Raw genomic sequence first — 72,089 nt, 5'->3', positions numbered from 1 at the left:
AATTATATCTTAACCTGAAAAGAGATTCCCAAATTTTTCTGAATTGATTCTCACACTCACTGACTTCACCTCTGCTGACATTTCACTCTCTCATAATGTTAGTCGTCCATCAAGTTTCCTTGCCTACATTAATTTTCTAACATGGCAGCTTGCCTTCTTTATCCTCTTCTCTCTCACCTCCTTACTCCACTAAATGCAAGGGCCCACAGTGTATCTTCAACAGGGCAAAAGCATGTGAGGTGTTACTGCTTGAATAGCTCGGTCCTTCAGAGTGAGACTGTAAGGGCACAAAGAGACTAAACCCAAGCCTTGGGATGACACCGGAGAGGATAAACTGCAGAAACAGGTCATGGTCTGGTTTTCTGTCAGATCAGTGAGGACATGTCTATGTTTTATTTCAGTTTAGGTGTTTTCCAACTAATTTTAATCTAGTTCAATAGAGTAATGGTGATGTATTATTATTTGAGGAATTACCCAGAGATCTTGTCTTTCCCCTGGAAGCCGTGTAGCATCCAGTGTTTGCAAAGATTGTTTCCAGACTCAGTAACAACTACCTACATAATCTCTCACCCAAAAATGCTACAAAGGTAACAGTTTTTTAAGATTAATGATTTCACCTTCTTAACTAAAATAAATGCGATACGCAGATTTACTTCACAAAGTCCATTGTGCCTGGAAAGCCTCACTGCAAGGGAAGGCTCTTGTGTGGTGTCAGCGTCTGAAGACCCAAAAGCTGCCATGAAGCTGCAATGGGATTCAGCCAGTGAGAATCCAGAATGCAACTCTAAAATCTGGTGTGGATCTAATTGGGGGAAAATTATCACATAAGAAGTCAGACTTGATAGACTTTTGCCTGTTCCATAAACTGAGGTGTTTGGTGAAAATGTAATTCATGCAAGAAGGGGCACAGGCAGGGGATCAGTAAGAATGCAGAAAGCTGGTCTGCTATATTACAAGATGCGTACAAGTATAGATATAGAAGAGACTTCATGTGAATTTCTAGTCCTCACCTTGTACTGCTAAAGTATCAAGCATGATTATCTTTTCCCTGACAGATGAAATTTCTTTGCAGTCTGTGCAGAGCATCATTCTCCAGTTAAGATTGACCTGCAAACAGAGGCTGTAATAATTATTGCCTGTGTTTTAAGTATGGTACTCCTGTTACAGTAGACCTGAATAAGATTTGGCCATTTTTTTCCAGCACTGTCACCATGTTAGTTCTTGCTGAGTGTGATTCCTCAGGTCTTTTCATGCCAACTGCTGCATCACTGGTTTACCCCCATTGAGTACCTGTGCCTTTGCTTTCTCTTTTCTAAATGTAGTGTTTTACACTTACCTTTACTGATCTTTGTGTTTGCTAATCTTTTCAATTTGCTATGTTGTTTCAAATTGTTTCCCCGTTTTCTCAAGTACTTTCAGCTGTCTATTCTGATCTCCAGTCTTAAAAGTCAATCATTTATGACACAGTGTGTGATATTAGTTTGTCCAGCAATGCTAAGAACAATGTTGAATATGACCAGGACTCACCACTAGAGGATACTGCTTTAATTGACCTCCCAGTTTGCTGTCATCTAGTATATGCAGTTTGACCATGAGCATGCAACCAAGTTCATAACATTCATGTAAACAAGTGGATATTCCTGAAAGTATTGCTGCTGGTGACCCTGCTTCTGAATGCCTTTAGTAGCTGTTGTATGAGTTGATAGGAACACAAATCTACTTTCAGTACTTCAATTTCATTTCTATAACCACATTTGTACATTGCCATCTCCACATACAAGGCCATACATTTCTGGATTTACATTGTGTCTCTTCTGTCATATAATTTCAGACCCTTTCTGATGCTGTCACCTATTGTATCTCTTGTCTATGGCTTATTCAAGAGGTAAGTTATCTTTCAAAGGAGGAACACAAACAGCTGTGACATGATTTATACTTACTACCTTATTATCCTCAAAATGTTTCACGGAGGGTTGCTTGATTATTTTTGCTAGTGCATTTCCAGGTATCAAGTTAAGGTGACTGCTCTATTTTGATTGTTTCTCAAGTTTTTAACACAGCTATTACATATGTTCTCCAAGGCATCTGGTACCTTTCTGGGTTCTTACAGATAATTTGTAGTTGTTCAAAGATGACTTGCATCAGGATTTTCAGCTGCTCTGCCTTTGAATTCATTCATTTTTTCTAAATATTAAGCATTCCTATTTCTTCGCAAAACTCTGTATGTCTACATATGTCCAGGCAGAACGAACAAGCTTTAAAAGAGTGAAGCAAAAAGTCACTTTATTATTCTCTAGTGTATATTTTATTTCTATTTCTTATCTGCTTAGTGGTGAATCTATAAATTGGGTGTGGTTTTTCCTATTTTTAATTCAACTGTACTTAAAGGACTTAATTTTGCTTCTTTTCCCAGAACAGGTGGCTGAAGTGCAGTTAGTCCCTGGACAGGTCTGAAATACTGTGTCCACAGAGCCAAATAGCAATGGCAGTACAATATAGCTGAGTATAGTAATGTCTCACACCATCACTCTTGGCACTCCCACTCTCTCAACAGAACCATTTTCAAGAAAGACACTGACAAACTGGAGGGGTTCCAAAGGAGGACCACAAAGATGAGAAGGCTCAGGGACAACCTCATCACAGTATTGCAGTAGTTAAAGGGCAGCAACAAAGAGGACAGAGATTCTCTATTCACAAGGAGCCATATGGAGAAGGTAAGAGCAGTGGGTTCATGTTGCATGAGGAGGGGTTTCATCTTAATATAAGAAAAAAATTTTTACAGTGAGAACAATCATTCACTGGAACAACCTCTCCAGAAATGTGGTAGAGTCTGTCCTCATCACTGGAGGTCTTCAAGATGCAGTAATCTAATCTAGGCTCCCTTTCTCATGAAAGGTTGGATCGTATAATTTTTCAAGATCTCTTCCATCCTGGGCTGTTCTATGTTCCTATAAAAGCAGTGACTCTGAGTGAATTTTTCCGATTGACACCAGCCTATAATCTGAGATCCATCCTCACATTTTGCATTAAGAGAGATTAAAATCCTTAAGAATGCTGATCTTCATTCGCTTTCTTTCTTCCCTCTCTAGCTCTGATACAGTTTGTGCTGAAGTCATGGAAGACATCCTTTGTCATTAGGTTTGTGTCAGATCCATATTTTTGCTAGTAATCTTTTCTGTGAAGATGTTGCTTGATTTGAAACATTTTTGAAGAAAAAATTATCTGCACAGTAAATAACTACAAAATAGTCTAGAAAGATGGGGTTTGGCTAGAAAGAAAAGGGTCATTTCCCTCCAGGTGACAGCTACTGGAACAGGGCTGTTGAATTTTTGGGAATATGATTAGTTGACACATCTTGCAGCAAATGGGTGTAGCCAAAGCAAGCCAAAGATCTCACCATAAAACAAAAGCCTACTATTCATCGTCACTATAAAGGCTGCTGCAATGTGTTTATTAAAGTAATTCTAACAGTGCTTTGATAATTTGATCTAATTTTCCAGTATATAGTACTCAGATTATCAGTGTGTGCCTCGAGAAGTTCTCGTTCTGACCACATTTTATTACTCTTCAGGCTTTACAGTACACTTCATACTTTAACTTTTTTCCAAGTTTAGTTCCTCCTACATATTCTTCAAATGCTTTGTCCATTTTCTCATTCTGATCTTCACTGAAAAGATTCTTCCAGTCACTTACAGCACCTTCAGAGAAGTAAAGAAACTTGAAAATCAAGAAAAATTTTTCTATACATCTGTCATTCTTATTCCATTGTGCACTAAATACTGTTGATCTATTTTTCCAGATAAAACTACTCATTTCTGCACCAATATAATTTTGTGAACTCAGTGGAGCTACATATCTGCAAAACTGCTATAATGCAAAAGAGAATACTCCTCTTCCGGTGACTGTGTTCAAAAAGGCAGCCTAAAGTCCTGGTCCCCTGCAGCTCCCTACTCCAGTCAGTTATGACTGACAAAGTGAAAGATCATGAGGAATTGATTAAGAATTATCTCGCAGGAGGCAGAGCTGGGTTTCTGCTCCTTTGGCAGCTAGAGTTTTTATCTAATGACTTCTTTAACATAAACTGCATAAATAGATTGACAGCCAGTTGGCCTTCCCATTTCTGTGTCCCCTACACTGTGCTGCAAAAATAGTTCCCTTTTGTTGCCCCTCCTCTGTGTACCTGATTCTTGCATGCTTGACTTAGTCTTAACCTGTAAGAGTGAACAGGGGTTTGGCGGTGGCCCTCCTAAAAAGTGTGATCGTGCCACTCAAGTTGAGTTTGGCCCAGTGCTGCCTGCTCGGATAAGCCTCTAATGGCTGAACAATCAGTGACATAGGCACAGAGGTAAAGCAGAGTTCAGACACATGACAGTTCCTCCTTCCTGACAGCTGTCTTTGGGCCTATAAAATTTGCTCTGTTGCCAGAGCCTTGCTGGGTATCTTTCTCACCAGTGCTCCTTGAATAGCTTTCTCAAGTGAAATAGTGATAACCTGCTTGATACTAACTTGCAATGCTAATATGTGTGCAAAAAAAAGAAGCAAAGAATGGCCCAAGTTCTTGAGAATGTGACATTTCTACCTCTGAACTGCTTGGAGCTTCCTACCTTTGCGAAAGAGAACGTTGCCTAATGCCCCATGGGTCTTCTGTGAGTTCTTCTTCATTGACTGAAAGCTGCTCCTCTCTACCACAAGCTGAAGCTCCTCCTCAGTCACTGAAATCCCTAAGAAAGCAGCTATGTTTTTCACACCCACGACAGGATTCTGGAAAGAGGAATGTAACATACCACGTGACATTCAAGCAAATTACATTGCTTTCCAAGGCGTTTACAATTCCCCACATCTCTCTGCTAGCTACATATACGGAATATTCACGGAGTTCAGTAGGACTAGAGTAATACATAGTGTTCTCTTCTCCATAATTATTTTAGAGGAGATATGAGCTGTTTCCCTATAGATTACAAAAGACTGTGCACCATTTACAGCTGAACAAAATATACACTGTTGAATGTATAAAAGCTCCTCCCAGAAAATTATTGGGGATTTTGATTTACAATTATTTGGGCTTATAGCACAGCTAAATAAAAAACAATAATAATTTTCTCAAGCAAAATTTTAAAAGGTTTTTGAGTTTGCATTTTACCTTTACGTAAAATAAGAATCTATCCCACACAGTTTGCACACCCTACATGAATATAATGGTGACTTGGTTTAGGAAAAAATGCTCTTTGAAGTATAAAATATTTGTAATTATTGATAACCTCACCTCTTTTAGCTCTTCATAAGTTATTGTCATAACATTTTCTTCATCAGCATAGTTGTTCCATTTGGAAAGGTATTCGAAGTAGGATCCCCAGACCACTAAATAGAACAAAAGAATCCTAAGATATGTCATAAATGAACATTAGACAAGCTCCTTAAAAAATAAACTAAATTTTATTCATTAAGTTGATCTCTCAGCCATGAGCACTATTAATCATGTCTATGGCAGAGTTTACACCCTTCTGTGGAAATTATAGGTTTTGCTCCAGGCTGTTCTGGCATATGCACAAGTCTCAGGGATATGATACAATTTGTAAGTTGGAACAGTAAAACTTGTTAGTATCTCAGGGCAGATGGGGCTCCACCAAAGAGCTATCAGTACTCAAACCATCTTGCAGACTCCCTTAATCCACTTTGAAACCTTGTGTAACCCTCCCTTCAGCTGGCCGTGTGCTATGCTAAACTTATGCAATTTAAACTAGTGTTATTATTTTCTCTCCTTTTTAATGCATTAGACTTAGTCCAAATAATTCCTTTCATCCTATTTGGCATGTAGGTGTTTATATGCCTGTATGGACACAAGATGATGGACACTGGAGAGGAGCGGTGAAGGGGATCCAAGACAGAGATAAGGAAGAATTACTTCTTCCAGAAAAAATATCAGTTTAGACAAGTTAAAGCAGCTTGTGGAACTGCAGTTTTGACAGGGACTTATCCTCAAGCAGTAAGACAAGTATGGTAAACTTTAGTGCAAATGTCTAACTTTCTCTTTTTAATCTCTGCTTTTGTACTGTAAACCAAAAATTCCTAGTGAAGCTGATTTACTGAAGTAAAGCTTTTTTAGACAAAGACAAAGCATTGAATAATTGACACATCCAGAATAATATACTGTACCTTTCTTTGTCATGAAATCTGTGAAGAAATCATCCCAGGTCTCATAGGAGGGAAGAATGGACAGGCCATTGGAAAAATGGTAAAAAGATGTAGCTAAATCTTTTGGGTTACGAATCAATAACAATATCTAGAAAAAAAAATTAATTATTTGTACAGAAAGATGTAACAAACTATAGCATGAAAACAATAATAATATATTTTATAATTGCAGTTGGGGAATTTCTAATATCTTGTATGCTACTTGCAGACATAGCAATTTCATTCCAAATTAAGAAGGTGAAGTATTTAACTTTGCTTTGGAACCATGTGAAGGTGATTGCCTTTAATTATTAAAGTATTTTATACAGATTAACCAAATTAATTATGCAGAATCTAAGTATGTTTTGCTCAATACAAGCATAATTCATCATTTAGGTAGCAGGGAAAAAAATCACAAAAATGCAAATTCTCTCTGAAACTTGACACACTGAAGGCCTCACTTGTGACAACACCACAAAATGTCTCCCTTGGGAAATTGTCTCAAAAAGCATTTTGCCTCTGGAGGATTTGTTCAAGCCCTGCAACTCCCTTATGGAGACTGTCACAAAGGTGCCAATAAGGACGAACAGAGGTTAAGTGAGATGAATGGCAATATTTAAACAGGCATGTAGAAATGGTCAGGCTAAACACTTAAGTATAAGAGTGATTCTGAAAATTGGCAGAAAAGTACTTCATTGGCTATTAAATAAAAAAAGCTGTTGAAGTGTTTGCTTTCAAGACATTAAAATCAGCACTTACCTTGACTTTATTTTTGAAGATAGACTTGGGAAGGTTTTCAGGACAGAGATGAGTAACCATAAATCTTGGAGAACGTAATTTGGTCATTCGCTTTAGGAATTGGAAGGAGGAGAGCGGACAGTTCAGTTAGTACAAATATTCTTTCCAACAGCCTATTCTAAAATGTTGCCTTGCTAAACTTATCAAGTTATTGGTTGATAAAAGTACTTTTCTGTGTGTGTATGTTTTACCCTGGGATATTAGTGGGCTGCTGTGAGTAGCTCTAATCTTCAAAAACCCCTGAGAATGAGTGACTAGAGAAAGACTATCCATTGTTAATTCTCTTTAGTGATAATGAACTTGACATGTTCTGTTAGACAAGGGCTCAAAACTGAAGGTAAGATACAGACTCTAACTGGGTATATGTGAAAGCTGAAGGATCTCAAGGACTGGATGCAGGGGTGAGGAGGAAGAGCTAGTAAAGGACACAAAAGCTAGTATTTCATTATTTGATATTTCTTGAAGCTCTTCCTTAACACAGAAGATGCTATGCTGAATTTCTGCAGTTCTTGTGTATCTAATGGGTAAGTGCTCCTGTCACTCTCATTGAAGTGTTCATTTATTCCTCACCATTTGGCAATCCAGATAAGATTCGTCCTGACTAGATGTCATATACAGAAAAGTGGGAGAGTTCTTTTCAAACAGTGGAATATTTCACACTCCATATATTCAGTATTTGAAGCACATAATTTCAATAATTTTATACATATTCTGTTCCCACCTCATATTTCTTGGCATCTCCAACTTCAAGGTAGGGGAATTCTAGTTCTTCATCATTCACACCACTTTCTCCATCCTGTGTTTTCTTTTCAGATATGTTTATCAGGTCAGTTAAGATTTGACTTAGCCAGTTTGTGCCTGAAAGAGGAAAAATACAGAATTTCTTGTAAAAGTTTTAGAATAAACAGAAATGGATTTTCCAGGAAAGCTAGGAGGAAGGTAGTACTACTAGGTGAGTTACCTGGTCTCCTTTCATGTGATACAATCACAGCTGACTATCTGGACAATCACCTGTCAGGGTCCTACCTTTGGTCCTCTGTGCTGTATGTACTCATTTGCTTTGCCAATAGGAAAAAAATTCTGTGAAGTGACATTTCCTATACACTTTTATTATATTTTTCTCAAAACATACCAAAGAGTCTGTAGCGAACTCCCATCTTTAGTCTACCATTTCCTGACTTCTGGATACTGGGTTCCTACATCTTTCTCACTACAGTCTTAACAACTGCAGTCTGGTGCAAGCATTTCTTCAAAAAGAAAATATGATAAAAAATCAAAAACCTTGCAATCCTTTCAGCTCTAAGACAGTGCGAACCCAGTTGCCGGAGGAGAGAAACTACTAGATTAAAATGGATATGAGACACATCTGACCCAAACCTGTGGCTCTGATAAGGAGCAGCACAGGGTGCTCTCAGGCAGAAGAAGCAAAGGAGTAAAGGTTGTAAACTTACACTCCTAGCAAAGATCTCCTCCTGATTTCCTAATAAGCATTGAACAATGTGATCATTTCAAGTGCTAAAAAATATTTTTGATAGCTATTTCCTGACATCTATATGAAACAAACTAAAGAAAATGCAGCATGGCATGGGAAGGTACAGAAAGCTCAATTCCGTGTAAAAATACAAAGCTGTTAACTTTACAAAGATAAATGTGACAGCAGATCCTGTAATATCACGGGATCTCATTATGTGTGGTGTAAATCAGTGTATTCATGCATTTAACTTCATAACTATGAAAAGTAAAGATAACAAAAACCTTTACATGTTATAGAAAAGAAATCAGATTGTTTTTCTCAGTCTTTTGGAAAATTTCCTACATAAAATCCTCATAATTAATTATCTTGTGATTTTTGAGAACAAAATACATTTCACAAAATTTTGTGAACATTCTAAATATAATTATTCAATATAATATATATTATATCATATATATTGCATATATTAATACAAATCCACCTATTTGCAATTATATTACATTATTTAACAAAAAAGCAAAATATATTCACCAGATTTAGGGTATCCTGCCAAAATTACATCATCACTTCTGGATTCAAAGGACTCCAAGGCTCTGAATGTTTCAGGACTACAAATAGTGACAGGGTAGAGAGTTCCATTGTAAGAAAACAGCAGTTCATCACGAGGCAGTAAACTGGCAGCCGCTATTCCTTTATCTATAAGATCAGTAAAATGTTTCCTGGACTTATCCATTCTACTTCTCTCTCTCACACACACAGGCTCTGACACAGTGTGAAATGCTATGTAGAAAAAGAAACCCACATGTTAGCTTTTTATAGGTGCTTGATTTGTTGGGGGTTTTTTGAGTTTTGTTTGTTTGGAGGTTTTTTGGACCCTATGATAATAATTTATCACTCTTTCTGAACTGTGCCACTCCAAAGAGTAATTTGGACCTTTTGAAATCAATAAAAGTTGAACATAAACACGATAAACAACCAAATGCAATTGCATTCTAGGAGAAAGGACTTAGATAATTTCAAAATATCATGCCTGTCACATGAAAAGGAGCAGAAAAGAAGCATTTTCTGTCCAACCTGTATTAATTTATTTTTTTGGCTACCACTGTCCCCCAGGAGATCAAAGCCTTTTAACGTCCAAAACAGTCTTTTAGCGTCTCACCTAATGAGACCCTTGGTTTAACAGATTCACCAAGATGGATAGGACATTTGATACCTTTTATATGGGGACTGCACTTAATAGCGGTAGAAAAACCCCTCAACAGGTTTCTCCTATGAGTTATTTCACCGTCAACAAAACTGTCAGCACCTGAAAACGAACTCACTCCAACAGTTCACAAAATAACACATTTATTAATACATATCTGTGATAATATATGAGGTTTGCTGTGCCTGGAATAGGGTCCAACTGCAAAAAAAGCACACTTATAGTATGTAGTAATAACAATAATATAAAGCATAGGCCCACACGCTAAAGCAAAAGCAACTTACAATGAAGGAATAAGTAAAAATTTTAAAGTTGTATGGAAAAAAAGTAAAATTAGTGCATATGTATAAAGCAATCACTAATCTCATGGCATTCCAAGAAGGTGGAGGGAGGAAAGGTAGCCCTTCGGTTACTTCCGCAGCATTGATGGAACTTCTCCCTGATTTTTGCTTATGCCCAATATCTTTTTATACCTTTTTCTTTAGGCAGTTTGAGTGGCTATACTCAATAAAGTAAATTTGGGGGTGATAGACAGATGAAATAGGCCCAAGGGTCCACTTCCCGAGTTCGGGGGCCAGAATGTTCAGGAAGAAAGGCTGTGTTATCTCCATATCACTCCTTTCTTTGTTTTAACCCTTTTATCAGTTCCTGGGAATGTCTCCCCTGGTGATGGTTTTTTCCAGGAAACCATCAGGAGCCTTTTTCTTCTTTTGTGTGGCCTTACCTATCACCTTATACTGCCAACAAAAATCCATGATTACAACACAGAGTTTGTAAAAAAAATATAACAAAATAGAATTACATGAATTGCAGACTGGAATTTAAATGTCAAAATCAAAATCCTAAAGGCAATTAATCTCTTTTCAGTACTCACTCTACTGGGATTTTGGTTTTTTTATTATCTCACCAAAGTTAGATCAAACTTGTTGAGATTGGGAGAGGAAATGTTCAGTGTGCTAGAGACTGAGCTGTGGGCAGTCCTGCGAGGGTGGTAGACTGCTTCCTCCAGCTGGTGCCCAGGACGGCACAGGGGCACATGCAGTCCTTGGCCACTGTTCAGACTGTGGTACAGAATTCTATTTTTCTGGTGGTTCCACAAAAATAACTTATTTATACATTTCCTTAATGAGCTCAATCATTGTTTAACAATTGATCAGTCATTCCTCAGTTGGTAATAATATAACCTCAGCTACAATGATTAGCATTTGTAATGTACTTAAGGTGATGAGCTTCTGAGTGCACTGACCTCAGCAGAAAAACTGGTGTTAGGTTTTAATACTCAAGTCTCTGTCAAAAGGATGGATGGGTCACAAGGAACAAGAAAATAGCTCCTCCAAAAAATTTATGCCAAGCACTTAAATACCATGCTTTCTTATCTCCAGCTTTTGAATGCTGGCTGTTAGGCACTTGAAGCACGAGGACCAGCAAGTACCTACCTGTGTACTTTTGCTATTTGCTCTCTCTGAGGGATTCACACCTGGTCCCTGAGGCATGGGATGACGTAGCCCTACATTTTTACTTCAATTTTGTTCAATCCATACAAAATCTTTTGCTTTTCCCTTCATCTCCTATTCTCTGTACGGCCGTATCAACATAGAAAGACTACCTATGAACAGGTGTGCAAGTTTGGAGTTGGCTTCCTGCCAAGTCTCCGAAACTCGACAACAGGGTCTCCTTCCCAGAGAGGGAAGGAAAAAAACAGCAAAAAGGAAAACCAGGCAGCCAAAGTTCTAGCAAAAATATATATATATATTATGTATAAAACAGAGATATACAATGAGAATTATATATATATATATATATATAAATCTATGACCCCAAATAGCTTCCCGAAGTTGAAGGGAAGAGGGGGGGGGGGAAAGGGAGAAGGGAAAAGGATAAAATAGGGTGAAAAGGGACAAATAATAAAACAGATCTACACAATCTAAAAAAAAACCCAGCAAAGCTGAAGAATTGGCAAGAGCTCACCACTTCCCTTGAAAGAAAGCAGTACGCCTGGACACAGCCCAGCACTCCCCCCTCAAGCGTGGCCGATAGCAGCGGTTACTGTAGGCCTCAGCTCCAGATAAGCCAGGCCCAGACAGGGACCACCGTTCTCCAACCTCGCCGGAAGAGAAGAGCGCGAACTATCTTATCAATGCCTTATTTATACCCTAGGTTACGTAAAGGAATAGCATGGAATACTTCCTTGGTCACCTTCCTAGTTCCTTCCTGGTTACCAGCTGGTTTCCAGGAAGGCCTAGACTGAAACCATCACACAGGCATGATCTGAAATAGGTGGATAACATATGGCTTTTCCTGGATCCATCTGCTGAACGAGATCTGTGCCAAAGGGCAGCCAGTTGGCCCCACCTGCATCACTGCACTGATGTTAGCTAAGAATTGCTGAACCGTGAAATAGCACCTTTGCTGATTCTTGAGGTATAACCAACCACCCTAGCAAAACAAAAAGCAGCTTGCTTATTTTTTTGCCTTACATTCCCTTGGCATTAAACTGTTGTGGACTGAAACTAAGAAAATGTGTTTAATTGGTATTTTTACCTGCTGGCAAAAAAAAAAAAAAATTAGTTGGGACAGTCCTCCCTCGGGACGGAAAAAGAGAGAAAATGGTATGTAAATTATTAATGTATCTCATGCAATAGCATAGCGTTGGAGTAGGATTTCCATAACAGAAAGATAGCTCATTTCTATCCTACACTTCACTTATCACAGAATAATCCAACAAAATTTTGATAGCAAAAATGCAGAGGGTTTCCTGTGTATTTTTGCAAGAGAGGGCAGTCAGGCCAATTATTCCCTGGAGGCATGTTTTATCCCTAGCAATCAAAAAAACAAAACAAACAAAAAAAAACAACCAAAAAAAATCAAAACAAAACAAAACACCAAAAAAACACATACCAAGAAAAAAAAAAAAAAAACAACAAAAAACCCAACCAACCAACAAACCAAAAAAACGAGAAATGTATTAATGGAGAAAAAAACAATTAGAAGACATAAGTCATGAGGACTGATATTGAGTGGAGTTAAATTTCTTGGCAAAAAAAGCAGCATCATCAAGATTTACAAATATGAGCCTTTGAAACAGGCACCTGCCATGACAGCTGAGCTGGGGAGATGGGAGCAGTGTACCTCACACCGTATGCATTACACAAGACCCTCCGATCCTGTCTAATACTGAACCAAGAGACTGACGGAAAGTATCAGTTGATTTAAAGTTTCTAAGAAGCAGCTTAAAAAACACAGAGATTAAAAACAGATTAAAGGATTTTATAATCTCCAGATTAATGGTATTTGTTGTTCAAGCCACCACAGTTCCTCTAAAGGCTTCTGGCTTCCCATGTGTGGAGGTTTGGAAAAACAATTTTAAAAAGCTAATTTCAAAAGTTTTTTTACAATTTGTTCTAACGTGTGTAGAGAAGTTTTCAGACAGGCACAACTCAGTATGGGGGAAGGGAATTATATTACAAGTTGTTACTTACACAATAAATACTATAATACATATATATATACATATATATAACAATTTTAACTATCTCTTCTATGGTGAAACAATATATATACATAGACCATCTCTCCTTTCCTTCAAAAAAAAGTCCAGAAAGAAAGAAGAAGTCTTTTTTTCACTTTCAGGCCACAGCTCTTCCAAATTAATTTCTGTGGCACTTGGAAGTGTCTCTTATCTTTAAGGCAGCAGTTTCAATTAGAATTCTTCTTTCTTCTAAGGGATGTGGGGAGTCTGCCCCCACTTCTCGCTCCTTGGCCACCTTGTCCAAGGGTGTTACCATGGGTTTCAGGGGAACACCCGTGTCACCACGTCTGCAGCACAAAGTGCAAGCAGTTGAAGTTTAAAGTCTTTATCCCCTGCTCTTGCTCCGTGAAGGTTCTGGTCCCCGGGGACGAGCTCTCAGGAGACTTCTTTGGGGATTTCTACCCCTCCTCCCTGGAGTCAGAGTTTTAAGGGCTTTTAGTTTAGTCCTTACCCTAGAACTAATTCCAACCAACTCTCTCTCTCTCTCTCTCTGTTGGATGTCCCTCCATCTCTCAGTCTGGTCCATGCCATATTTGCTGCTCATCTGCTATTTTCTCTAGCTCCTGGAGTTCCTTTGCACAGTCTTTTGACCAGAAGCCCGTCTTGGCTCACAGCCACAGCTCTCTGTTGTGCTGCTTTTGCCGCTGCTTTTCTCTCCCTCCAACTGCGAGGGGGGGAAGAAGATGCAACCCAGGGGGTCTTCCCAATCTTTCGGGGTCCCCCTCGATCACCAGCTTCAGGGGGGGCTTCACTCAGTGCTGCTCCTGGCCCCCCGGCCCTCCTCTAACATGTGGAGTTTCAAGGCATGGCTGCTTCTGCTTCCAGCTACGCAGTTAAAATTAACATCTTCTCTTCCAGTTTTGTATGTAACTTCCGCAGGGTCATCAAATTTTAATTGGTCCAGTATCAAAAACACTACCCCCTGGGGCAGACTATCACCAGCCCCAGGGGAGAAAGGTTTTTCCAAACCACCACACCATGCTTACCAGACCTGGTCTTTCCAGACTGTGGAGCTTTACAGAAGGAGGATGGTGACTTTTCTGTGATAGCTACAGGACACTGCCATCTGGCCCTTGTGTAGTGGACTGATCTGCTTATGCAGATCCATTCCCTGTTAAATGAAACAACAAAGCATAGTCTTGAAACTTGTGCTTTCATGTGGTAAATGAGAAGAGATGGGGTTTTATAACGATTCCTATGATCTGCATTAATCTCAGTAAAACTCTGGAGGAGTCTTCCATAAATTATTCCTCTAAAATAATCTAATAAGTTTTAAGATGGATCCATTAAGATTGATCCATTCAAGAAGGTACATTAAAACTCCCCTGATCATTCATCTGCAAAAAAAAGAAAAGCCTGAAGGAGTAAGGACATTCTCTGGGCTTCTACGAATGAGCCCGTGAAAAGTAGGGCTTGAAGCAGAATTGGCTCTATAATGAAAATGCCATATGTGGCATTTTCTCCTTTGAATAATTCAGTATGTGGCTGATCAGAGTGGAGTCAAAGCCTCCAAACAGAGCCCAGGGTAATAGGGTGTCTTAGGTTATGTGACAAAAGCTTGTCTGCACACCCACAAAGAAGCACAGCAAAACAATGGAGAGGGAGCCCAAATAATACCCTGACCAGATATTCCCATGCCACTGGCTCATCAAAGGCCTGTCTACACAACCTCAGAGGAGCTCAGGCAGGCCAGAGACCAAGTTAAGGACTTTTACAAAGGGACACCTTGTCCAGGTCCCTTCTACATCCCAGGCAAGCTTTAGCCCCAGCACACTGGTGTGAAGGTGACCCATCAAAATGATCAGTGCTGGAGAATATTTTGAAGACTGGCAGAGACTGCTATCTCAGGGTATAGACACATGAAAGAATGCCAGGTAAGAGCCTTTCTTGATTGCACATGACTTACTATGTAAGGATTACATGACTTACTATGTAAGTATTACATGACAGGTATGAGACAACTACCAGGAAACAAATTATTTACCAGCTTGCATGACACTATTAGCATTTACAATATAGGAAGTACTGAAATAGAAATAAAAAATAACTAACCCTCAGTACATGACGGTTCATTTTCTTGACTACTCTAAAATACTGTTTGGGCTGCAGACTAATCTGTAGTAAAATTTTCTTGGATTCTCCTTTATCTTTTTTTTCCCTCTTGAAATGCACAGCCTTTATCATGATGGTCACCTTCTCTAACCAGGATGAAGCTCATGACAACATCAGATTAGACCACTATTCCTTGTCTACAGAAGTATATCCTTCTCGGTCTTTCTGCTACCCAAAACTTTCCACATCTCTTCTAAACTTTCTTCTCACAGCTTTTTTTCAGCCTCAGCTTTGCTATCTCTGGAGAGTTTCCATTCTTGTAATCCCCACTCGGGAACAAAGTAAGAAATAAGCAATTTTCCACAGCTTTCATCATCTTTATTAATGTATTGGCTAGTTCCCAAAGTTGCAATGGTTACCTACCCTCTCCCTCCTGTTAATACTCCACTAGATAATATGAAAGAACAAGCCAGTAAATACAGAGAATGTCACAGAACACAATGATGGAGAAATAATCTTCTTACACTAACTTGAAGATGTCAGATGTGTGTTAACAGACTGCCCAAGCCACCATCTGGTTTCAGAGGGTATGGAGTTAATTTTCTTCCCAGCAGCTGGTACAGAGCTATGTTTTTGATTCAGAATGAAAATAATTTTGATAACACACTGATGTTTTGCTTGTTGCTATTAGTGCTTATCCCAAGTCAAGGACTTTTCAGTTTCCCATGCTCTGCCAGCCAGCAGGTGCACAAGAAGTTAGGAGAGAGCATGGCCAGGACAGCTGATCCAAACTGCTCAAAGGGATATTCCATACCACAGAACATCATGCTTAGTATATAAATGGGGGGGAGTTAGCCTAGAGGGGCCATCCGCTGCTCAGGCATGGGCTGTTGCATTGGTCAGCAGATGGTGAGCAATTGTACCGTGCATCACTTGTTGATCCTGGCTTTAATTCTCTTTTTCCTTTTTGAATAATTATTAGTTATTATTAATTATTATTACTGTTACTGTTATTATAATTTATTTCTGTCATTAAACTGTTCTTTTCTCAACCCTCATGTTTTATCTCTTTCTGATTGTCTTCCCTATCCCACCAGGGGCAGTGGAGGGTGGGGAATTGAGAGAGTAGTTGTGTGGTACTTAATTGCTGGCTAGGGTTGAATCACAATACACCAAAACAAATTTCCTTGCTTGTTTGTTTCATGTGAGCTCTCCCAGCTATATTGGTCAAATTACTGTAAAAAGTTGGAATTCTCTGACTAGAACTTTATTATTATATAAATGTCAGGAGCCAGGCCAGTGACCTCAAGAAGTCTTCTGTTGCCACATTGTGTATCTACACAACTTGACATTAAAAGAGGAAGAGGAAGAAACAGGAAGGAAGGAGCAAAGAATGTCAGAAAACACTCACTGATGTTATGGAGGACTTTCTGATTCTTGCTAATACACTAAATGTCCTATTTCCTCCAAACCTGTCATTAATCTCCTTCTGGTCTATGCCCCTGAAATAATCAAAGCCCTGGAGCCTTTAGGAGAGAAGTTATTATGTCATACAGAGTGTTACATACCAATACAAATGAGGCTGAATATAAAATGCAAATGTAAAATACGCTAAATAAAGCTGATTAAAGAGGCATTTGAAAATTAAAAGGTGCATTAAAAAATTAGTCGTGTCACATTTTTGCATTCCATGCAAAACAAAAATGCCATTTTAATTTTCAGTATAGGAATTTGAATGTACAAATCAGTATTATCAGTGTGACTAGCTCAGTAGAGCATATGAGACATCAGTGGATATAGTGGTATACAGGAGCTGGAAGTGTGCAGCTCTGGTCTTAAGCACGAAGTAAAAATTGTGTATTTAATTTAATTCTTTTTCTGAAACTCATATTTGAACTGGGTTTTTTCCATTTAATTTATCAAAGACATTTAGTTTTATTCAAATTTCATGGTATTAGGAGCAGAAAGTCATGCAAAATAACTACAGGGTGTTTTTCTTTAATTTATTTCAAAATGTTTCTCTGTGGATTTTGTTGAGTCCCATTCCATGACTGTAAATTAATCCTTTAGGAAGTTCAAAGAAGAACTGATGGCTAATGGCCTGTGGGCTAATTCAGATGCTGATTACCTGGCTACCAGGCCAAGATGGGCACCACCAATAACACCCAATGATCTTGGCCCATGACCCAGTAATTCTTTCAGCTCCTGCTGCCCTCTGAAGGACCAAGGGAGCTAACTGAGCTTCACATGGTGTATTGTGGAGAAAGAAAAGGGTTGGAAGAAAAGGTGGGACATGGGAGGACATAGAGCTTCGTATCCATTCCCTACTACCCCCATAGGGTATGGAGATGAGGGAATAGCAACATGAGTTGATGTAAACAAACAGAGAAGGAAACAATACTCTGAGCATCTCTTCCCTTGAAATACCCAGTTCACCACTCTCTATGGGCAGTTTAGCCAGACTGAAGATTAACAGTTAGCAGAGGAACAAGAGTCAAAAATTCAGACAGAACTCTGTGATAAGTGCTTTTCTGCTGCTTCCAGGGTAAACTTCACAGCAGAGCTCTTTTAGGTAGTATTGCTTCTAATAAACCCTGAGAAACAAGACATAGTTCCATTCAAAGCTTCTCCAGATGTCTGTACTGCATTTCCTAGTGCTCTGGGTGAGTGCTGTATCCAACCTCGCTCCAGTGTTTGCACAGCACTGAGCCTTAGCAAACAATTTTTCCTAGAAGCAGCACATGGAAAGCCCAATGCAAAGACATCTAACCACTTCCACAGGGACAAAGCTGATGCCAAACAAGCAATTCAAATCCTGCAAGACACAGGCTAACAAAGCCACTGTATCAGTATTTGGCTTCCCAGCATGTCTTCTGGTAGCCATATAATCAGACTTCCCAAGTCTGAACACGGGTATCTCATAATTGCCCATCTGTCTTTCCCTGCTTCATGCAGCATGTCATCATTAACAAATTACAAAATTCCTGCACTACATTTTCTTCCTGAGGAAACCCATTGCTAATGAATTCAGAAGATTATTTCTGCAAAGATATATGTGTCAGACTATCTGAAATTCCCCTGCAACGCCCAGGTAATGTGCATTCTTCATAAACAGAAGTAAACCCCAAAGTCAAGGCAGTGAGTACATTTGTGTGCCTCCTCAGCTCTTGGCCTGTTTCCCATGAGTGCTCTGCTTTCTACTAAGAGGCTCTACTCAAGTGAATTCACCATGGGCCAAATGTCAAGTGCTCACCATAAAGTTCCTCCTCATCGTCCTTTTTATATGTTCTACCATTTTTCTACTCTCCTGGTCCATCAAAAGGTTTGTTTTTCTTTAATTAAAAACCCACTTTTTTCATCCTCTCAAGATTTTCTCTTCTTTTATATGGTCAGCAGGTTTGATTCATTTCATAAATTAATTATTTTGAGCTCAATCAGGACTGCATGGCTCTCATCTTCCCTAATTAGTTTCCATTCAATGCCTCCAGATTCATTCCTAGAGGAGAAAGGGGAATTCATATTCTACTTGATGTACCTGGACAATTGTCTCTTCAAATCTTCAATCTGAGGAACTTTTATAGCTTAGACTTAATCAAAATACCCAGTATCCTTTGATGTCAGGAAAAACAGAGATACAAAAACATGAAAGCTTCTCCCTCTTTCTATTTGACCCTTTCTTAGTCTCAAGACTCTCTCATCTTCATCATTCCCCTTTTTGATCCTAACATGATCTTTCAGCTTTCATCTTTCTTTATACATTGCCTAGGTCGAGTCCATTCCCTGTATTGAGATTTGCTTCACTGGCTAAGGTTGATGGGTTTTTACATCCAAAACAAGATAAAAATAGTCGGCAGTAGCAAAGGTCACCAGACTGACTAATCTGTTCATGAAATATATTTCCACATATCATTCAGAGAAGGTAAAATTTCTGTCTCCTTTTACTTTAAGTGAGCAATTTATCTCATTTAAGTAATTCTCTACCAATAGTTATGGCTGTTCTGCATCACAGTAACTCCACAGCTGCTGCCTTTGAAGAGTAAATACAAATAGTTAATGACAAAAGTCCTAAATACCCTCAGCTTTTACCATTCCATTTTCAAGTATTCTTAAACTGATGTTAATTTTCCTTGATGTACCAGGGATACCATTCAGTAACTGCTTTTGAAGTTCAGTCCACCAGGCCTTTCTCCTCCAGCCAGTGATGGAGGAGTCCTCCATGATGGTAAGATAGCACAGACACCTGAGGCCAGTCCAGTTTCAAATCTGTCTCACCATATGGCTTGAAACCTGTGTTTCCCATTTTATATAGCAATTTTATAACAGCTGTAACTGCTGACTTTATCAGAATTGCCAGGATCTAGAAGGCAGTGCAACAAGACAACAAAAAGGCCCCTGTTAGTGTAGAGTGCCAAGTTAGTATAATATTTTTCACTCCTCATTAATTCCAGTGGTGTTCTCACACTTAATCTCTGTCTTGTGACCAGCAGCAAGAGGTGCTTGGTAACTGGGATCCTTCATGGCTGTAGGAAGGAGTGGTCACTGACCAGAGGACACCAGGACTAGCTTTGCTGAATCACCCTATTCCTCACTGAATTGATGACATACTTAAGGCTTAAGGTTATGAGTAGATATTATTTGAAAGAGACTCCAAATAAGTATGATTACTAAATCATATAAAGAAGTTCGGGTTAAATAGTACAACTCCTCAGTGAAGGCTTTATTATACACAGACCAGATCATATCATGGGAAACTGTTGTTTCACTCATTAGGTCTTAACCCCCACACTTACCTTTCTTCCCAGCTGGGTTCTCACTAACCTTTAGTAGCTGTAGGCTCGGATAAGAGTAGAGTGATCTCTAGTTAAGGTAATACATACTAAATAAAAGCAAGTTATGGAAGAAAAGTGGTAGAAATGCAAAAAAATATCCTTTTCCCCAGACCTGAATACTACCAGGTTGGAGAATTGCAGGGTGAGGGAGAAATGAAAAACATAACTTTGAAGAGAGGGATGAAGAGCGGCTCTGAGGAAATGCCTCGACGAGAGACAATAGATTTTATATATTAAAACACTCTTAGACTAATAAGCATATATATTTTTATGAGTATTGAATATTTAATTGATTTGTGAACTATATAAAGAAATGTTAATGCAACACATGCAAAGAGCAGGTAGCAAAAGCTGTCATTTGCTATGTGGGGAACTAACTGTTGAAGAAGAATATTTGCATAAGTGCCTTGCAGATTTCTTGGAAGCCCTCTCTTCTAGTCTGGAGGGAACAGGCAGGACAAAAGCATTCCTGGGACCACTTCCTATATTCAGGCTCAGAGTTGTGTCCTATCTTTATCTGCAGCAGCCAGTAGCAGGGGAAAAAAATCTGTCTGAGAGTCTTTAATCCTGGTCTGGAGGGAAATGTTGCTGCTCGGTCACTGCAAGAGCTTTGTACATGCTGAGTTCTGTCAGGTGCATAAGGCTGCAGAGATGGTCCTTCACTCCCCAGGGAAGGCATGCACATAGACTCTGGTGAAGACAGAGGTGTCCTTTAGGTCATCACACTGACCTCATGGTACAAGCGTCTGTTACAAGTCCTTTTGTGGTCAGGCAGGGTGTGCTTGTGAAAGAGTAGCTTAAGGTTAGCTGGAAAGTTTCTTCTGAGCTTCTGTAAAAGCCCAAGAGGCTAAGGCCCTGAGCAGACCTCAGTAGACTTCCATAGTCAGAGCAAAGACATATCCCTCCCACAGAAAATTTCTAACTACCATACACACAGCATAGTGAATTGCCTTGAGCTCCCATCAGCATTCAGGGGAAAGTCTCAAAGTTTGGGACCAGTGCTTCACTTTTGACTTCAGAGCAGATCTGAGTGGAGGGAAAAAGTAGCCAAGACTCAAGTCCAGGGCAGGAACATCTACACACTTTTCCACATTCATGCCAGCCAGGGAAAATGTCTGTTTCTTGCAGTAGTGTCTTAACACATAGAGCTACCACTGATGATCCCAAATATTCCCATCAAAAAAGCTGTTACCTGTAGGTGACTAAATGACACCACTGAGTGATGTCAACAGTGAAATTATGGTTAAGGGTCCACCTCCTGCTTCTGTGAGCAGGAATGAATCTCAGAGCAAGACAGGTTGGGAGGCGTGTTAGAAATCCATGAAACAAAGGCAAAGGCAGCTCTAAACTGTAGCTTTACTGTATAGTGACGAAACCAACAACAAAAGCAGCACCTAGGAATGGCACATATAAACATCATCTGTTTGCCTTATGACAACCATTTTTATTAGGCTAAAATAATAAATCAGGAGGCTCAAGTAGCCATGATACATGTTTTGTTTGATGCAGACTTGCAAAGAAGCATAAAGCCTGGTAGAGAATTAACAAAGCAACCTTTGTAAGTAGATATGCATCAGCATTACCCAAAGCTATGGAGACAGATGCTGATATTCTGTCTTCAAAAAGATAACAATACTTGAAACAGATTGAGCTACTAATGTGTCATGAGCTTCTTTCTTAGTAGTGTTTAATGTATATATAATTCAGATTTCAATTAAGTCAATGAAAAATTTCCATTTATTTGAAATATAATTGGATGAAAACCTAACTACGGCAGAAACTTTTTGCCAACAAGCCAAGAAGTGACCTGAATTTAGTCTTTACAAAAGGTCTCTAGGTATATAATACACTTCACTACTCTAAAAAGACTGAGGAATTCAATAATAAAACAGGAAATATATTCTTCCATTAAGAAGGCATAGCATGAAGCACAGCTATTAGATTCCTCTGTATGTGATCAATTATAATACTGTTCAGTAAATCAACAACTACTCAGTATGTCAAAGTTCTTACATTTAGCATTAACACCTGACATACACTACAGCCACTAAACAGGCAGCTGTAGTCCAAATATTACAACACCTATCTGGAGCATCGACTTTTGTCCTGCATATTGTGCAACTGCATTCACGATTAGAGTTCAAGAAATGATTACTTTAACAGCTCTCTTTTATCTCTCAGGATTTGCAACACATATTATATTTTAATGTGGAGTGCTTGCTATTAACCGTTCCTTGTACACTTTCTCCATTTCCAAACTATGCTTTCCCTCAAAAAGCTTCCTCCAATAGCTAACATCACTTAAAAAGAACCCTTATTGACACTGTAAGGTTAATGCAAAGAATTTTTTTTTTACTTTCTCAGGAAACATTATTCACATCCCTCTACATAGGATATAGTTTATTGGAAGGGAGAAGTCTACAACATGCAGTATTGCTCATGAAATGAAATTAGATAGCTTTATGACTAAGTTTATGGTGGGATCTTTTTTAATTTTCAAATAAGAAGGCCATTGTCCTTTCTCATTCGTCTCAAACAAAACCTGAAATAAATACTTCATAGTTGCAAATGCAACATCATAATGACATTAGTAGTAGTAATTACTATTATTATTGTTATTGTTACTGTCATTATTATTGCTGTTGATATATATGTTCTGATTATCAGCATTATTATGGCAACTCTCTTTGTGCAGCAAGAAAAACATACTTGATTTAGGAAAGCTTGCTAGGATAACATCATCTCTTCTGGCTTCAGAGGACATCATAGCTTTAAATACTTCACGAGTGCAAGGAGTAGTGGGGTAGGCAGTCTCCTTGTAAGTAAAAAACAGGTCTTTATGTTCCAGTCTGTCAGCAGCAATCACTGATTTTTCCAACACATCAGCTTAGTCAGGTTTAGACTTTTCTATTCCTTTCTCTTCTCTTTTGTTTTCCAAAATTCCATGTTGATGTGTAATAATCATGGGCAGCAGAGGAAGACACAGGTTACTTATTTATGGATTATTTGTATCCATGAGTGCTTCTTAATTAAAAGGGCCTTCCCAGGTAAGGTAAAGAACAGCCCTTTACAGCCCCTCACAGAAAAAAAGATTCAAATGAGCTGCAGCTCAGTCACTCTGACTGACTCAAACTGTCTCACTGACCTCACTGAGAAATCCATAGACTCCAGAGGAAATATAAAGGAATCTATCTGTTTTTAATGATGACTCAAAGGACAGCTAACATGCAACATATATCATCAGGTACTTATTCCAATTTCATCATTGTTAACCTGGCCTCTGGCATATGTTCATTGGACATGAGATAATTAAGGGAAATTTGGCTTTATACTTGGCCTATAAATGAATACGACAACATTCACAGAAGAATGTGGTTTTGTTTTGTTTGTTTTACAAATAATCTGAGGGAGGAGATTTAGAACACACAAATTTGGGAAACAGTGCAAGACTATCTGTGATGGTCCATTTTCAGCTTGCTTCAGCAACACCAGAGCTTTGACCTGGGTATGTAGATCAAGGTATAGAGGGTCCAGAAGAAGGGGGAAGGCAGCAGGAATATCAGCATGATGACAGGGCCCTGAAAAGAGATTTGATGGCTGACAGACTGGACACTCATTGCAGTGTCACTGAGGGTTTGATCAATGGGCTCGGTGTGATAAAGGCAGCAGAGCAACAGGTTCTAAGAAAAGTGTTCACTGTGCTTTTTCAGGCATCTGCCTTTCCCTAAAAAGTATGATCAGCTTGAAGAACATGGGAGTTGAACTAGATGATCTTTAAAGGTCCCTTCTAACCCAAACCATCCTATGAACTAGACAATATTTTATTGTCATTTTAGGCAATGGAAAGGTGATAGCAGGTCTGATACACAAGGATGGGGTAAGTGTATCAGCAATATTTTATTCTAAGAGGTAAACTAAGATGTTTATGTTCTGTAACCAATGATCCATATGTAAGTGTTTTAAATGGTGAGCTACAATCTAGACTAGAATTTTATAATTTCAAGTATTACATAAATGAAGAGCTTCCATGCTAGAAGTAAGAGTAGCCATAGCTCGATTCATCATAGAAGTATGCAACCAATTAAAGAAAACCCTGCCGCAGGACACTGTGTTACTGAAAGCCAAGATTTCAAAGGGCACAACAACCTTACAGAAGAGAAATTCTCAGAGGGCTGTTAAATACAAGGACTTCAAGATTTAAGCTGCCTTTAGGTGACATGTTGTTGGAGACTGGGAAGCAATTTTGAGGAATTATTATTATATGCTGGATATTCTGTTGTCCACACTTGTACCTAGGACACATGGCTAAACGCTACTTTACTCCATTCTACGACTGATATTAGGGTCCCATATTCCTTAAAGACTCATTTTAACTTGGCCTCATGTCACAGGAGTCTAGCCAGAATCAATATTTATCCTGTAATGCATAAATAAAATATCTGATCTAAAATATGGCTTGAGCTTCAATATATGTTATGCAATGTTTGTTTAAAGGACACAATTAATCTCATTCTCAGATTACAGTTGGTGAAAGGATCAGTTTTCGGGCTTTTATTTCACTGTTCTGTTTGCTTAGCTGACAATTATACTTAAAAATAGAGGGGTTTAGCCTGCTCTAGGTGGATGTACTTGTAGGGTCTGTGAGTACTGTTTCATATTATTTTATGGAGAATGGATCATGTCAATTCTGTCAATCATTCCAAAGCCTTTAAGACTAAGAATTTGACTTTTTGCCAAAGGCTATATTTTTATGAGAATTTGAGCAAAAATGATCTTGCCATTTTTAAGTATGTGAAAAAATGGTTTTCTTCTCTCCTTTTTATGGCTACTATGATTAGTACTTAATTACTGAAGTCATGACTGAAGCCTTGCCTTAGTTAGAATTTTAATAGGCACGGTATAATTCATATGAGTTTTATCCAGTCTGTTTTCTTCTGCATGTTCAAAAGATTAAGACAACAAAAATTTTCAAGCCTTACCCTAGTTAGAGCTTTAATAAGCATAGTATAAATCATGTGAATTTTATCCAGTTTTATTTTCTTCTCCATGCTGAACAGTAAAATAACATAAAAATTTTCCTCTACATAAAATGTTATCATTACTTATTATATAAAGGACATAAATTTAGCAGAATGGAAACTACAGCTACCACCAGCCCACTGTTGCCTTATTAGCATAGGTAGCTGAGCTGAAGTTCATCACTGGGGTAAGGAGCAGAAATTTGACTTTGATACTTGTCATTCAACACAGGATCCTGCATAAAAGCCCAGATTACTACAGAGCGTGAGAGAAGTAAGGAGCAGAAGAGCTGAGTCCTGTCTCCTGATAATGTTGGGCAGAGTTGCAATCCAATCAGAAGTAAAACCTCCTGTCACATACTTGGTTCTTAGCATGAAAAAGGAAACTTTTTTCCAACAGTTCAGCTGCTGAAATAGACAAGTAGCAGCAATTTGGAAGCAGTGATCCAGCCCGCTTTTTTTTTAATGACAGATATTTGAGCCCATTCAACAGAGATTTTGTTTAGCCAGCTTTGCCCACATTGTATCACAGAAACACAGCATGCCTGAGGTTGGAGAAGGCTCATGGAGATCATTTAGTCCAATTCCACCACCAAAGCCGTTACCTTTGGTGACTTTGGCACCAGGTTGAGCCAGATTGTGCACAGGCGGCTTTCGAATATCGCCAAGGACAGATATTTCCCAGATCAGATCTTCACTATTTGATACATATAAAGCATACTTGAAATATCACAGGATGAACACTACCTTGATGCTTATGTAGTCTTACTGGGGCACTGCAGAATTACTTAATGTTTATAGACAATATAGAATGTATATACCTTTAATTTCTGAGAACCCAGTTTGGAATACAGAAAGAATTCAGAATAAAACTAATGACACAGTATTGGTGAATTTGTATGTAAAGATACGGAGGAAATATTATTCTTATAAAACTGCTCCAGAGTCTTTCAGAATATTTTCTGATCAAACTTTGTTTCATGAGAAAAGTTCTCATCAGCTGTACTGCTGATACCTAAAAGAGAAAAGCAGATTACAGATGACACTTTACATGAATCTTGTATTCTGAGAGGCAAATCTACCTGCTGTCCTTTGTATCTTTGGTAATGTGTCTTTGCAGAAGAGAGAACATTCTCATTCTCCATGACTTTTCTTGGCATTTTTCCCAAGACCAGAATTTACTATTTTCAACAATTATTTGAACACCCTTTCCTGTTATTTAGATCTAGAAGAAAAAAAAAAGTAATTTTTTTTATGCCCAGAATCTGGTTTTGAAAAATAATAGGTGATACACTGCAAATTACTGGCATTGAACATATTTTTTCTTGGTCTTTGGACAAGCTTGATGCTGGAAATATATTTAACAGAGTTATGGGAAATTCAATTAGACTTCCCAAAACATTTTCCAGTAGTTTGAATGTTCTTATTTTATTCCCTGCTTTCCTAACTGTGCAAACAGAAGCTCCAAGATATTAACCAGACTGCAGCTCAGAAGCGTGGAGCTCTCAGAGTGTTTGCTCCAGAGAGTGCCAGCACAGCTCTCATAAAATTTCTCATGTGTCTTTCAGGAACTTTCAAAGCTTATCCCATTGTAACCCAACTTCTTCGGGAAACAAAACAAGGGTTTTGGACATCCAGAGAAACTTCAGTCTCCTCTTTCTTCCAATAATTAAATTAATGGCTGCCTTGCTTTTTTTTAATTTTCTGGTGTCATCTAAGTTGGAAGTGGGAAAAGATAATCCCTCTGTAGCAGCCTGGATTTGTCTTGAGAGTTAAGAAGGTGCAGAGAATAACTGCATCTGTGAAACTGAACTCAAGAACTGAAGTAAGGAAGAGAATAGCTGAGAGTAGCAACGGAGACAGAGATGGTGAGCTTTCAAGATCAGTTTGGGAAACCACAGATACTACAGAACAAACACCAAGACTGGTGACTGCAGGAAGGAAGAAATGGAAAAGGAGCAGTGAAACAACTTAATAAAGATTTTGCTATCAGCAAAAATGGCTATGTTGATCTGTGGGAATTATCAATTCATTAATACTGTTGTATCTGGCAGTCTATGAATAAATGGCCAGAGCTGCCACAGAAGCGCAAGTTTTCCCTCCATAGTGAGTTGGACCCATGAAACTTGAGTCTTTCTCTGTACTGTATAAGTTGCTATTTATTCCAGCTTTAAAAAGCAAGGCATTTCAGCTGATGTCCTTACGAATAGCTGCAGCGTGGCCACAGCTCTGTATGTGAGTTAGTTCCCCAAGGACTCCATTACAGTCAGTGAAGAGATGTAATTGCTGTCAGGGCATCATTCTTTTCATCCTAAACAGATAACTAAAATGAGTCATGAATTGCATCCCTGAAGTACCAATGTCTCTTGGCACACTTATGGAACAGAATAGCCATTACCCACTCAAGAGCATCTCTCCAGCTGAAGAGCTTTCAGCCACCACTACCAGCCTGTCTCAGGGCTGGCAAAGGGGCACAGTTGCTTTCATTTGTGCTCAAGGAGTGCTGAAGCAGCTCTTGCTCTTGGTGGTATAGTGGGTGAGGAGGTTCAAAGAAAGGCAGAATGCTTGTAATAATGTGGGACTTACCTGAGTTTCCCAGTTCAAGATATGAATAATCCATTTTTACTTCATCATATTTCATTTTTCACCTGCCACCTCTTTGTTTTTCTTTGCATCTGATGCAGGTATGTCCCATGATATTTGGAAAGTACAATTAAATAGGTAAAAAATGACTTTAGAAAAACACCATTGAGCAACTGCATCACCTTGTGCTAAATTTTTAAAGGGTCTCCACAGGAAAAAGAAAAATATCTGTCAATTTTTCTATATAAATGCATTATAAAAAAATGAGAAACTATGAAAGAAGTATAAAAATGGTGGAAAGAAGAATAATCTCGGCTGTTGCTACCTGGAGAGTATAATCCCATCTGTCTCAAAAGTAGCTGCAAAGTTTGAAAGATTGATGAATTAGGAGAAAACAACAAAAGAAGGAAAAACAAATGTGGACAACACTGGAACAGATTTTGAGTCTTTGCAATAATGCTTTCATCTGCTGAGAAGAAGCCTCTTCCTGCTGTGCAGAACTGTAATAAGTAAGCTCACAAGAACACTTGCCCTTCTTTGGAATTAATGAACTTCCTATGAGTGAACTTTTCACACTGTACTAAGCACAGAGGGAGGCTGAATTTTGCATTATTGACAGTGATGGCTCTGTGTAATAAAGGAGGACATGACTCTGCAGACTATTTCAAATATAAGCTGGCTCTTTTGTCAAATGTAGAATGCCTTCAAGGACAATGTCATCCATTAAAGTTACCAATTTTTGCATTATTATTTCTATTTAGTGTTCTCCATTTTTCTGAATTTCTTGCACCACGATAACACAGTGCTCTGGCTAACATTACATTTCTGTATCTGCTGCTGTTGCCTCCAGTGAAGAACTGTTTCTGGATTTTCCCCCTCAGGACAAGTCTTGCTTAACCTTGAAGCGGGTTCAGATGCAATGTTTTGAAACTCTTGATGAGCAGGACCTTCAAATGCAAGAATAATTATTTTCAAAAACAATCAAACCAAAAATTAACACAGTGACGTGTTTACTTTCCCATGGTGTCACACGAAAATTATGGTACAAGCTGTCAAACAGACAGCTCTAAGGCTGACTATTACAATTGCATCAACCCCCCATTCCCATCCTTTATATTTTGGAGCTCTCATATTTAAGCCTGGAATACAAAGCTAGGTTTTATTTTGCTTTTTTAATTTCACATATGGACACCAGCCAAATATCTGGGGGCTGTTATTTTGATGTTCAGATGTGCATTGTGCTGTTTAGCAGACGGATTTTCTTTATAATCAGCACACACCCAAACATTTCCTCTCCATATGGTAATGCGAAAAACCCTAAACCAACTGTTATTAGTTACCTCATTTACTGCTCATTTTGAAAGACACTCAGCTATCATGCCAAGAAGCATAGCATGAGACCCAAAGAACAGCCCTTCTCCTGCTGACAACTTAAGTTTTTAGATGTCAGACCCCTAAAGAAAGATTTTTGAAAAGCCCAAAGAAAGACAGTGAAAAACTCCTGTAAAAAATCCAAGAAATGTGTATCTCCCATTTTATGGACAATATAATTTTCACTACTTGTGCAAATGTTGTATAATGAGAGTTACTTTATATTATTTTTCATATTGGATTCACCTGTTCCTTTCTTAAACCCCTTAAGTGTACAGGTTCTTAATCACAGCATTATAGCATTATACTACCTTTCTCTGTGTTTTGTTTTAGAACTCATTGCTCTTCCAGTTTTATGTCACACTGGATAATCCATATTTTGACAATTGTTAACACCTGACATCTTGATTTTGTTTTCTTAAGGAGAAAGAGGATCATTAATGTTTGTGCTGTTACCTAAAAATCTGTGCAAGTTAGTGTTTAATATTGATTTTAAATTTGCATTAAGCAAGGAGTAATATTTGAAAACTTGCCTTTGTTTCATGAAATCTCAAGACTCCATTTCTACAAGTATTTCAAGGTGTGAAAAATGCTCTTCAGTGACACAACCATTCTGAAACCAAATTGCTGTCTTCTACACTTCTGTGCACTTGTCCTAACAACTGCTTTTAAGGGGGAGAATTCTGGCCTCTCATTCATAATTACTACTGAATTGTATTCAACAAATGAGCAATAAAAGTTCTTAATCAGCACCCTTTTTCAACCAGCAGCAGTGATCAATGAGGAGAGAAATGCTAGGAAATTCTTCAAGCATACATCTGGAATAGATCAAGGGGTGCAATGAAGGACAGGGCAGATGACCCCACATCCATGGAGATTGAGCTTTTAAGTCCACAGTACTAAATTCAGAAGTGGGTCTGCAAGCAAGGGTACATAGGCGCGATAACTCTGCCATTCAATGAAAATCATCTCCCTGCCTGCATTTAGCACTGCCTTGCCCTCAGTTTCATCTCAAACTTTCCACTGTTTTGGGTATGCTTTATTGTCCCTTGTTCCTAGCAAGTCTATTTATTTCTGTGAAGACTTCCTGCTACCTACCCATCTTCTGCAGAAAGCATTTCCACAATTAATCTAGTTCCATCAGTACCCAAAATACAGATTTAAGTCCAAAAGGAACAATTAATTATCTGGTTTGACCACACTGGGAGAATGTGACATTTTATCCAGTTTCTTGTGTTAAAACAATTCACTTTGAATTGAACTACCAGCAGTGGTTGCCTACTTTTAACTTCATTTCACCAAAGTGCAGTTTTCAAGATCTATTTCTGGACTTGACTGCACTGGACTTTAGTTACTCTCCTCCCTTATTTGGCAGTTCTGTACCAGTGCTTGAGAGGCAGCATTAACATTACCTGAGGATGGATGTACTTGCAATTAAAGTGCATGTAATTCTGTCTGCTTCTCAGTTTTCAAGTACAGCATACAGAAAACTATTGGTTATAAGCAGCTACATTATTCACATTTCCTTCTAAATGCTTCAGAAAAACAAAGTGCAAGCTCTGTTTAAAACGAAACCATGCAATTGCAATGAAAAAAATTACAACTGAAAGTAAAATCCTTTATTGAAAGAAATGTGCTGAAGAAGCTTCTATATTTCTCATTTGGATCTACATTTTGCAGATAATCTTATTCACCCCAACCACTAATTAATAATAAAATCTCAGTACGGATCTTTCACACAAACCACGGGGAAATAACTGTTTCAAGCGTAGTGATGACATCTCAGTGTCTTCCATTTGCACCTCACAGCAATGTTACTTGACCCAGTCCATCACTGTTCCAGCTCTCCCTGCCCAGGAATCTGACATGAAGGAAAGATGAACAGGTTCAGCACTCAGTGAAAACTCTTCCTGACATAGCCCTGGCACATGATGGGTGTAGTGGAAAAGAAGAATTGAGCTCTTCGATGGTCATGCTTCCCATGGTCATGCTTCCCATACCCCTTCCAACCCCAAAGCTCTTCCTCTTCAGTGGAGGTGGATTTGGGCCATACTAACTTTTGAAGAAGAAGTTACTGAGTACCACCCATACTATGAAGGTATGGAGGCCAGTCTAAGACTGCTTTGGGCACAGTAACTTTCTATTGCTTATTTTTTAATTTCCAATCTCTTAATTATGAATTAAAGTAAATATATTATCCAAACACACATACACAAGTTCAATGCACTTACTTCTTATTAGTGGCCACTTAGCAGAAGATTAAGATTTTTTTTTAATTTCATTTAATTTCATTTTTATTTCACTCCTTTCCATTCAATTTCATTTAAAATACTTCCTGATCATCTTATAATACTTTCACTTGAAGTTGAGAAAAATTATTCACTAGATTTAGGATATTCTGCTAATAACTCATCATCATTCCTGACTTCAAAGGATTTAAGAGCTTTAAAAATTTCTGGCTGCTTATCACAGCAGGGTACAAAACTCTCTGGAAGGAGAACATCAGCTTCTCTGGGGACAGATTAGCAGGGAAAGTTATAACCTTGACCACGTGTCAATGAACTTCTTGTTGGCCTTTTTTTTTCCTATGGCTATGTAAATCTGTGCAAGCAGAGATATAAGGAGGCAGTTAGGTTATTTGTTTCTCAGCAATTACATAGAAAGTTTGTATTACACATTTATAAAGATAACACTAATTAATAAAATGTGAATAGTTTTGATGACGTGCAACAAATTAATGTGATTTTTACCCCTGTATCAGAAGTGTTGGCAATGGCACATTGTACCATTGCACTGTCTGCATGTGGCCATGTGGTCATGTGGCCAAGGAGGTGTCAGCAAATGCTGAGGAAGATATCTATCCCACTTAATGGAGCAGGGTGCAGTGACTCCCCAACCAGTTGTGCAACCAGGAGAACCAAAGGGTGAATTTATCACCTCAGATATGACCCTGTACTAATGCCTTGGGCCACAGTCTGTTGTCTCTGCACAGCACCACACTATATCAGATGGATGCCCTAGCTTGGGTTAGAACTACTTGCAGTTTCTCTCCACAGACCTCCTTTGCTCAATGTAAATGAGGCTGGAATCAAACTATGGCATATTATGAATATAACAGGAAGCCTAAAAGCTCTGGAAACATCTGGATAGCAGAGCTGTCCAACAGCCATAAGTTTTCCTCCAGGTGGGCTAGAAAGAAACTACCTGCATCTTACCAGAAGCTTGTTGAAACCAATACGTTACTAGAAAACGTTTCTATTGGAAAAGTGGTTGGTTTTTAAATTAAATTTGTTTCAACAAACATTCTCTGATTGCTTGACAGTTACCAGCTCCTCTGTCAAAGTACTGCCCAGACACCTGCTTCTTCAAGCCCCTCTCCTTTCCATGCCTGTCTGCAGCCCAGGGTATTTGATATCCTTGAAGCTCATTTTCTTACTCACAGCTAGAGTCGTTGTAATGCCTGGCCTCTCCTTGGTTCTCTCTTTTTAAGGTGCCACCACCTTAAAAGGCACCCACTGTTCTGTGTGCAAGCAACATCCCTAGCACGCCTAGTCATCCTTCCATAACTACTATTAACTGCCAAGATCTCATCTTCCTCTGTAGGAAACCTGCCTCTTCAGTTCTTTACAACCATATTTACAACTGATCCCTACTTTGGTTCCATTTTGAGTGCTCCACAATCTCTGCAGTTGCCTTTTCTGGAATCACTTCTATCTATCCCAGAGGCAATGCCTACTCTTGACTTTCTAAAGTAGGCAATTTACCAAAGCTTTTCTCTCCTCCTTGTCCCGTCAAGCTAGCCTTATATATAGATATGGCTTTGTTCCTGATTTCCACCAGTCACTATCGCCATATCTGCCCATTCCTACCTTCCCTCCTGCACCCCAGAAAAGCCCTATACATAGTACACCTGCTACTCCCTTGCACTTCACTGCAAGTCTCCTACCTCAGAGCTGTTGCCAACCCCTCAAACACAGTAGAGGATGCTAAGTGATTTCAGAGAATGAAGAAGAGCTAGGATAAATTTGGGGAGTGTGTTTTGACCTAGAGCAGAAAATTTTTAATACTCTTCATTTGAGCTGTTTTCTTCTCCCAGGCACACAGTGGTGAGAGATCGTTTGGGGAGGCTGGTGAGTCCTTCAGACTGACATATGTGTAAGGCTGTGAGATGGCAGCAGCTGTGTGGAGAGCTACAGAGATGCTAATAATAGCTGGCAAACTCACCAGCTCCATGTACTTGAGACATGAGTAGACCCTGTGTGACTTCTGCTTACCCCCAGTTCCATGACCATAGCTAACTCCTATGTCCCACAAAAGCAGGGGAATACCACAGTGCTCTGAAAGCTGTAGGGGAGGTTTTGTCAAGAGATGCTGCATCATCATCACTTTTCATGAGAATTCACTTCCTCCACCAAAATATTCACACATCATTTTTGTTGGGTAAAGTTTCCCAGCTTCAGAATGAAACTTTTAATGGGAAGAAAGAGACTATCCCACCCTAAACAGAATATAATTAGCCAAGGTATAGAGCCTGGAATAAGGATATCAGGGAGATCAGAAAGAAAGGAGTTTAATATGCCTCTCCTATAATCTAGGTGTGCACTGCATGGCAATGTATTAATTATTTTGGAAAGTTCTGAGGGCTTTGTTTTCTCTCAAGGCAGAGTGGAAAGGTTCAAATTTGAAGGATACAACAGCTAAAAATAAACACATTGGGAAAAGCTACAAAGGTGTAGGTGGGGGTGTAATGTTTGTAAAACACTGTAATCAAAAAATTTTAGCAGTAGCATTTGCAGACAATTCACTTTAAAGCTGCTATATGTGGCACCCATATAGACTGCATTCTTTAATTTCCTCCCACACATTCAGATACTATTCCTCTTGGCACGCTTACCCTAAAACCTTCTGGAATCTGATCCCTAACCCGAACCTGAAAAGCCAGGAGGTTGCCTGACATCTTTGCGCCACCTACTGTCTTCCACAGATCTTAGTAGTCAAATCTCACTTTTTTTTAATCACACAGAGCACTGATTAGATGTTTTTATAGAAACACTGATTATAATTGTATTGTCTTGTTCCTTGGAGATTATAGTTGCTCAGAATCCCAACTCACTTTTTTCCTTTTCCTTTCTCCCTACTATTATCACAGTCAGACTGACCTCCAACAGGTCAGTCTATTCAGGATTTCCCAAACTATTTCCAACCCTTTAATAAGTCATCTTCTTTTGGTTTTAAAATGTTTCAATACTTAATTACTTCAGCTTCAAAAAGATGTCCTATTTCTAATAACTTTTATCCCCAAATAAGGTATAGTTTTTCCTCTGAGATGGAAAGGAGTCTTTTAAGAAGCCAGCACAATGAAAACATAACATTCTTTGTCTTTACACAAAGAGAGCCTACAGAACAGTTCATGCATTCCCAGGCTACTTCCTGGATGTGAAACGATATATAATTAAACACCTTCCTCAGAGCCAAAGAAAGGACCGGTGTCTAAAAATGTCACCTCCACCTGCTGGATACCAAATACTTTGTGAGAGAAAGGCTCTTTGCCCGAAGGCTGGAGATGTTCAGCTGAAAGCTTCTTCTGAGCGCAATCAATAACCAGCAAAAGGAAGCTTTAGGCTATCAAAACCATTCCTTTTCCAGATATGCCAGCTTAATAACTATCTAAGATATTGGATATTAGGTTAAGATGACATGGCCACAACAGTAACAAATTTACCTTTAAATACAGCCTACTTATTAAGATAACCAAATGCTTTTCCAATCTGAATTCATATAGTCGATACAACAAAAAAAACACTAGCTTATGTTCAGCTTGTTGCTTCTGATGGAAGAGGAAAAAAAAAAAGAGAAAGCTGTTACTGGAGTTTCATGTAAAGAAAATCAGCCATCAGCACAGCCATAGGGGAGAGAGCAAAAGTGCAGCTAGCTGAAATACATTTCTGACAGTAACTAATACTGGATGCTAAGAGAAACAATATATGTAATGGGGCAGAGTCAGAGAGTACTCATTTCCCCTGTTTATCCATCCATTCTTCAACAATCAGCAGCTGTGAGTTCCTGAGCTGATGGATGTACTCCAAAGACATTTAACAGCCACCAGTGGACCAATCCTTCATGATTTTTCCTAATCTTCTTTTGTCTAGCTATGTGAACTTTAGTCTCCACAGCATCCTGTAGCAATAACTTTCTCAACTGAACTTAGTGGGGTGCAAAAAGGATTTTTCTTGTACTGCTTCTGCCCTATCACAAGCATGATATTTCCCCCTATAATCATAATGTTATCAGCCTATAAAGACTTCTAGGCAAAAGGTAACTAGAAACTCAATTTATTAATGTAAAACCATAAAGAAAATAATCCTTTAAAAATAGTATATACGCCTTTTAGAAACCTCTTTTTTAAAAGGGAAAAACTCATTCCATTTTCCCTGATAAATTATATTTATCATGAATTTGCAAATCTAAAGGATCACAGGAGGAACATGGTATCAGCAGGTCATGACTGAAAAGACATAAAACACAACAAAGTCCCTTTCTCCCTGGGTTCACCACATGTTGCTCAGCCTCAAGGTGAGAACCAATTCACATGTCTTAAGTGCAAGTAGGTGTGGGTTCACTTTATGAATTCATAGCAGAGATGAAAACCTTACCTTAAAATTGTATGTGCTCTAATGCATTTAAGACATTGGCACTCTTTAAGTGTACTATGCACAACCTACTAACTGCATTTTATACACCAACACACACACATATATGCATACAAATATAATAGTTAAATTTTTCCTTTTAATTTGGAAATTCTGAAACTAATTTAAATGGAAGAACATTCAATGTCCATTACTACAAATGAAAGTCAATCAACTTAAGGTAAACAGGGAAACTGCTATTTTCCTAAAAAGTTGTCTTGAATAACTCCAAAGTTTTTCTTGCTATTTTTATCCATTATTTGGGATTACATATTTTAAATGCTGGTCTCTTACACTTGAATACAACACAGAAAGCATTTTTCTGCAACATTAATTAATGGTGCAAAATTGCCTTTACTGGTGCCTAAAAGGGACTGGACAGGTTTCTGATCTACAATTTGCACAGTTCAAAAAAATGATGTCCCAACACACTAGTGGTGGAAAATATTTGATGGAACATATTTTATTACAGTATGCTATTTCTGGCAAAACAATCTTGTAGGATACTGTAATTTTTTAATAAAAGCAGTTATATATGAAAGATGCACGTCACATTAAACTCAAAATAGAATATTTGGGATTGAAACCTTTTTGGAACATTGTTCTGACTTCCTCCTTTAATATCATTTAAACTTATTGATTAACCTAACATAACCTAACATATTCTGTGAAATATTTTACATTTTAAGAAGAAGCTTAACTCTACCACTACCTACCTTTAGACTGTTTAATTTTCCAGCTTTATTCAGGTAATATATATCAAATTATGGCTACAGATTGTGTTGTAGTTTAGTTTAATACAGTCTATTTGGTTTTTCACTCCTGACAGAATTTACCTTGTCCTGTCACTTGATAAATGGTTGGCAACTCCAGCTTTTTGTCCACTTAGCACTCCCCAGACCTGGTGCAGTCTGGTGCTGTGCCATTAGATGTCACTCTGGACCATACAAAAGAAGATCAAAGCATGAACTAGCATCTTCCCATCTGCAAACAATAACCTCAGTTTAAAAACAAGGAGATACCTCTTCCAAGACTGCATCTTACCCATCTGCCCTCTCCAGTATGTACACCCTGGCCTCCACCATTACGTTCCTCTGTGGCTGCTGGCTGTGCTGACACAACAGCAAACACTGGAAAGCAAGTCAGGCACCATAGAGCAAAAACTCAGTCCCGTCCTCCTTTCATTTCAGGAAGGAATAATTTCCAAGGTCCGCAGAACCATGAAGAAACACAGCTGTGGAGTGCCTCTGAGAGGGCCGAAGGGCAATGATGAGTATGGTGTCTGAGCTTAAGTAAGGCAGTAAAAATGAGATATCTGGTGGGTTGGATCTGAAGCCAACTGACTAACCACTCTGTTGCTGCACTGTTTCTTACGGGCTCTACTTCCTTTAGTCTTTTTGGTTGGTTGGTTGGTTGGTTGGTTGGTTGGTTAGTTTGCAGTTTTATCCTGATTGAATTGTTCTCAGTGAAGCATTTCATCAGTTTGTTGCAGCTCCCCCAGGGGTGACTGATAGTAACTTTAATCTCTGGGGAAGCAATAGCAGTGGCAAGGCACTCCTACATTTGCCAGGTGGATTCTGCAGATGCTGAAATCCTGAGGGAAAAAAAACCCTACATATTGACTTCTTGTGGCAGCAGGATCACAGTCTAACTGCACTTACGGTGTTTGTTACACTCCCAACCTCCCAGGCTAGGGCATCATGGCATTTTATACATAAACTGCAAGGAGCAGAGCTGCCATGTCAAAACAGGACAAATTTTAAAAGTCCTCAGAGTTCCTGTTGACATGACTGTATTGCAGACAACAGCTGTGGAGTTTTGGGTGCATCCTGGAATTTCAGCCAAAGGCAAAAGTACTGCTTGGGATAAGACTTTTGCCCATTGCCACATCATTCCACTAATTCTAAGCAGCTCATAAACAGCCAAAGGTGGGGCGTCTTTGAAGTACCTTGTAATCTAATCATATTTATGTCTTTTTAAATAGAGCACCTCATATGTCACAGCAAGACAGGGCTGGATTAATTTAAAAGGAAATTAAAGAAAGGATTATAAAACCCCACAGGCTATTAAAGGTTCTGCTTTCCAATGGCAGAGGCATTATACTGTCCTAGAAACCATGTTGCATACACACACACCAGCGGAAAGCCAAAAGAACAGGGGTTGTGGATATAAGCTCTGATAGCCATGTATGCAAAATTCACTTTGAACCAAGTGAGAAGCACAGGACTGTCAGACTGAGAGCTCATACACCAGAAATTACAGTTCATTGGAGAACTTAGCCCAGAAACCAAAACTTCTTACTCCTCCTCCAGAGATGAGGATCCAGAGCACAAGTTTCTGGGGTCATATCACATGGCTGTGCTGTTTTAGAGGGTTCCCAGTATGACTAAGACAGACAAAGTGACAAGCCTGAGCACAAACACCAAGGATGCAAGAGTGCTGCAAAAATTACCAAAGTGTTCCAAGTCCAGCCTGGTGTGTAAATATTGACCTGATATCAGCATCAGGTGAGGAGTGTTCTTTAGGTTGGAATAAAGCATTTCAAACTGAGGCATTTCAAACTGAAGTGGCAGGAAACCAAAACTTTTCAACTTTTGACTGTCACCATCGCCTTCACCATTACAAGGGGCAAGCTGCTGCTCTGAATTCTGGAAAAAGGAATTGCTAATTTTACAACACAATTGTTCTCCTGAAAACCTCCTGCAGGATTCACATGGTATTCTTGAAGGCTCTGATGGTTTGTCTGAGACAGTTGCTTCTCAGCCTGCAAGACAGCAAAGCACATCTTTTGTCTCACCTTCATTCTCTTCAGCATTATGAGAAAAGAAAGTGAGCATTTTCTTCCTCATTACACCCTCCTTAGTCTCAACTTTTCTCATTTTCCCACATTCATCAAGGGACAAACAGAAACATATCCCGAATCTCCATCATAGGATAGTAAAGCAATAGATAGTAAAGCTTGCCATCTCCTCTGCATTTCACCTTATATGGTGGAGAGAAGAGACAATGCTGTTCATTTCGACATTGCCTCCAGAAGACTAAAAAGACAAAGACTTCCTTTTGCTATCTTAATTTGATGTCCTGAGAGGGTTGGATTACTGTCTTTTAGCCAGGATAGATCTGCAACAGAATATGCCAATTAGCAAATACAAAATCTTGCTTTCTGAATTTTCTCTAGGAACAGTTTTACAGTATTTTCACAAGAATTTGCTTGCAGGAAAAGAGTTTTGAGCATCTAATTTAAAACATCCTGTTCCGTGAAGATGAAATACTTCTTTGGGTGTCCACACATGTGGAGATGCTTTGGTTTCTTGTGAGTGCTTCTGTGTTTCTCCTTAAATTCTACTCCAGCTGGTGCATCAATGTTATTTTACAGGTATTAAAAACATTCAGCAGGGTAGTTGTTAGCTAAGGTTTCACACTCTTGATAACAGATAGCAGATGTTCTTCATGGTAGCAATGAGGATAGCAGCTGCCTCTGTTTTGGAAGAGAGAATGAAGAACTTGATCCACCCTAGTGTTTGGAGAGAGTTGATCTTAGGGCTTCTGGCATACCTTCCAAGTTTTTAAAAAAACACTAGTATCTCACTTAAGGTCAGAAGAACATGAAAAAAAGTATCTACCTTGCTGCTAACGTGGGTCTGGGCACTAACTTCTCCACCTTTGCAAAGCAAATTCTGGGTAAGGATTTCTGCCACGTATCTACTCTGTTGAGAAATAGCTAATGAAAAACTATATACAGAAGGGAAGAGGAACCTGGGAAGCAGGAATGGGAACAATCTCATGGATAATTTCAGCTCAGTGAAAGGGAAGAAAAGAGTCCATACTACCTGATTCTGCTTTACTCAAGCTGCTGCAGAAGGCACGGATGTGAGAGAACTATGGTGTCTCTCGGGCAGGGTTGCACAATGCTCTCGGGGGACGCTCAAGCCATGGCATGGGGCCATGAGCTAGCATTGCAATTACAAACTGGCTGTGCCAGAGCAGTGCTAGGGCACAAAGGAGCTCAGGGACTCCAACACAAAGAAAACTCACACAGTCCTGCTAGGACCTGAAAAGGTATCTGTAAACACATACTGCACTAATGTAGCAGCTGGCTCCAGATCTCCAAAACAGCAGTGCTTCCATGGTTAGTGAGAACAGAAATACAGCAGTCTCTCCCGAGAGTGAAGAATCTCAGATCTGAGAGATGAAGAACAAATGTGCAGATAGGAGAAGGACAAGTTACCAAATCCAAACTTGAGCTGAATAATTTTTGGAGGTTCACTTAATCTCTTAAGTGACTTCAGATTTCCTCTTTTTCTCTCCAGGTCATTCTGGATTCCTGACAGTGTTACTGATTTTTTTTTTCAATAATTGTTCTTAGATATCTAGCTGTGGAAACACTTTCAAAGAGACACTGCAACTTCAAACTCCTTCTCCAAGCTCCAGGTTAAATTTATATAGTGGGGCAGACAGTCAGGCAAAGTTTTGACTGAGATCTAGAAATGCCTGTCCCTCGCTGACCTAAAAGTCATAATTGTAGTAGTGGCAGTGTCGTATTTTTCTGGTTCTCACACCAATATTTGGCAGTAACTGTGTACCAGCACATCATGGCCTACAGTGTTTTATAAATGTAACAATTACAAAAGCCCCTATGTGAGGAGTAAATGCTCTTCTGAAATTCCTTTGCCACTGGTACTTGAGAGAATACACGCCCACAACACCAAAGCCAGTGGAACAAGAGAAGCAGCAATTCGCACAGTTGTGCTGCACCCACTCCCAATAGCAGCATATCTGTTGACCAGAAAAACCTATTATCAGGTGTATTGGGTTTATGTGGCAACCTTTTGGAGGCTGGGTGGCCTATAGAGTGGCTTCTCTGAGAAGCTTGAAGCTCCCAGGCAACCAGCAGTAGGACAGGAGGGCACGGTCTTAAGCTCTGCCAGCGGAGGTTTAGGTTGGACAACAGGAAGGAATTTTTTACAGAGAGAGTAATCAGACATTAGAATGGGCTGCCCAGGGAGGTGGTGGATTCACCATCTCTGGAGGTTTTTAAGATGAGACTGGATGTGGCACTTACTGCCATTGTCTATTAACCACGGCGGTGCTGGATCAAGGGTTGGACTTGATGATCTTGGAGGTCTTTTCCAACTCGGATTCTATGATTCCCCTATATTTGACACAGCCAATGCCAATCTCCAAGACAGACACATCACTGCTGAAGGCTGAGTAAATTAGAGATTGTAGTTAACACCTCTGTAATAACATATTTAAGAAGGGCTTTGGTGGGCACGTGGCACTCAGGGTCAAAGCAGCACATCAGGAGACTGTTTTACATCCAGTAGGTCAAGCTCAGACCAAACTTAATTTTTCAAGCTGGATTCAGGTATGCTCAAAGTGGACCTGTCTTAATAACTTTAGTAGACAGATAATTTACATGTAGGGAGTAGAGTCGTTACCACATGAAATTTTCTAGCAGTGCCATAAATGACATACACTCTAGTATAACCTGTGCTTCTCCAGGAATTAGAGAATTTCTCTGCTGTCTCAATCTTGATGACAATTTAACCCAGCACACTCTTGTCATAGGCCTCTGTCAATTCCATAAGGTCCTCTACTCCTGTCTATCCAAGCAAACTCTCCCTGTCTGAGGTTGAGTACAAGAACATTCAGCAAGAGGTCAGACTCAAGATGCTTATTTTATAGGAAGAATATCTTGTATCACTGCAGCCAAAAGGACAGTAAGACAAGTAAGAAAGGCCTTGAGTGCTCACATTCTTACATCAGAAAGACACGTGGAAAGAGAATGAGGCCACATAAGTCTCCTGTGGTGGGTGATGAGATATTACCTATGTTAGTATGTACAGAACATAGCAGTATGTATTTCACACAATACCAAAACATCTCATGCCCAATTAACTGTATGGGGTTTTTTGCAGTCAAATTATGATTAAGGGTTACTTGGGCATGGGTTGCTTATATAAACTTATAACACTTGAAGTGATTTTAAGAACCCAGTATTTTATAAAAAATTCTTGTTACAATTTCCTGTTTCCTATCTTTCCCAGGTATTCACATGGCCATGTACTTTGCAATCAGACTAGTCTAATAAAAACTATGATTAAGAATGTAACCAAGGAATCTTCACAGGCACCTGACAAATGTGCTGAAAAGGAGTAAGTTTTAGACAGGGTGACATGGCAAAGTCGGGCCATATATAATGTATATATGTGTGTGTTTGTTCACAGCCTATTCACACAAAAAATTGTGAACAGAAATGTTAAACAAAGCACAAACTCCCCAGCCCCAGTGTCAGAGGAATTAGAGATCAAATATGCATCTCCCACTCATCTTCCCCATCCTGGAACGTGCAATATGTGCTTTAGCCCATCCCATTGCTGAGCACACAGTCAGTGTTTCAGCGTGCTTCTAAGTTTTCCATTTGTTTTTCCATAGCTCACTAATGACTTATAACTGCCTGATCATCACCCTGCTGCAAAGACGATGATGAATTCAGCAGACCCAACATGCAAATGGAAAAGCATACAAAACACTAACTGTTGGTACCAATATGTAACTGGAGTTTTGCAAACCTACTGGTGTTGCATAACATGCTGAAAATATAGTGTCAGAAAATAAGCGCCATCTTCCTGCCAGCACAGCTCTTCTTCTGCTATATGCCTAAGAGCAAAGAATCATTGTCTGTAAAGTAATTCAGTTTTATTCAGTAGCTAGTGTAGTTAACCTTTACAGGAAAGAAAGAAGTGAAAAAGAAACATTTTAGTTTGCCACTGCTCTTTTTAGACATGACAATACGAAGCAAAGGCTTTACTGATGAGAAAACTTTGCCATCATATTTAGCAATACTGCAGTGGTGTGATGTACAACGGTAAATTTTGTCAATTTATAATACTGAAGCAATCTCTACTAAGGTTTTCTCATTGAGTTAGCTATGGGGCCCAGGCAGGCCCCAGTTTTAGGAAATAGAGACACAATTGAAGCCCTGTGATTAGTTCTTTCAGGGTAGACTCAGCAGGAAAGCATACTCCCCAAGGCATGTTTTGCATATATCTGCTCTTTCTTATACATAGAAGCAAAGCAATGACTGAAACACAGGATACAGTGTATGGGTTTTCATACACATCCATTGTAGTGAACGAAAAAGGATTTAACATTATCAGAAAAAAGAATTTGATAAGGCTTCTTCTCTCATCTCAGATGTTGCTGACATTGATGTGCATCTGTGGGGATACACACATCAGCACTTCCTATAACAAGTCATTTAAGTGAAAACATTTCCCAGTCACCACAGTGCTGTGTGATTCTTATACACCCTCATATAAACCTTCTTAGCTCACAAAACTCACAAAAACACTCTCACTAACCATTCAGGTCAGTGGTCAAAACTGGATCAGTCTCACTCTATCCTTCCTAGAAAAGAGAATGCATTTTAAAGCACGCCCAATAAAATCACAGTCCTTACAAGCTAGCAGGTTTTTGACTTGATTTTCTTCTGCTTTTGAGCAAAAGAATCCAAAGAGCAGGCCTATAAGCATCCAGAAAGTTAAGGGTGCATTATCTGAATGCATTCAATGCCTGTTAGTCAATAAAAGTACATTACCATGCCATCCTCTGCATTGCAGTCTAACCCCCACTACCTGCACAGATCTCCAATGCAAATAAATAAGAACACCAGCAAAATCAGCATGCTGTGAAACTGTAAGAGGAATTCCTCTTTCCTTCTTTAGCTAACTACTTTTAATAAAAGATGTTTAGTTCTGAATGCTCCACAGACCCAGAATTTGCAGATGTATTTGCAAGATTAAAAGTAATGGGTCTTTAGGCTTCACTTTAGCAAGATACTAAAGCCTGTGTTGAACTTTGAGAATAGAAGTAGTGTTTTTGACTTCACTGGGACCACTCACCTATTTGGAGTTAGGTGAGTGTTTACACATCTTGCTGAATAGGTGCCCTGGGGCTTTCTAACCTTATGTCCTGAAAATTTTTGCCATCCTTAACTAAGCTAGTCAATACAGCACCATGAAAGGACCTTTTTTTCTCCCTCTTTTATCTGGCATTGTGTTTTGTTCTCACTGGAAAAAACTATTGGAGGGTTGAGGTTTTTTTCACTAACTAAACTTTAAGTTACATCTGTCCAGAAAAAAAGATAGTGCCCTTCCTTTAAAAGGCCTCAAAGTTAATCAGTGGAATCCTGCATTAGGGCAGGAGGAATACTTTATACTCTGGAACCGCACACTGGTACGTAGCTGTTTCTGTTGAAAACACATTCCTTTTTTGAGGAAGTAGGCTCAGACCTCACACACACATCAGGATTTGCTTTGTTTTTCAGAGAAGTGTAGAACTTTGAAAACAGAAATATCATAAAGTTTTACACACACGCACAGACATACGCACAAAGAATGGTGAAAAGACAAATCCACACGTAAATGCTGGTTAAGAATCTGATGTGAAATGTACAACGTGAAACAAAGCAATGGAACAAAAATTCTTCAATTGGTGTAACTTAGGCTTTGATGGATTAATTCCTTATTAATGCTGGACAAGTGAAAGAAGAAAATCATGATCTCTTGGACTACAAGGAAAATGATAAATGGTTAAATCAACCAAACAACAGCGACTATCATTCAAAATATTTTTAGAGGATAATTGTGAAATCCAAAAATATTTCCAATATTAGCGGAAAAGTACACAAGTAAAAATAACTGCCTAGGTAAGAATGAGAGCAGATCCAGGAATGAGTGATTACAAGTCACCCAGTATAATCTGGCATAAAAACAGAAAAAGGTGGCTGCTTGGATATGCAAAAATGGTCACCTATATTGAAAAGCTGTTGAAGGGAATGAAGTAAAAGGAAAGCGATAATGAAGACCAAGAATCAAACTGGGAGGAGTGTCTGCAACTGTATTGTAATGTTGATGGAATTCACATTTAATATTAATGATCAAGAAGAAGATTTTAAACAAGATTATAATGAAATCTCCATGTGATGTGAACTTGCTAAACATTATGAATTATAATGAGGGCAGAAAAATATTGCTGCAGAGCCAACAGAAATCAGGAGGACTGGAAGAAAGTGAAGTTTTCTGGGGAAAAAATACAAGCTACAATTGGTGGGAGGAAACATGAATTTTCATCAGGATGACAATGAGTGTGACCAATAGGTGTAAAAGAAGGTATCGCTTGATGTGGAGAAACAACCATTATTCTCCTTGGCTGTAACAGCACAAGGCAGACTGTGTCCTGGCTTTATGTGCCTGATTTCAGGCAAGGATTCACCTGCACATTGTTCTTAGCAGAAGCTGAGGTAGAAAAGCGCCATCAGCACCGAGTGAGCACAGTCCAGAAAGGCTAGAAGCACATTAGAGGAGGGCTGGACAAAGTAAGCCAAGCCCGCAGGGGCAGCAGAATGACCATGCCTCCATTTCCTCTTTGCCTGTGCCCTGCCCCAAGCAGCCAGCCTGGTTCCTTCCATCATAACAGATAAGAGGTTTTGAAGTGATGGGATAAGACTGTTGGCCCTCTTGGCAGCAAGTTAGTGATAGCTCCTCTTCAAAAACTGCCTTACTTCTATCACTGCGGGACAGCCTTCTGGTCCACTCCTCCCTTTCCTTCAGAACTCCTGCATCACATGGCAGAAGCACGTAACATCAACATTTGGCATCTCATTCTTAGGGATGCCAAAATTGAATGTTTTCTTTATTTCCAAAGAGCCTTACACTAACTCTGTGTCCCTGAACACATGCAGCGACTCTCTAAGTGCTGGCCCCAGGCCAACCATACACACCCCATGTGCCCCCCCAGACACCTTTAGTTACGATCTGTTGTAAACTTAGACCTCTTGCAGTTCAAATTATTTCCTTGAGCTTCAACTTTTTCCCTGCTAATTAGAGGCAAGCTTTTACAGCCATACCAAATTGTATAACTTTTCTTTCCATTTTCTATTAGGCTCCCACATCTGCCTTTTTTTCTGAATACTGATACCCTTGACTGTTTTCTGGCTTAAGTCTTGGACTTTGCTCCCCAGACTCATCCTGGCTACTGTGTGCCACCCTTTCTGCCTACCTGGATTTCTGGTCCCCTCCACTCCTGCATATTCTGTGCTTCTTGAGGTCCCCATCTGTGCAACACTTGTTCATGTGACTACCCAGTTTGCCTGTCTATCCACGGATTTATGGATAGGCACATATTTTTACATGATTCAAAATACAGACTTTTACTTACAAAGATTTCAGTTGGAGGGCATAAACTGGAGAGAGACAAGAATAAGCACTTTCATACTAAGCTTGTGACAGTCCTCATCAAAGCCTCCTCCCTCCCCTGCAACGCCCACCATTGATTCTCCTGTGACACTCCCAGCACAACCTGCAACCCCGTGAAAAATAAACAGAAACAAGCACAAAAACAGATGGACATCTCTTAATCCCTGGTAGCTGAAGTCAGGATTTTAGTCATGTTTTTAGAAGATTTCTCCTTCTAAAAGAATTCCGTCACCTCAAATCTGAGTTTGTAGAAGCTGTATTTGTGAGAGCTGTGCTCTCTCTTCCTTTTACCTATCCATTACCATGTAAGCTATAGTTCAAAAAGTAATTTTTTTCCATTCAACATAAATTGTCTGAACTCTACAAAGAGTTCATTCCCACCAGTGATTTGCTTCTTTCTAATTAAATAATCCTCAAGACATCAGATCTTAAGAAGAATGTTTTCAAAGGCAGCTGTTCTGCTAATTAGACGAAATGCCTGGATGATGGCAATTTACTTAGAGTCAGCTCACAGAGGGACACACACACTACTATGCATTCTCTGGCAAACAGTGCTAGCACAGAACCTACACTATTCTGTGCAGGCAACATAAGGGTTTAGTACATTTTCAGTATATTCCTAATGGTCGAACTTAACATTTCCAAAAACTTCCAGGCTTGTATTAGACTTGACTCAATGCACATGTGACTGCATCCTCCAACTAACCTTCTAAACATCTACCAGATGTCAACAGCTCAGAAGACTGCCTTAGGCAGTGTCTCTGCATGAGATCCGCAGCAGGATCGATGGCAAAACGCTTGTGGAGTAGAACAACAGGACAGCACAGAGGACAGAGTGGCTGGCTGGCAAAATAAGGATGCTGGTGCATGCACTGTACTTCTGTCATGTCAAGAGATCCTTTTTCACCTACTGCCACACATGCTGATATCAATACAGTCTAAAGACCCAACTAAAATACAGGCTGAAACCTATGCAGGGAGACTTCATATTCCTACACAAGTTAATGTTACCAAAACACCCTGTGAATTATTTTTCACAACAAAACATAAGCAAACGTGGGAAGCAAACTGCAATTAGGTCTTGAAGTTGTCTGGTATACCAAAGTATTTTGTGTACTCTGGACTTCATCCAAAGCAAACATTCAACTACTTTTCTTTTAACACATCTGGAGATCAATAAATATTGTCCTTCCCCTAGCAGTAGTCTCACACAAACTAGCTAATATGCATCAAAAAAATAGAAAGTAAAGTAATTTCTGTGGTCACATGAATGATCTGGCTTCACTTTCAAGTCCTACCACAGATTTCCTCTTCGATTCTATGTAAAAGAGTTAACCTATTTTTACATCTCCATCTGCCAAAGAGGGTAAATAACACCTGCCTCCTTTCTGGTAGTTTACGAGGCTCTGAGGGCACATCCCTACCACAGGTGCAGGCACACCCAAGCTGGCTCCATATGAGGAGGACTAATTGTATTCCTCATTTTTTTAGTGATTCAAATTAGAATACCCAGTATTCAATTTACCAAAGTGCTGAGTGCTCAGAACTACAACTTAAGTTAAAGGGAACTCTGCTTGGAACAATAAAATGGATATATATTAACTGTATAATAGTAAGTACACAGAAAAATCAGGCCAAAGGCACCTCCAGTGGGCACCCAAAATGAACAAGCATGTCTGAAAGAAAATTCAGTGCCTCAGGTCCTCCCTTCTTAAAACAAAACCAGCTTTATACCTTTTGGGATGTTGTAAAGACATCATTCACTCATACTGTAAGGCACTTAATAGCTAGAATGCTTAGTTTTAAAAAGCAAAAAATTCTATCTGTAGTGCACAATTTAAGTGATCTGCAGTAAATAAGGCATGGGCTGGAGAGCGAGGACAGAGGGCATTGAGTAGTATCATTTTATACGCTTACAGAATCATAGAATAGAATCATAAAATCAAGCAGGTTGGAAAAGACCTCTGAGATCACCAAGTCCAACCCTTGATCCACTACCACCGCGGTTACTAGACCATGGCACTAAGTGCCACATCCAGTCTCATCTTAAAAACCTCCAGGGATGGTGAATCCACCACCTCCCTGGGCAGCCCATTCTAATGTCTGATCACTCTCACCGTAAAAAATTTCTTCCTCAACCTAAACCTCCGCTGGCAGAGCTTAAGACCGTGCCCTCTTGTCTTACTGATAGTTGCCTCGGAGAAAAGACTGATGCCCACCTGGCTACAACCTCCTTTCAGGTAGTTGTAGAGAGTGATGAGGTCTCCCCTGAGCCTCCTCTTCTCCAGGCTGAACAGCCCCAGCTCCCTCAGCCTTTCCTCATAGGACTTGTGCTCGAGTCTCTTCACCAGCCTCGCTGCTCTTCTCTGGACCTGCTCCAGCACCTCAATATCTTTCCTGAGCTGAGGGGCCCAGAACTGGACACAGCACTCCAGGTGTGGCCTCACCAGCACTGAGCACAGGGGAAGAATCACTTCCCTGGTCCTGCTGGCCACGCTGTTCCTGTATTGAGGAACATACCCATAGAACAACACTGTGCAATTATATAATACAAATCAGAATGTAAAATAATGTTACGTAAACAAATTGTTTTATTTCCTACTGTTTTGTTGTCTGATTTTGTAACCATATTGATCCTTCACTACAGCTTTTTGCAAAATTTCATTTACCTCAGGATCCGCAAGTGGAAAACAGAAATCTTATTCCAATTCTTGCATAAATCCAGAGCAATATTTTAGAAATCAATGGAAAAAAGGTAACATAAATGAAAAGTCAAACCTTTTGGCTCCTGAAAAGTGCAAGCAAAGTTTAAGCATTTGAATTCAGTGTGCTAAAGCTAGACAGCAAAATAAGGTGTTACCTATAGACTGCTCACTTTTTTAAGTAATTCTTAAAGTCTAGTGAAACCTTACAGAGTATCAATATTGAACATTCTTATCTGTAAGTCATTAAGAATAGCAGAAGTTTTCTAAGTCCCCACCATGCAAATTTCACTTTTACTGCTACCCCTCCTCCACATAATCTCATGGTTTTAAATTTGGGTGCGATTCACACCTTTTATTCTTTCCCCTAGAAGTCAGATAACACAAGATATTTGTTGAGTTATCTGAAAAGATTAAGTGACATCATAAGGGTTCTGAGGAAGAAAGTAATCAGTACAACAGAGGGAATAATAAGGAAGCTGATTAGAATAAAGATACTGCTGTGATATAGCCCATTTGGGAATTCATGAAGGAAAAGATAAAATGATGAAAGAAGAGGAAAAACCAAGAGTAAGGGATAACAGTTCCATGCAAAGGAAAGAGAGGGAAAAAAAAATATATGACCTTATAATATCTAATTCTCCTACCAAGTATATACTAAATGGTAGTTCTGTCAGTGACTTGTATTTGGTCATGTTAGAACATGGTTCGAATAAAATAAGGAACTGTATGTCTGTTTTAACAAGTGCCAAGCCAAGCGATTTACAAAAACGCTTCACTCCTCATACCTGCAACAGCATTTTCCAAGATTCTTGCCACGTGCCATACAGTGACGGTTGTTTGGTTCTTCACCACACTCCATCTGAGAGGTGGTAGAATTTCAAGAGCATCTTGGTGTTGAACTCAGTTTTTCTTTCCACCTTGTAAATGAATAGTTCTGTCATCCTGGCACTGAAGCATTGCTCTGCACAGGGAAGTTCTGTGAGATGAATGGGGAAGGAAGAAGAGTAGAGGTATAATCATTAACGAAAAAAAAACAAAACAACAAAACATGTCTTAGGTGATGTCATACAAGTCATATCTCGCATACTTGAACTAAGCACTGTACAACAGTCATTCCTGTTCCATCTGCAGATGGAGACATCTGTTATTAGTTGTGCACAACATGTCAGAACAGGGCCTCTCTGGACCCCTTCTGACATAGTTCAACTTTGCAAGGTAAACATCATTCTCAAATCTTCAAGCTACATAAAAACTGTTGAAAGTGACATTATGAAAGCAAAGCTTGGGTTCTACTGAGACTATCAAATAATGTGTTGCATGGCACCTGGTGAACAAACACGGGAATAATTTGCCTCTCTGCCCCCCAGCAAGAGCTGGATTTGACATGACTCTACTGCTTTTAACATTTGTAAAGCTAGGGACTGCTACAAGGAAAGTTAGCCTGGCTACAGTGCTCAGTGGTGGGCATAGCCACCCACACGTGGTGTTGAGAAGAGGCTCCTTGAAGAATAGATGACAGAGCAACTGGTTCCCACTCACCAAAGTCCTGTATCCCAGCACAAAGTCAAGTAACATTCAAATTAAAGTATGACAGCTTTTAAAGATATGACACAGGGTGAACAGAACATAACCACAGACAGATAGGCTGTGCATGTGCTTACTGCCTTATGAGGAATCATACACCTTTCCCGAAATTATGTAAATCAGGAGTGTGGCACAGAGTTCTCCTGGGATCTGTAGGATCCAAATGCTTCCTAGTTCAGTGCAGGCAGTAGAAAAATTAAGTCTCCTGTAGCATGATCTCCACTGTGTTCATTAGGCTCTTGGTATCAGGGCTTCCTCTCCCCCACTGCATCACTACAGACTACACGTTCTGTTTTTGCTGCCTGCTAACCAGCTACCTCTGAAGAAGCTGCAGCTGCCTGTCTTGGGAGCTTTAAATGCTGACATTACCTGATAGCAACAGCACTGTAGCCTTGAATTTCCACGGCTGTGTTTTCACATCCCATTTAAAGCAAATCCTAAACCCTTCATATTACCTTGGGGCGGGGGAGAGGGCTGAGCCACACCTTGACCTCAAGACAGGACTCTGCCTTGCTTCCAAAGTGAGAATCAACAATTCAGTACATGACAGCGAACTTGTGCAGCGAGATCCCAGTTGGGTCGGTTCCTGGAGATCAAGATAAGGAGTGCCAGTGCTGTGCCTAGCTGGGGGCACCACCAGCCAGGAGGAGAAGCGTTGGAGTTACAAACGCCACGTTTTTGTGAGGGAAGCATTGCTATACCTGGGAGCTCACAGCACCATAGCCTCGCATCACTTCCACTTGCACGCGGCTGCAGCACGACGCTGGGCTCAGCTCCGATCTCCGCAGCATCCCTGGGGCTCGCTGCCGGCCGGGACCGGCGCTCTCGCCCCGGACCTGCCTGCTGGCCCCCCAGGACCTGTCTCTACCCGGAGAAGGCGGGTACCCGACCCCTCTTCACCCCCGGGGCGGGGGAAGAGGCGAGAGCAGTCCCCCGGGCAGGAGCAGGAACGGGGCAGGCGGGAGCCGCCCCCTGTGCCGGGCGGGGGGAGCGCCGGGCACAGGCTGCTCTCCTCGCGTATCCACCCGAGAGGTGGCCCCGGCGCTGCCTGGAGCCGCAGCCTCTTCCCTTCGCTCCCGCCCTCCCTCTCTCCCTCCCCTGTCCCCACCTCTTCTCCAAAACCGCAGGAGCCGCTGCAGCTCTGCTTCACTCGCTCGAGTGCCAGCGGCGGAGCGGGGCGGTCAGACCCCGCCGCAGGCACGGCCCGGGGCGGGAGCAGCCCCGCCGCCTCCCCGCCGCCCCTCTGCCATGGCCGGAGCCGCGGCCCAGCGCTGACGATGCTGCTGGGCGCCCCGCGGCCGGGAGGCTGGGATCGCGGCCGGGTGGGAGAAAGGCTGCAGGCGGCCCTGGCCGGCCTCCAGGAGCTCCAGGTGCTGCGGGAGAAGCAGCGGGAGCTGGTGCGGGCCGCCCTGGCCATGCCGCAGCGGCCGGCGGCGGGCGGAGAAGAGCAGTCCCTGTCCGCCCACAGCAAGGAGCACCGTCTGGAGGCCACCCTCTCCGCCCTGAAGGAGCAGCTGGTAAGGGACGGTACGGCACGGGACACCCCGTTACCCGGCTTCGTGAGTCCAGCCGCGGTGGTGACGGCGAGCGGAGGGGAGCGCCGCCGGGCTGCCGGACACCCGGCCCCGCCTCTGCAGCCGCCGGCGCCGGGACGGGACCGGGAGCAGGCAAGTGCTGCAGCCGCGGCCCCTGCGCTGCCCCCGCCCCGCCAGCCGCAGCTCCCCCCGCGGGCAGGTGCGAGTCGCGGCTACAGCCCCGCTATAGCAGGCGGGAGCTTCCTTTCCTCAGGCGGGGCTCACCTGGGCGGCCCGAAACAGACAGCGCTGGTAGCGGGCTCCGTGCCAGGAGAAGCGCTCGGGAGAAGTTGTTAATCCGGCACGGCTCATTCACCGGAGCCGAGGAGTAGGTGATGATTAACTTCAGCAGTACAGCGCTCGGCTCTCAGTGGCAGCAGCCGTTTGCATAGGAGATCAAAAGGCACACGGAGGGAGATACACATCCACAGACTAAGCGCCCGGGGGTTCGGGTGGGCGTGTGCGCGCACACCTATGTGTGCCCGCGCGGGTGTGCGCCCGTGGGAGTCGATCCGCCAGGAAAGGCTTCATGGGCCAGGAGCACTTTGTTCTTTCCACGGATTGCGTGATCAAAAGGGAAGAATAACTGAATGCCAGGCCTTGTATTTAAAGCGTTACGTTGGCAGCTTGCACAGCTCTTTTTGTGAAACTGAAAAAAACTGAATTGAAGCTGAAACGAGTTTCATAGGTGAGACAACAAGCAAAGGGTAAAGGGCGTTAATCTCCAGTGTGGGCAGTTACACACTTCAGTAAACTCACACTTAATTCAGAATTTTTTCCTTTCCTGTACTAGTGGAAGGCTCAGCCATCAGTTATCAATCAGGTGTGAAAACAGCGTGGTTATTCGCTCCCCATAGGCATCTTTATCAGGCAGCATCTCAGAATAAAACTGGCTTTAACCTTTAGGGAAACCTAGCCACCACTCTGTGAAAACACGGCAGCAGGCATATCTTGATTAAGAAGACACAGGACAAGTGGACGGTCAGCCACTTGATTAGCTGTCATTGATAATTTTAAGAAATGACTCTACATTTTTTCTTTTTTTTTTTTAAACTAAACAAAAGAATTGAAGGCATTTATTGCCTGTCTGGGTCTTCTGGAGTATCAGAATCACCCAATGACCTCTGACCGTAGTGACTGTACTTTTTTCATGTCAGCTGTTGTGCTTTAATTACTCATTTGTTTATATATTTTTCAAATAAAATATTAAATTGAAGGTTGGCTTTTCAGGACCTTACTGCCGCCTTTCAAAGCTTTCCAAGCACATGGGAGAAACTAACCGTTAAAACAGAAGGAAAAACCAGCCTTTACTTGCTTCCCTTAGAAATGTGGGAGTTGAGTGGACAAAAGTAACTCTGTACACGTTTGGAGAGGGATGGATTTCACCAGTAGGTGCCAGTGCAATTATGGGAAACATGTTTCTTAGGGTGCCTGGAAGGAAGGTGTTCATAAAGCTTGAGAGGGATGACTGCATAAATCCAGGGGTAGGTTCTTCAGCAAAAACAGAGTTCTGTGAATGCTTAAAGTAGTGGTATAAAGCTCTTCTAATTGACCCATGGCTCTGGAAGCTTTTCAGACTGTGCTGCTCAGGCGTACTTGTTATCTTTATTGGTTTTTTCCCCCTGCAAACTGCAGACATATATTTGAGTAGAGGTGCAGACCTCAAAGCTGCTTAATAGCAAAGTAAACCCAGTTGAAAACAGGCTTTTCACAGTTCCGTTAGAAATAGTCCACAGGTCCTAGGATCTCAGCGCCCACAGGTGGAAAACTTTCTTGGTGACTCATAAGCAGTGTATTGCACTCAAAACCCATGAAAATTCTGTTCATGATTGCAGGAAATTAGGTTAAAACTGAAAACAACAGAAAATGCAAAGCACAGCATTCCTCAAGGAGTGTTATGTCTTTGTTGTTGTTGGCCCATGGATGATAGAGTATGTGATTGCTGCTCTGTAAGCTTTCAGATTGAGAAACTCATTAACAATGTAAATGTAGCTTTGCCTTGCAGTGTATCTTGATCCAAGTTTTAAGGAGGGCTGTAGCTCTGGGCTTTAGCATGGTCCTGGGTTAATTCATAAAAAGTTTGGTCCTTGCAACATAAAATCGGGAAGCTGTGTCAGCTGGAGCTGGCTCAGGGCATCTCAGTGATGGAAATAAGGCAGATAAAAAGTCAAGCCAGGCTTCTATAATGGTAGGGTAAGAAACAGAAGAGCAGAGTCAGTACCCTCAAGGACTCAAATCCCAGTAGTGGAAACGAGCAGAACAAAGCCATCAAGTGCCCGTGGGGACCAGGTGCAGATGCCATTCCAGAATCCCAGTCTTCTCCCTAACAGCATTTACAAGAGACAGACAGCAGCTGGCCTGTACTCTAGCAGCCTACATTCTGATGTAGGCAGTCTGCTGCCCCTAACAGTCACATCCTGTGTTGCCCCAGCCAGTGGCTCTTTTTGGTGGCCAGGGTCTCTTCTGGCAGCTGCAAATTACTACAGTGCCAGCAGGGTCAACTCTGTAGTAGAAGAGGAGCAGAGTTAAGTGATGCTGCCCACCACCAGAGATCCCAAAGCTACTAAACTTCTCTTAGCCAAACAGTATCATGGTGATATAGAGGAAAAAGAAGAGATGCAAATTCAGGCTAATGCAAAGAAAGAAATCTATGATCGCTGTTCAAGTAGGTGGATATCAAAGGCTACAACGCCCAGTATTTTCTCAGCTCTTTCCTCAGAGGACGTTTATAAACCATTTATTTGATTTGAATCTGATGATTTTGTTTTTGCAAGCTTTCAGATGATTTATGATGTTATAAAAATGTGAGAAGGGACACATATTGAAGAGAAAAAACCAAACACTTGATACCCAGCATTTTACACAGAACTTTTTTCCCCTTTAGATAATTTTAAATAGGAGAAGACATCTTTTAAAACAGAGATATTATCTTTTTTTAATAAACTAACTTCAAGTTTTGTCAACTTGAGAGAAAGAGATGCTTCCAGAAGGAATTCAGCGCAGTCTAGAATACAGGTCTAGGATAGGTGATATTAATTTTCCTCTGAAATCGGCTGCTTTGCACCATTAGTTACAAAAAGACCCAAAGGTCTTTTAGATGGGCAAAACCAGGTAAGAATTCTATCTTTTGTGCGTTCCAAAATACAGTCAGATTAATAGAACTATCAGGTGCTAACTACAAACAATAAGTGTCACACACACACCCCTTTATAACACATTAATAGTTGAGAATAGTCAAGTATGAACAGTGGGTTTTGGTGCCTTAATTTGAAGTGTCAGCTTGTATTGCTGTAAAGGAACCTGCTTTTCAGAGAGTGTTCTTTATTCTGAAAAATGTGTGGTATGGTGATATGCCAGATTTGGCTCCCCAAAACTGTAGTCCATTCATAGTACAAGTTGTTTTGGAAAGTTTGGTCCTACGCTGTGCAGTGTACAAAAGTCTTCACAGCTGCATTGCCCAAGCAGACAGATGGTTTTACCTGTGAGGTTTTGTCACTTGTAAAATTCATGTTGTGAGTTGAGAAAGAGTGAGTTTTTGAGTGCTGCTTAATGTGGGTATTGGAGCAATAACAGCCTCAAACAAACACACCGGAAAAGTCATTCTTATCCAAATGGTTAGAGGAATGCTTCTCCTCCCTGAGTGCAGAAGTAGTTAGCTGAAAGATCAAAGCTATGGAGTCTGCTGGAAACCCAATGGTGTGAGACACCATAAAAGAGTTAAAAACGATGATGTAAATCATGTGTGTTGGTTAAAATGCTGTGAAAGCGCAGACAGAACCTAGAGGTATAATAAATAATGTTTGAATACCTGAGAGCCTTGTGGCCTCTCTGTCATTAATCAGAAACCACAGGCTGAGGGATTGGCTGGCAAAACATTAATCATTAAGCAATTAATTCCAGCCATGAAAACAAAACTTTGTGATTTCCTGAGTAGGTGGGATTGAAGAAGGCATGGCATGGTTTTGCTTTTTTGTCAGGAAATAAAGAAGTACTGACAAGGTCATACATTCATCATTCAGATGGGATAGAAAATCTCCTTTATTATCCAGTTCTTCTCTTCCTTTTGGTTATATGAAACAGGAAAAGGGAAAATCACCATGGGTTTTCCTAGGAAGCAGTGATGAGCCACTTGAGCTTAAACCTTTCTAGAAGTGTGATGGTAACAAAAAGGAGCTTTGTTTCTTGTGTCTTATATATTCCTCCAGCTGTCTGTAAAAGCATAATAGAATACCTTTTTTTTTTTCCTTCTTAGCAGCATCACCAGCCCTAACAGTTGTTTTGTGAAACTTGGGACATCTGTCTTTTGTCTGGTTTTTCTGTTTTCCTTCCATCACAGTTCTAATCATTTACTGATTACTTTAGGATCTTAGGATCTTTCTTTTCTTTTGGTATTTATAGCTATGGAGAAACCTAAAAATGCAAATATTAAAAGCTGAATAATCCGTGCGAAAGGAAAGTGAAGTTGAAAATGTGTACATGCTGATTTTGATTTTCTGCACATCATCTAATTTTGCAGATACTTTAATTGGTTCTAGAGACCTAGATTTTTTGGTTTTCGTATTTGAGGTTGGAAATGCTGCTAGAGCTGCCACTTGTATTTTTAAATGTGAGCTGTACACATAAAGAAGAATCTTAATCATGTTTTTCATGCAATTACTGAGTGGAAACCCATACCTTCAAGGGCTTTGAGCACAACTTTTCAACCAGCTTCAAGAGACCACCTTTCTGTATAACCTTACTGTAAAGTACTGTAGGATGCATGGTGAGGTGAGATATAATTAGAAGCTGCCTAAATAGTGACTGGGCTTTAGATAATTTGCCAAGTGCTATGTGAGAAGTTTGTCACAGAAACCAACTGTGGTTCTTTGGCTGGTACCTAACGCCTGGCCATCTGCCTCTCCAAGCTGACGGCACAAATAGTGGGGGAGCAACTGCGGGAGCTGTTACCTCAGATCAGCCTGGTCATTGCTTGCAGTAGGCGACAGACGTTGTTGCTGGCTTCTGAAAGATTATTGACAAACTTGAGACACCTTTTATTTTAAATACAGTAATTTTCCCATCAGTATTCAAATGCTAGCTGCTTCTTGCATGAAATGGGTGGAAATATCTAGCCACAAGACATGCAAGGAAAACTTGCAGCAAAATAGATGTCACAATTCTTGCAGTGTATCCTTTCAACTATACACACGTCATCAAAGCCAAGGGTTTTACTGCACTGAGTATGCTGCCTTAACTTTGTGTGGCAATGAGGTACCTCTACATACAGCAGTTTGCTTTCATCAGGCAGACAATCCATAACGTTTATCTCTTCCTCTGCTCAGAGGCAGAGTGCAGTACGTATAAGAAAATGTTACTTAGTTAAAATATTGCTATTCTCTTTAGAGATAGAGTTCCTGCCATAAGTGTAACAATAAACCCAAAGCTTAAAATTTGAGAACATGTTCAGCTGGGCAGAAGGCAATATATACTGAGAAACAAAATGTTTTGTCCTTGTCTTATGTCAGTGTCATTACAGAGAGCCAATTGCAACAGTCCCTAACTAAGCAAAACACTTAATGAGAGCAGAATCTGGCTGGCACAGGTGGCCTGAATTCATGCATTGTTGCTGAGATTCTGACTGTGATTATTTTTCATTTCCTCCTTCTTCCCTCGACTTGTGATTTAGTCTCGTTTGAGGAGACAGGATGTCGGCTTGAAAAGCCACCTGGATCAGCTAGACCAGCGAATAAGTGAGCTGAAATTGGATGTCAGTAAGACCTCCAGTGAATACTTGGATAGTGACAGCCGGCCCAGCTCAGGTAATATGCACTTGGCTATTTATTTCATGGGGTGTGGTGCTGGGAGAACTGAAGAGTGTCAACTGCTAAGCAAAACTCCCTGTATTGTTTGGTCAGAAACAGTGTCCCATGGCTGAGGTAGAGAGTAGTCATCTGGCACAGAGCTAACTCACAGAGCTGATAGGAATTCTACTGAGAAGCTGATTTAGTGGAAAGCATTCGTTCACTCAAACAGTATTTTTTCCGGATTTTTTAGTTTTATTTTAAAATTAACCTTGTACCCACACATGGAAGGAGGAAGAGACATGTACTTATTAATTACCTTAATTATTTATTACCTTATATTATTATATACCTTAGTTATTAATTACGTAAATTAACTATCCAGTGTAGCATGACCATTGGCAAAGTGGCTAGAGTACTTAAAAGAAGTGAAGGAAACCAACATCCATAGCAATGCTCTGCTTGAATCCAGGAGGGTTCTGAGCCTCACTAAGGCTTTGAAGATCACTAGTATTGGAGTGCTCCAGCCAAATGAATGTTTGATCATTTATGTAGAAACAAAACAGCTCTATTAAAAGACACTGAGAAAAACACCTCAAAAGTTTGCTGAGTAAAGATCTCACGAACAGAAAAATACTGGGTATTAGATTACTGGTGTGATTCACAGAGTTGTACTGCAGACTTTTATAGCTAGGATGTCTGTTAAAACCGGTTTCTGTTATCTAGTCTGAGACAATGAGAGTAGTTCTTTATAAACAGAATTTTGGAAAGCCTCAAATCTTCAGTGAGACAAGGAAAGATTTATTTTCTTTTTATACATCATACAGATTTGCAGCCTAGTGCTTAAAGGGGACATGAAACGTGCAAGTTTCTGTTGAGCATTTAAGTTCGGGATTTGTGCACTTGGGCACATGCACATAGTTCAAAAGGAAACAGCTTCTTTTCTGTTATAGAGAGGAATAATAAAAATTCCTGTCTTGAACTTATACAGAGCCTTTTTTAATAATTCCATAATTACTTGGCAATGATCTCAAGACCTGGAGAGGGAAGATAGCTTCCATTCTCTGCTCTTAGGCATTCCATCTATCATAGGCTTGGCAGCTCTGGTCACAGGCTAGTTTTACTCTACTTTCCCATCCAATATGTGTTTCTATTCACCCAGCACAAGTTACAACAGTGTAAGACAGCCCTATTTTACACCAGTTGCATAATAGTCCCCAAAGATGTTCTCCAGTGAAGAACTGGGCGTGATGGTGCTACACTTCACCCCATCCCACCCTCAGAACTAAGCAGGCATGTGTGTGCCAAGCTGGCTCAGGGCCTAAATAAATATGCAGAAGACCTGTAAAGTTTGGTTGAATTAGAGTATACCTCTGCTAATGTTACCTAAATAAATGATCATAAATTTAGGCTTGTGGCACATAGCAAGTGAAGATTTATTGTATTCTCTGCATTTTTCTTCTACAGAGCATGTTTAGTTGCTGTAAGTATGAAATATCCTATTTATTTTAACTCTGCAGGATTCTATGACCTGAGCGACGGTGGTTCTTGCTCACTATCCAATTCCTGTACCTCTGTGTACAGTGAATCCATCTCCTCCTCCCACACCAGTCTCTTGCCCAGCTCTCAACACCCTAAAGCAAGGCTCAGTGTGTTTGATTACCGACCCAAGTCTGCAGATGAAACTACTGTGCACACCACCAGCTTCCAACAGCAGGGGACCTATGTCAGTGATGGATGTCAGATTACAGCTAGCAGAGATGTTTCTGCAGCTCCTGCCAGGTCCAGACCAAGGCCAGTTTCCACAGGTAATTGATTGCAGAACTGGATACTTCTTTCAAGAGAAGAGCAGATTCCTGGTTATTCCTTTTAGGACCTTGTATGCCAATGTTTAATCAATATATAACTCTCCTTTTCAATACACAACAAGAGAATTGATCAAAACCACAGAGCCAAACGGTTTAGTGTCCAGCTTTCACTTGTCTCCATACTCAGATATTTTTAAACAATATCAAATACAAGGATGAAACAGTAACAAATACATGGATGAAACAAGAACAAATGTGAGGCCTCTGCATTTAGAAATGGAAAAACACTTTAGTGTATGAGATAAAATTGTAATGAATGTTGAGATATTTTTTTTAATTGACCTGCATGTGAAATCAGAAAATTTTCAATATTTGAAATACCTTGTGTGAAGGTGGAGGAATGTATGAAAGATCTAAAGTGAACTCAAAATTTCCTATTTATTTTAATTAATGTGGACTCAAACAATAACTCTTTTTCATAATTTAGTGTGTACAGTTAGGGACAACAGAGGCCAAAAGTTAATTCTCTAGAAAGCAGTCATGAGCCTAATAGTGGATCAACCATGAGTTTGCATCATACCTTTAGACAAAATGTACAAGTCCATTAACATTCCAAATCTCTTGTTTACCATCTGTGAAGTGACATCATATCACTTCTTATTATGGATTCTTATTATTCCATGGCTTCAAAGCAATCTTTTGTTAGTACAATTCTTATAGTGATCCAGTGAGATGTATGACAGTTCCATTATAGAAACAGAGAAGCCATAGGGAACATCATTCCAAGTACCATGTCACTCTGGAATCATTCCCACAACTGTTTGATGTGAGCTAACTCACCTCTGGCTTGCTTGGAATAGAAACAAAGACCTGTTCTATACCTATGTGTGCAGACACACCTGAAGAGATGGCGGTAAATTATAGCATAAAAGCAAAGTCTTCTCAAGGCTTGTCAAAGGCTGGGGATTAAGCTGAGCTTAATGATCCATGACTTCCACATTCAGATTACAGATCTTTTGCTCAATCAGAAACTTTCCTGTCTTGCAACATTTTGCTGAGACCCCAGGGACTTTATGGATTTTTGGATCTAGAAATAGACTAGCAAAAAAAGGAATAGTTGATATTGAGGGATGTGGGAGAGGGGCTACAGACCTCCTTCAGACATCCTTTCTTTTTCCACCACCATCTCCCTTCTTCCTGGCTACAACCTCTTACTTCCTTCCATATGAGAAACATAAGTAGTGGAGTAGTAGTGAGTGTAGTCTTGAAGAAACAATTCTTACGCAGTTGACCACACTGCAAGAAGTGAAGCAAGATGTTACTTCAGAAAATCATCATTTGGAGAGGGGAGGAAATTTCTCATTTCCACTCCTTAGCTTGACCCCACAGGTAACTGCAGGTACAAACCAGCTGCCGTTTCTTTCAGTGGCAAGCAGAAGGCTTGCTGAGACACCACAAGCACAGCTTTCTTCTGACAGCTTCCTGGTTTGTTTGTATGAGAGAGCACCATGCTGCCAACAATTTCCTAAAGAATTGTCATTATGAAATTAAGTTGTTTGAGAAACAATCTTCCTAATCTTTGCTGTAGCAGGTCTGTGAGTGCCTCAGGTAGGACACTGCAGACAACCCCAAATTTTGGAGTCTTTCCAAAGCATCCTGTCACAGGACATAAATAGCCACTGTTTGGGAATTACGTGGTTGAGTTTGATGGTTGGGTTTCATGTTAGCATGAAGCAGCCAGGAAAGTGGTTAGATGAGGATTTGTTGGCACTGAAGTCTGCATTGTTGTACAGAAAAATCCAAGATAACTGATTCCAGTATGTTTAGTCCCAGAGGTAACACAGCATCATAATGCTCTATTGGATGATGCATCTGAATGGAATAACCTTTCTTCACACAAAAACACAGCCTTTCCTCTCTGTGCACAGGGAATGCTTCTGAGGGAAAGGTGCAGGTGCAGCAGTCAAGAGTAACTTACAGCAACCTTGACTGTACTCCAGAATTGAAGAGATCTGAATTGGTGGCCATAAATGTCATCCTCAGGGACTGCTCTTTCCACCTGCCTGAGTAGTTGACCTTAGATTTTTTTTCCTCTGTCAAAGTAAAGGTTCTTTAATTCATTCTTCTATGGCTTCTCTGCTAAGAAATAAAAGTAGTCCCTTATTTTTGTTTAGTCAGGTTCCCATTATGTGTGACATTTTAGAACATTTTTATATATGCACAGATTTACTTTCATCCAAGTAGCACAGTTTAAATTTCTTGCAAAGGTGAGAGTTTTATTATTGGCATTAAAAGGCGTTCTAATCTCTGTTATGCTTAGGTGAATAAAAGCTTTAAGGTAATTCACTGACCTTGGAAGACTGAAATTACTTTCTTTATTCATGCTACTGATTTTAGTAAAAGCCATCACATCCCTGAGATAGCACTTTTAGTATGAGCCAGTTTGAATGTAATTGTCTGTGATTTAATTAGGTTGTTTATTTTCATCCACCGTGTAGGTGACTTGGAAAGACTCACTCCAGCAGATGCTAGATTTCAGAAAGAGATGGATCCCAAATCCATATTCCCTCTGTGCCGTAACGGAGACATACACTTGCTCAGCGTGGACCCCAAATTCCAGAATGACTTGGTCTCCAAGAATGGCATTGATGTGTATCCTTACCCAAGCCCCCTTCATGCTGTGGCTTTACAAAGTCCCCTTTTCTCCCTGGTGGGCACATCCTCAGAACTGGACTTCCAGGCTCCTCCCAACAAACCTATGCCTAGTGTGACAGGTCCCAACTTGATTAGGACTAGGCCAACCACTGAGGCCAAGCCAGGGGGTTACATCAATAAATTACTGCAGCTGACGAGATGCAAAGGGAACAGTCAGGCTGATGCCAGTGAATGGGTTCCAACAAAGAACCAGCCAGCCGCAATGCACCAGAGACTCATTATAACCCCCAGCACCGGCGGAGTGAAAATTAACAGCAGCAGTAGCCAGCTGGAAAAACAGGCGAGTTCTCTGGAAAGTAACAAAGCTGAAGGGAAGCTGTCGAGAGAGGTGTCAGAGGGGGAATGTGCCAAGCAGCGTGAGACCATGCGCTGTGTGAATGAAGAACAGCCATTCACTCGGCCTGATACAGAGCCATCAGCTGTGAATAGTTGTTACCCTGCCAAATCAGCAGCAAGGGGTTCTCCTCTGGCAGAAGCAATGGATAGCAGCATAGAGCACAGTTCATCGTACTCACAGCTGTGCCAGGAGGACTCTAGCCCAGAGACCTGGAATGCTAAAGCTGTCCCTCTCAGAAAGCTGCCCCTCAAAAGGTATGACAATGCCAAATCCACTAGCACTGGGGGTCATGAGCGAGTGACAGGAACTGAGTTTGTTCATGCTCAGTTTGTCCCTGCAGAATCCCACCAAGTCCGGGTAAAGTTTGCCAACTCCAAAACAAAGGCAGTGAAGATAAAGAGGAGGAACAGTGAAAAGGTACTACGGCCTGGGAAGCAAGCCTTCTGCATGGAAAAGGCAAGAGGGTCCCATGGGGCCACCAGGCTGCCTGCTGAGTGGAATCAGCCCCAAAGGCCACAAGGAGTGAAGAATCTCGTGCGGAGACCTTCTTATTCTGGTGACGTGACTGGCAGGTCATGCTCAGAATCTAGTCTGTTCCCTGTGCAAGTCAGGCTCCCCACCGTGTCATCCAGGCCAGAGCTCTACGGAGCCTCTGCCAGTGCACTGCATTCCCTCGAAGCAGCTTGTGTAGACACAGCCAACAAGAAGAAGCAGCGCAAGTGGCAGTCCACAGTGGAGATCTCTGCCAAGGCCAACCTGGCCAGCGTGTCTCGTAGCTTTGGCCTGGGAGCGCCAAGGCAGCCAGCAAGGAGAGCCGGTGTCCTGCGCACTGTCAGTATGAGGGCTCGCTCCAAGAATCAACGCCACGGAGATTATGCCAAAAGCGAGTCAGACCACTCAGAGTACTCTGCAGAGTGTTCTTCCCTCTTTCACTCCACAATCGCAGAGACCAGTGAAGGGGAGGTCAGCGATTTCACAACTAACCGTTTTGGGGACAGTGAGTCCAGTGAAAGCGATTTGGATGGCAGCAGTAACAGCAGCAGTCTTGCCCTTGACTACGATGAGGGGGATGAAAGTGAACTGATTTGGCCTGAAGGTTCAGTCAGACAATCAGGGACTGTCCAGGCCTCTTCCAAGCCTCTTCCCCCTGTGCCCAAAATCTGTCGCATCAAAGCTTCAAAGGCACTAAAGAAGAAGATAAGGAGATTCCAACCTGCCTCTCTGAAAGTCATGACCATGGTTTAAGGGAGAGCAAGCATCTGTTTCTTATAGTGAGGTATCCTGCTGGGTCTCATTTGCAAAACAAGAGAACCTATGTGCAGAGAAAAGGACTCGCTTAAAGGAACTGTGAACAATCCCTGAATCTACACAAGGGATTTTGTTAATGCCTGGACAGAAATGTCACTGTATCCAGTTCCCTCTTTTGCCATTTCTGTAAATATGAATCTCTGTATATTATGTGATGCCTTTTTTTACTATCCAGAAGGGTCACCATGGTGAAAATAAAAACATCCTCTGCCATAAGATTTTACAGGCAAACCTTGGTGGTTTGTTAACTATATGCACCCACTGAATCAGTCCCAGACAAAAAGGCTTCCTAAGAGGAAAGTGTACTTACCTCTTGTGAGAAATTCTTTGCAGTCTGAAGTCTGCATTAACCATCTAGCTCTCATTGTGGTCATATGGAAAAGCTCTGTGTTTGACATAGTTTCTTTCAGATCAACCATCCCATACCTTCTCCCAAACATCAGGAGGATGAGTCTGTTCTTCTATAAAAACATAGTATGTTTAATCAAGAAGACAAGTGTATTTGTGAATAACAGGACTTCAGTTTGTTTCCTTTTTTCAAAACTGAGAGTATAGGGTTGTTTTTTTCAACCCTTCTCTGTATTTTCCATGTTATTGTTCATTTGTTGAATGGATGAAAGAACATGAGGGCTCTGTGTCACAGTATATGAATAGCTGGGACTGAAATTATAGCTTTCCCCCTGAAATTGCAAACTCAATAAATATTATTTAATGTACTTCTGAAAGTTGTGCTTGTCTGACTTTGATGTCTAAAGAAGATTATTCTCTAATGTCGTGTCAGGAATGCAGAAGAGCTTTTTTTGGTGAAACAGATCTGTGTTTTTATGATCACTGCAGAGGTGTTCATTTATATTTTCAGAGGACCTCTGTAGCTCACTCAGAAACAGCATTTATTCACCCTCTACCTCAGGAAACCTGAGGTTAAAACACCTGCTTCTAAATAAGAGAATTTGAAAGCAGCATTTTTGTTGAAGACAGGGTAGTGTTTAAGTGACTCACTTAAATTGATGCAATTTTGTCACACTCTTAATTTAACACATGTATTTATGTAACCATAATGTGTTTTGAATGCATTTTAGGGCACCAATGTGAAGCTTTTTGTCAGGGTCTAAGAAGTCAATTTTTTGTGTTCAGATAAGCAGTCCTAGTTCTTTCGTCTGAGTACAGCAATCTGGAAGCTGAGCTGAAGTTCACCCTGAATTTATAAAATAGCAGGTATTATCCTCCTATCCTATTTCAGTGCCCAATCTGAATACATTCCTGGCTTAGGAGATACAGGCATTACTTCATTCTGTATTGGGTCTGAAACAAAAGGCAAGTACTTTGCAGAAACTGGTAAAAGAGTGCTTGTTTACTCCAAGGATTCATTAGCAAACAGAAGTATTGAAAGACTAAACTTTTACCCAATGTCTTCTATTCTTTGGAAGCTATGTTATGGTTTTAAACCGCTCAGTTTTCAAATAATTTTTGGAAAATAAGAACACTAAAAGTTATGTAAAGTGATTTAAGTCAAGTATTCTAGCTAGCGCTTACTGTAACTAGGAAAATATTATGTTTTAGAGAAATATATTTAAACATTTTTTCATGGTTCCAAGAGTATTGGACATAATCACCCGAGTAGGATTAATGGAAGAATTTCACAGGTCTGGCAGTGGTTTCTTGTTCAGCATGTCTAGCAACAGAACAAACAAAATAGTGATTTATGCTTTGTTGACTTTTTACACCACAAAAGGATTCTTTTTTCCATTTACACAAAAGGTTTCATTTGGAGCAGTGTGTCAGAAGTTACATATGATCCTTTAATCCATGGATTTTTCTGTGTTGGGGTGGGGTTTATTAGTTACATAGGAATTTTGAGGGTGTTCTTTTCATGAAGGAGGAAATTGTTCCTAAGTAGAAAACTGCTCTGGGTAGTAGCATTCTGAAACCTGGTAAAAACTGCCGCCCAGTAGCTCCCTGCCCATTTATCAGAGTAAGCTCAAACAGTAAGTTTGTGGTCCCACAACTCAGTAAATCCTGCTTTAGGGTTCTTAATACTCTGTCAGAAATGTTGCCAGACACATGATGAAAGTGCTGATCCAGAATGAACTCACACTGCCAATTCAAATAAAGAAAAATGATGACTTAATTTTGTACTGACAGGTTTTATGCCAGATGAGGTATCAGTGCTTCTACAACTCACACTTTCTGCCAGGTCAGATACCATCTCTCCTCCCAGTGCCGGCATAAAAAGCCAACATAAAAGGATAAATCTGACACAAACGTCATCCCGTGCCTTGGCTAATTTGACAGAAACATGATTATGTGCCCACACTTGACCGAGGGGAAACCTGTGGTGCTGGAGAACTCCAGCAATGCAGAGAACCTGCTCTTAGGTGCCGAGGCATCACCATGTGCAGCGATGCTACTGAGTTGTGACTTTTTGGCAAGGGCAGAACTGGTAGCGTTACCTCTCTGTACTCTGGGACATTGAACCTTCTACCTAGCACTGTGCTTTGGAAACACTGCTATCCTCTGCTGCAGCATAAACTACACTGGGACCAGAGCTCTGGAGGGAAGAAATAGAACAGTGCAAAGCAGGGCAGAGATATGGGTGGCTGATAGTCCAGATATCCTAGAACCAAAAATATGATAATAGTTCAGTACACTGTAGTATATTTTGTTGGCAAGTACACTGAGAATTTTGATAACCACTGGGTATGCGTGTGATGCCTCTGTTCATCAGAGATTGAGCTGACAGCACCCCAGAATACTGCCTAAGCAAATATATCTGGAACATACTTAAAACCAAAAAATGTCAATAAATACTCTGATGCACTATTCTTTCATGTGTATGTACTAAACATCATAAAAACATCTTTCAGGTTCATATGAAGCCTCATCGTGAAAATAAGGGTTGCCTAGCCTTACTCATGGCCATACAAAATAGAAATATTCATTGTCTATTTTCCCTTCCAGAAGGAATCCACAAAATCTTTTTACCTCGAAGCACCTTAAAAGGCCCAAGAGAATGCAAAAAATGTCAGTTGGTGATTCAATTAGAAGTCTAGCACCAAACCTGATACACTTCAGGAGCCAGAAGTTTAGCACTTTCACTGTGATTTGATTAGCAAGTGTATGGCTGCTTCAGAGCAGCTTTATGCAGTGTCTCTCTCTGTTGCAGTAGCTAACATCTGTCATCATTGCTCCAAGCTCTAGTGAATCAAAATCATCCACTGCTGAAATCTGTGTGCCAGATCAGCAGTTTCCCTCTGTCATAAGCAGACATTTACACTTAAGTGTAGGAGCAAATTGCTCCTAAACCACAAAGGAAAGAAAAGAAAGTTAAAAAGAGAGAACAGAAAGGGAATTAAGGAAGCTTTAAGAGCAATTTGCAGAATAGATCATAATTATGATTTTAAAAACTTCATTAATCCTTTTATTGCTCAAACAATTTTGGAACTGGATAATTACTAGCCTTCTTGGCCATGACACAATCTTAAATTTCCAAGTCCACATCCATTACCTAAACCACAGGACAGAGTCAGAGAACTGATGTTTTGTTGGAGGCACCATCCTTCAGACCAGATCTTTTGTTTGGAGTGACTTCTGCTCTAGCAGGGCATTGGCCAAAAGAAAGGCAGTTATCATTTGGTACATCTCAAAACCAGCTATGACTGATTTTCATACTGATGAACCTGATCCTAGTGGACACTTTAAGTCTGTGCTGGAGTCTGTTTTGTGTTTTCTTCCCCATCCTAGTCTGAAGTTCTGAAGGGGTGGGAGCTGAAGGTGAGAGGTGCTGCAGGAGCTGCTGAAAGGCAGGCAATAGTAATGGCTCTTTGGAGAGTGAGTTGCTTCCAGCAGAACGAGGCAGGCTGAGGATGGCACCAAAGGGTTCCGGCCCCACCAGCCTTTGCTAGCTTTTTTACAGTTCTGATAGGACTGTAATCCAGCCCCAGACTGCAGTGCTGGGATTTGGATGCTACACTTGAAATACAGTCCACCATCACCCAAAACCACAAGCCAATCCCTCCCGAGTCAGGGAGTGTCCCAACCCAGAGTCCCTCCAGACTACCAAGTGCAAAATCCCCAGTTAGGCCAAGATTGCTCAAAAGAAGTATGCAGCAAAATAAGGCACGTGTGACTGCTACCTCTGACAGGGAATAAGAAGAACAGCATGCCATGGAAGGACTATCTTATAGCTACAATTCTGAAGCAATAACAGTGGCTTTCATTTGCCAGTCCCTTTTGAGACCTCCTCAACCCTACTGAGGCTCAAGGGATCACCCCAGCTGTGCTCAGTAGAAGAGAGTAGCTCTGCTTTCAACTACAGCGGCCCCTCTGCCCTGCACACCACAGCAAACCCTTTGACTCCTGTGGAGAGCTTGTAGTACCTATTGCTCCTTAACCATGAATTCAGTCCTCCTCACTCAACACCAACCCCAGGAAGTTTCCCTGAGATGAGAAGCTGGAATGTCCATGCAAAGGGAAGAAACATATGTTAACCTGGAATACAAGGAGTCCTATGTCTGAAACTTGCCTCTGAGGAATACAAATATACAATTACACCAATACAGCATTTAAGCAGTTTCCTGTATCTTATATGGATGTTAAGGAGACCTGTAATTCCAACATTACCTGCTACTCTGCATGGACAGCTACTGCGATACTTCAGCTACGGATGAAGAGTGATGAACAGGAAAATGCTCAACTAAGGTCAGTTTTTTGGTATTTATACTTTTCAGGTTTGAAGCCATCATAGTATACCTCGTTATACTGCAATGTAGAACATTAGCAGAATAACAGCTGAAATGAGCAGAAGTCCAGCCTCCATCAATTCTACTAATTCCATGTGTTATCATTATAATCAAGCCTGGAGACTGCTTTTTAGCTAATACTGATTTTTTTTTTCAAGCATTCCAATGTTCTTCCTTTCTTTTCCTCTTTCAGCATTTGTAACTAGGGATCAAGGGCATCGAATTTACCCATGACACAATTCCTGGTACGTCACTGGAGCTACCCCACATTTATGCCCCCTCATGCTGTTGTCAAGATGTCAGCAAGTAGGTTGATTGGCATGACAGATGGAAAAGTAGGAGGATTTCAGACCTTGCTTTCATTCTTGATTGGGCTGCAGGCTGTGGAAATAGCTGTGTTTACGGCTCGTTTGGCTGGGGAGAATGCTGCTGCCATGTCACATCCGTGTTAGTGATGGATCAGGGGAGATGGTTAGGGCTTTGCACAGTGATGGCATTTCATGTTTATTCTGGTTTTCAATACACAAACTGAAAGAGTGTCAGCAGTCTGCTGATTCTGTAAAGCTGCAAATCGGGAGGAGAAAGGCCATGGATCACAATGACCAGGCAGCACTGATCAGGCAATGCTGAACCCAAACTGTAGACTTACAAGCCCAAAAGAAGAATCTAAGTTTCAGCAGACTTGAACAACTGGATGTGCTCAAAAGCTCTGTCAGATTACTCTGGATGCCTAGTCTTCAGCCCAGGATTGAGATGTCAGTCTAGCAAGTTGCTCTGAGAAATATGCATTACTTCAAACCTTCAGTCCTACATTTACATGTAATATTTTCTCACCTTTCCAGCACCTCAAAAGTGACTTTAAAAAAGCTAAAGGTTCTAACTCATGCAATACATCATTATGTTTAAGACTCTACCAAACTTTCTACAATTTACAAGGTGGAATGATATGGACATTGACATTCTAAACAAAAGTATGCTTCAGCAGGAATCCAGAAATGAAACTTGCACCCCACAAGACAAGTTTTAGCATCAACAAAATCTTTGCTATTTAACATATAAAACTTCAAGACTTTGTCTGGACCACTGCAATGCTAAAACACAAATAAAATCTTACATCTTCTAAGATTATTAGCTCATTCATTCGTGAAAGCCAAGAAGTTCAATTATGAAAATAGTTTAACCACTGTTTCAGTATACAGAATTTTGCAGAAAATGCCAATAGTATGGGTTTTTATCCATCTTTCTCTGGTTTCTACTTAACCTTCCCTTAAGAATACAATGAAAAGAAGGGAAGCAGAAGTTCTTTTTCATGATTTTCATTAGGAGGGTCATCTGACTTGACACACAAAAGGGCAAGACCAAAAACATATGTTGTCAGGATGCAAATTGGTTGTATCTTAAAAATGCAGTGCAGAAAACCACTTTTTAACCTATCCAATGGCAAGAATGTGGAAGTTAATGGCTAAGGTAAACCCAAGTTTTCCTATGCTTAGATTACTGGAGTTAAACAAATTCCTTATCTCAGATGCAAGTTACAGCAAAGGGCTACATGAAGATAAATTATTCCCAAAGGGAAGGAGATTTTCCTGATTCTATGCTGAATGTGCTCGCTAACTGTGTGGCTCACCATCCTTCTGTGCATAACCGAATCAGTATCTCTTGTCTTGCCAATATTTCTATTCCACTGTGGCACTGGGGAATAGGGTGCTTGTCAGCTACACTGTGGCCTCTGACTGCTGAGAATTTCACCTTGGCATAGAACTCTCTATACTTCGTAAGGACTAAGGTTTATGAAGTTACTGCTTGGAGTGAAAATTTGCTGTACACCTTCTTAGCATTAGGTGTATATACAGATATTTGGGAAGAGGAAGTTCCGTGAATGGGTGAGTGTGATTATGTCCATAGACATAATGGAATTGGAATTCTGCACTGGAATCAAAGCAGAAAGGGTTTTGGACTATTTTATCTTGTCACTCTGACTCTATGTTCAAAAAAACCAAGGTTTCAGAACTGGAAAGGTAGTGAGAATGAGATATTGCTGATTAAAATTAGTACTGTGAACATTTCCCTATTTTGTTTTCATCACATCCCTTGAAGCTAATGAGTTTGGCGATGAGTTTGGTTCTAACAAATATGACTTTAGAGCAGGCTAAATTTCTTGAAAATAATTTGGTGATTTTTTTTGTTAAACTAAGATGTTCAGGAAAGCTTCCTGTGTGCTTACCTGATTTATACCTGAACGCTGAATCATCTGAAATATATTCATAACTATCTATTAGAAATTTCTGATCCTTTTACTCCCTCTATCAAAAAAGTGGGCTTATGTTGCACATGTAAAATTACCTCTAATAAAATGAATATGATTGTATAATGGCTTTTCTATCTCTTCACACTACGTGTAGGTTCTATGATTTTGATTATGTTTCATCCTGGGTCTCCTTTGTTGTCACTGGGGCACTGAAATTGATACAATACTGATATGCCTACAACCACAGCTTTATAACCAGTATTTATAGTGCATAGACTGCGTCTAGGAGGTCAGAGAAAGGTAACTATGAACAGCAAGCCTAATGCCAGCAGGCTTAACTACACTCTACCACAGTATGAACTTTCATTCCAAATTTTTTAGGATCTCACAAATCGAAAAAAGCTGAAAGTCCACATGTTGTCTCCTAGGTGCTCAAGATGAAAAGGACTTCAGAATGAATCTATAAAACCAAAAATAGGAAGAATTCCAGGAGAGCAGAGATGAGAGGAAAAGAATTTCAGAGTCTGATAATACGTTAATACAAATCAAAGGGAAAAGCTCTCCACAGATGGTGTTAAATAAGTGCAGAGGACTGACACAGGCTGCAAGACAGGCAGGCAGAGTGATAAAAAGGGACATTAAAGCTCTGTTATTATAGGAGGGTTAATAATTTTCTAGCACTGTGGTTGGTATATAATCCGAGCAGCCTCCCGCATTAAGTAACAGAAACTCATGGGGTTAGGAGCCAAGTATCCCAAATGCACTTGCATCATCTGCAGCCAAAGGCACCCTCCCAAGCCCAGCCTGGGCGTCAACTGCTTGGGGGTCACCTTCCCTCCGGGCTTCTCCTGCACCCCATCCCCTCCACCCAGCCTCTGTCACTTCCCTGGCTGCTGTGTCCTGTGCCTGCAGCCAAGAACCTTTCTCCAGAGGAATTTCTCTTATTTATTTTTTTTTTCTAGAAGAATCATCAAGTTTTAAAAATTAGCCTCAGAGCATGCAGAGAACTTTTAAAAAGAGAATGTTTGGCCATCTCACCACAACCAGCCTTCAGAAACTTACTCTCATGGCTCATGTTCATTCGTATGGATGACTCTGGAGTATGTAATTTGGGCACACTGGATGTTAACTGCCCTAGATGGCAAGGGAAGCTACTGCAGAGAAGAATGCGGCTCAGGCTAGAAATTAAAACTGAAGAGGCAACAACCAGACCCTCCACTGTCCTTTTTTCAGGTGCAACTACATATTTTATGCAAAGCAGCCACCACACATCTTGGGTTGCACATTGGGACCATGTTATACAGGGGAGAA

At 40.5% G+C, this 72,089-nt stretch overlaps 2 protein-coding genes across 3 annotated transcripts; one reads left to right on the top strand and one right to left on the bottom strand.

Annotated features, from left to right (window-relative positions):
- Nucleotides 1-2,256: 2,256 nt before the first annotated feature.
- Nucleotides 2,257-9,223, bottom strand: LOC108498623 (sulfotransferase 6B1-like). Its single transcript, XM_017817544.1, has 7 exons — nucleotides 8,975-9,223; nucleotides 7,691-7,827; nucleotides 6,931-7,020; nucleotides 6,154-6,280; nucleotides 5,264-5,358; nucleotides 4,605-4,761; nucleotides 2,257-3,698 (listed from the first exon to the last, which is right to left on the bottom strand). The coding sequence occupies exons 1-7, from the start codon at nucleotides 9,174-9,176 to the stop codon at nucleotides 3,568-3,570; spliced, it is 939 nt and encodes a 312-aa protein (XP_017673033.1). The 5' UTR covers nucleotides 9,177-9,223; the 3' UTR covers nucleotides 2,257-3,567.
- A 42,402-nt stretch (nucleotides 9,224-51,625) lies between these two features.
- On the top strand, nucleotides 51,626-64,538 carry DACT2 (dishevelled binding antagonist of beta catenin 2). Of its 2 annotated transcripts, XM_017817542.1 has the most exons (5): nucleotides 51,626-51,786; nucleotides 57,509-57,641; nucleotides 59,144-59,431; nucleotides 61,930-63,759; nucleotides 64,202-64,538. In XM_017817542.1, the coding sequence occupies exons 1-4, from the start codon at nucleotides 51,685-51,687 to the stop codon at nucleotides 63,726-63,728; spliced, it is 2,322 nt and encodes a 773-aa protein (XP_017673031.1). In that variant the 5' UTR covers nucleotides 51,626-51,684; the 3' UTR covers nucleotides 63,729-63,759; nucleotides 64,202-64,538. The 2 variants fall into 2 exon arrangements, with proteins under 2 accessions (XP_017673031.1, XP_017673030.1); XM_017817541.1 differs by lacking the exon at nucleotides 64,202-64,538 and having other exon boundaries at nucleotides 61,930-64,007.
- The last annotated feature ends 7,551 nt before the right edge of the window (nucleotides 64,539-72,089 follow it).

Source organism: Lepidothrix coronata, unplaced genomic scaffold (assembly GCF_001604755.1).
Source record: "Lepidothrix coronata isolate B3197 unplaced genomic scaffold, Lepidothrix_coronata-1.0 Scaffold61, whole genome shotgun sequence".
In the NCBI taxonomy this organism is placed as follows: Eukaryota; Metazoa; Chordata; class Aves; order Passeriformes; family Pipridae; genus Lepidothrix; species Lepidothrix coronata.
This window is presented reverse-complemented; position numbering and strand designations above follow the sequence as displayed.

Excerpts from the sequence above, each read along its gene's own strand:
- LOC108498623 (XM_017817544.1), bottom strand. The coding sequence starts at position 9,176 with ATGGATAAGTCCAGGAAACATTTTACTGATCTTATAGATAAAGGAATA. Across the intron at positions 7,828-8,974 it reads GGCAGGATACCCTAAATCTG|GCACAAACTGGCTAAGTCAA; the intron begins GTGAATATATTT and ends TTCCTCTTTCAG. Across the intron at positions 4,762-5,263 it reads CTTATGAAGAGCTAAAAGAG|AATCCTGTCGTGGGTGTGAA; the intron begins GTGAGGTTATCA and ends TCCTCTTTCCAG.
- DACT2 (XM_017817542.1), top strand. The coding sequence starts at position 51,685 with ATGCCGCAGCGGCCGGCGGCGGGCGGAGAAGAGCAGTCCCTGTCCGCC. Across the intron at positions 51,787-57,508 it reads CCGCCCTGAAGGAGCAGCTG|TCTCGTTTGAGGAGACAGGA; the intron begins GTAAGGGACGGT and ends CTTGTGATTTAG. Across the intron at positions 59,432-61,929 it reads ACCAAGGCCAGTTTCCACAG|GTGACTTGGAAAGACTCACT; the intron begins GTAATTGATTGC and ends TCCACCGTGTAG.